The sequence below is a fragment of the Mytilus californianus genome, unplaced genomic scaffold (genome assembly GCF_021869535.1).
Source record: "Mytilus californianus isolate M0D057914Y unplaced genomic scaffold, xbMytCali1.0.p SCAF_13, whole genome shotgun sequence".
NCBI classification, from domain to species: Eukaryota; Metazoa; Mollusca; class Bivalvia; order Mytilida; family Mytilidae; genus Mytilus; species Mytilus californianus.
In genome coordinates this window covers 25,676,152-25,748,240 of record NW_026262615.1, presented here as the reverse complement: position 1 = coordinate 25,748,240, position 72,089 = coordinate 25,676,152, and the positions used below count along the sequence as shown (strand labels likewise).

Genomic DNA, 72,089 nt, shown 5'->3' with positions numbered 1-72,089 from the left:
CTACAAGCTTATACACCAATTAGCAACTATGTTACATGTTAGTAAAGACGCAGCATTCCAAATAAAATGTATTTCTGAAATGATTATTTGATATTTGCTTAGTCTACAAAAAAACTTTTGAGATAAAGATTTATGTTCTGCTACGAAACTTTGAATGCACTTTTGACCATAAGTTGTTTCTGATACAATCTGACAATTGCACTGTATTGAAAACAGAAACATTTACGGAAAATAGTTTCATTATAAATCTAAAACTGCATCTATTTTTTTGAAACCCATTTTCACAAAAAAAATTTAAGAAAGCATTGATGAAGCCAACAAGACAATGTTCAAAAATGTTTAAAAAAAATATCTGAACAATTGCATCGTTGGATCGAAGGAGTCTGTTGTTATAGAGTATATACAGAGAAATGTATTACAATCTGATAAACCTCATTCAAAGTCATTGAAACTATCACCATCAGTACATGTATATCTCCATTGATGATTCTTTTGATAATAAATTTAAAACAACTGAGTTATTTAACTAGGTCTTCCACCCTAGGCCTGTGTTAATCTCCAACCACTTATTTGCTTCAAAGGTTGTTGCAAATAATACATGCCTAATTCAACTTTTGAAAATTATGGACATATTTTTTTACTGCATTCCAGAAGAAAATTTAGTTCTTTTGTAAATTTATGGAGAATACTTTTTGTGCTTAATTCAACATATGCCAACATTTTGAAATTTAGGTATTAAATTGTATGAAAAAATATCAGAATTATCAGAAAGTGGGTAAATTTTTTTTTATAGAAGTGTAATGCTTCTTTATACTTTTATAAAAACATATTTAGAGAATATAAAAAGGACTTTTTCAAATTGGTGTTGTGTTTTTGACCATTATGGATCAAATGATCATTTAGCTACTGTTATAATTAATAAGATGAAAACTTTTACAATTAAACATTGCTCATCATAATCTTTCAGAAATATCATTAATTTTTTTATGGTGATAATTTATTATAATCATAAATGAAGACTCTCTAATATGATAATAACTATAATTCAAAAATTAATTAGTGTATTTTCGAATCATCAAAAGTTGGTAGACATTTAAAAATTACTTGATTAAATTTTGATCTAAGTATATATTTAGAATAAAAATATGAAAATTAAAATAATCTAATCCCGGTTATATTTATCCACTTACTAAATACAACAGAAACTTTTTACAAATAAATTTTGTCAAAATGTTTCTGAGAATATTTGCCATTGATTCATTTAAAATCTTTTAATTTTAATAAAAAATTTGTAAGGGTTCCGCAGAACCCAGTGTCTCGCCTCTTTTGCTGTTAGTCGCAGGCTCAACAAAAATGGGGAAAAAATTATTAAAAATTTTTCCTCTAGATACTATCTTTTGATTGTAAGAAGTTCTGTTCAAGTTTGGTAAAAATCCAAGACGGTTTATGAATCTAATAAATGTTTTAAAAACTTTAACTGCAGACTGTACGTAATGTTAACTGGAATAAAACTAAGTCCATCTATAAGTAATATACGGAAAAATAGGAAATAAATTTTTACAAAATTTCCTTCTAGATACTAGCTTTTGATCATAAAGAAGCTTCTGTCCAAGTGTGGTACAAATCCAGGATAGTTTAAGAAAGTTATTAAAATTTTGAAAGCTTTAACCACAGAGTGAATGTAATGTTAACTATCAGAAAAACTAAGTCCATTTATAAGTGAAATACGGATAAACAGGATTTTTTTTAACAAAGTTTGAATACTATCTTATGATCACAAACAAGCTTCTGTCCAAGTTTGGTTGAAATGCAGGATAGTTTAAGAAAGTTATTAAAATTAAAAATTTTAACCACAAGGCGAATATTTGTGAACGCCGCAAACGGAATGAAGGATCGCTATGTCTCGCTTTTGCGACATAAGTCGCAGGCTTAACAAAAATGGACACCTAGGCAGAAATTAATTCAGAAATTAATCATGTTAATGTGTGCATGTTTTAAATCAAATCATAATTTATTGAAAAGTGTTTTAATAGAATATAAATTTGAAATATAAAGTATTGACCCCAGTATCATAGGAGTAGGCTATTTAACCTAGGCAACCTGATTTCATTTCACATAGCATCACATTTAAGCAATATATATAGCATCACATTACAATGATGCTAATTAAAATACCTTTTAGTAGAATACTTTAACCAATGGATAAAATATACAGTACTTTACTTGGCATGGTGTCCCTGAATCTTACTTTACAAATATCTAGCACAATTGGATCAATTTAAATAGTTGAAATACCGCTTCAGATTAATTCACTGTTTCATTTGAGTTACTTCCCCTTCATTCAATGATATTTTTTTCTCTCTACTGTCATGCAAGATATACCAGTGTTTTCATACAGTTAGACTGAGTCATCATTTGTCATTGCTTTAATTGACTTAATATTTTCTATAAGAGAAAGGTGCATCAATTAAATTTTGGAGCAGTTTGAATGTAAAAATTTCATAGAAGCAATATACCTTTATATACTTTAAAAAATACAGAAATTTGTCATTTTTGAATCTATTATTTAACACATTCAATAATTTAAGTATTTAATGTATGAAAAACTTTTGCAAATTTCTTTTTATATCAGTGGATTAAGGTAAATTCAAGTAAAATAACATTTCCAAATTTTGGTTTTATCCAAGAAATTATTTACTTATTATTTTTAATTATGTCCAATGGAAGTTAAAATGTTCCAATAGGTAAAAAAATTGTAGAAAGAGATGAAAAAATTCACAAGATCAAAGTTGCATTTTGACATTTTTTGATAGAATAAATGAAGACATGGGGAATATGTCATCATAGAATACAATTTGCATCTGACATGAATTCTTAACAAAATTATGTTAAACATGATAATACAAATTAACAGATAAAAAATAACCATTAAGTTGAAAAATTTATTTGCATATTATGTGATATCTTTAACTTATCTCAAAGGTATTAACATTTAAAATTGAAGAAAAATGAATGAAAAAATAGATTTAACTTTATCAATCTGTAAATAAGTTAGCATATCAAATACTTACTACCCTTCTGCAGTGCCTGAGATCATCCCTGGTCTTTGGGTGGGTTGGTGCTCGGTGCATCAGTGCATCACTGGTCATTGGATGGGATGGTGCTCAGTGTCCGAGATCATCCCTGGTCTTTAGTTGGGTTGGTGTCGTACAATTTTCTTTTCTTTCAGTGTAGTATCTAATAGACTATTGTTCATCTTTTTTTTTATGTTATGGTTTTGTTCAGTCTTTTTTCACCCCATTGCATCTTCCTTGTTGTTTATCTCTGTTGATCATTATACCCGACTGTTTGTGTGTTTTATCCCATTGACATTAATATCATGCTATTTCTTTATTACAAACAATTACATAAAAGGTATTTAATTTGATTTCTTCTGTGTGTTTTATCCCATTAACAATAATACCATGCTATTTCTGTAAGAAACCATAACACTCAAAGTAAAGACCGAAATAATAAATACAGTATACCTATACATCTCTGGAAGAACTCTGTAATGGAAACAAATAATAAAGATTAGTGATTTGTTGGAGAACATTGTTGTCACTTCCATCTAAGCAGGGTGTCGAACAAGCTTAGAGTAGAATTACCTTGTTACCATCGTATGGGCTAGTGAATATATATATGCCACTTGTCCTGGCTGCATCTGTAACAAAAATAATATTTATAAATTAGTAGTGTGTCAGAGAACGTTGTTGTCACTTCCATCAAACAGGCCCTTTAACAAGCTCAGAGCCGAGTGATCTTGCTACTGTTGTATAGAGTTACGGAAACTATATGCCACTCTTCCTGGTCTGCTACAACGGAGCCATATCCAAGGTCTACGACTGAAACATCCTCCTCCTGGCTGGATCTGTAACAAAAACAAAAAATTATAAATTAGTACTGTGTCAGAGAACGTTGTTGTCACTTCCATCAAACAGGCCCTTTAACAAGCTCAGAGCGGAGTGATCTTGCTACTGTTGTATAGAGTTGCGGAAACTATATGCCACTCTCCCTAGTCTGCTACAACGGAGCCATATCCAAGGTCTACGACTGAAACATCCTCCTCCCGGCTGCATCTGTAACAAAAATAAAATTAATAAATTAGTAGTGTTTTGGAGAACGTTGGTGTCACTTCCATCAAACAGGCCCTTTAACAAGCTCAGAGCGGAGTGATCTTGCTACTGTTGTATAGAGTTGCGGAAACTATATGCCACTCTCCCTAGTCTGCTACAACGGAGCCATATTCAAGGTCTACGACTGAAACATCCTCTCGGCTGCATCTGCAAAATCAAAATTAAGAATTAAACATCTGTGGGTGAACTCTGAAATGAAGGATAAATATATATATATATATATATACAATTTGACCTTATCTTATTTATATATAAAGGTATTACACAAAAAATTAATAAAATGAAATGGATCAACCAACCTTATTTTCAATTCTTTGGAGCAACTTTTTAACCTTTAAAAAATCTAAATATATTTTTTTTTGCTTCACTTTTCCATAAAAGGCAATATGGTTGCTGTCAAAATACAATATAAAATTTATACTTTTCAAAGAAAGTTTCTCTCAAGCTAGCCAAAAGTTTTTGTGGGCCAAAACAGTCAGCGAAACTGTTCTTCATGGTGGCTCCCTTTTTTTTATTTTGACATTCTTTTCTTTTTAATATATGACCATGCTGAGCATATGTGCAACCATCAAGCACTATGTGTCAAATTAAATGTTGCATGCATACAGACCAAAATGAAGTTCAATTATTGTCTTGGAAAACAATAATATATCAGCAATGTTTTAGAGCTCATTTTTACAATATTTAACCAAACCGGCTGCTAATAGCAAATTATTACTTTATTATTCCACTTTAATGTTTAGAAAAAAATTGTATTATTTTGTGTCTAAATCATAGGTTATGCCCCTTTCAGTGATAAATATTCTAAATGTATTTTTTTCAAACTTTTAAAAAGCGAGTGGAAGCTGGTTAAAATACACAGTATCATTAATATATGTAACAATTTCAACCATAAAGAAAAAAGGTATCCCTCCTAAATGTGTCTAACATATCAACCTCAAGCTTAGCTTTACAAATTTTTTTGATGTTTCTTTAATGTTTTATTGAGTACCAGTGACAATCTCCTTGTGAAAAAAAAAGTATATTCTTAAGTGCAAAAACCCGAAGCCGAAAACAGTAGAAAATGGCGAAAATTTTATCAATTAATGAAATCAAATCTTCTGAACACTTTAAATAGGTTAAGCTGTGTTTTGATCAAACTCATTTATACTCTGCAGAAAGTAAAAAATAAGTCTAGTCAAAGTCAATCAGATGTTTAGCAGTTATAATGCACTGAACATTTCAATGCAACTAATGAACATATGGTTTCTTTGTGAGACCTCACTCTAGAGGTCAAAGCCCATAGAACTACCAACAATGACAAAGTGCTTTCCAGGTCCTCAACCAAGTGGTCACTAGTGCCATACTTCATCAATATTTTGTTCGTCGGAAATCTTTGTGTATCAGTCAATTTGTTCGTCAGAAGTCTTTGTTTATCAGTCAATTTGTTCGTCAGAAGTCTTTGTGTATCTGTCAATTTGTTCGTCGGAAGTCTTTGTGCATCAGTCAATAAGCAGTGTTAGTGAAAGAGTCTCGACAGAGTAGAAATGAGTAAAAATCTTTTAATGAAATTCTTCTTGTATTTGAACATTTATAGAAATCGTATTTTATTTAATGATGTGGGATACACATTCGACATGTTAGTGTGTTGACGTGGGTTTCCATGCTGTGGTGTTTTGTTATTAGAATGGCATCCTACATCATAGCCCTTTTTTTGGTGGAAAATGAAAAAAAAAATCTTTTGTTGAATTTTTTGTAAGCATGGCAAAGGGTATTGTTATATGGTCAATTTCTGTATTTCTTTATCTTACTTATCAATTATGAATACCAAAGACTCTAACAAAAGGAATAAAAGATAAAAGAAATATAATGTATTTTTAAAAAAAAAATTGTTAAAAAAACAACCAATTATTAGAAAAAAAAATTACATGTGAAATAACTCCCTTAAATAAATTTATCAAATTTTAAAATGCAATTGGTTAATAAATTAAAATTACAAAAAAATCCTTTTCAGTTTACAATGGTGGGATAATATTTTTGAACTGACATATTTGACACAACTTAGTAAAAAGTAGAAGGCTAAACATTTAAAATAAAGCAATGATTGCTTTACATCAGAAAAATATCATTCTCTATGAAAGAAAAAAAAAAGGAAATAAAAGTTTACTTGTTGGAATGAAATTATAATCTGAATGTTTATCACACATATAAGGAACCACTGAGTTTTCAAAATTTCAAAACATGTGGACAAAGTTATCTCCCATTGAATTAAAGTTAAACTTCATCAAAACAACTGCCATTCACTTGTAAAAATTTGAAAATTACCAGAGCAACTTAAAAAGAAACAGTCTTAAATGCCAATGTGGTAGCGTTAAATGAAATTATAAGAGTGACATATTTCTCTTGGTGTCAAAATCACTTTATTTCCAAACATTTTTTTGTTCAAAATTTGTGTCTAGTATTTTTTAGAATGAAAATAAGTTCGCTAATTTTGAGTTTGAAGCCATTAACAAAAAAACTGCTTGAAATTTTGTATAGTTTGGTTTGACATTGCACTATATATCGACAAGTCAAGAACTTGGAGCTTTGCTTTCAGTAAATGCAAGATTCTTTACTAAAGGTGAGCTTTGAGATATAAAAAAATTTTGTTTAACCCTGCCTTATGCTCATGTGCCAGTCAGAATTTGGTGTTCATTTAAGTTCTTTATTTTAGTGTATGTTCATTTTATTCACAACTCGCTTAGACTTTGAACGATTTACAACTTCACTTATTGCATAAACAACAGTCTATAGTTGAAGACCTCTAGATGTCTTTGGTTATTTAATTGGGTTGATGTCTTGTTTATGTAAACCTTGCGTCCTTTTTTTCATAATAAGAATTTAAGACAAAAATTATAGTATCCTATTGCATAATTTTTTAACCAACAAAAATTACTCACCAAATTCAATTAAAGATGAGGTTCTTACACATACCCCTTGGTAACTATGGCGATTATAGCTGTCTTATTGTACACAGTGCTTACTCCAAGTTCATTGAATATACTGTTCTGCTCTCTGCTCAATTGTTGGGTGCCTCTAAAATATCAGTTTTGTATAAAATATTTGAAAGGATTGAAACTTAAAACTCTATATTATTTAAAGTTCTTTATAAAATGTTTATTCCATCCAAGACAGTCATATGTTTTCTTTATTGTCTCCTTTAATCAATTACTAATATATTTATCTAAACAAGTCACAAATATCCAACTAAATATTAATATTATCCTGTAAAACTATTTATTTTGAACTACAGCTGTTATAACCTTATGTTTTGGTCTTGCTGTAGATAGTTGTCTCAATATCAATCATACCACTATTACCACATCTCCTTAATATAAATACCATTATTATTTATACTGTCAAACCAAGTCATCTATTCTTTCTTTCTGTTCAGATTTGTGAGCTAATACACAGACTTCAAATAACATTTCTTTGAAAGACCATGCACTTCCATCTCTATTCCTTAAGCATACAGGTATATAGTTCAATATTTGTCAACTCTTTCTACTATGAACATATTTTTTTTTCATATCAATTTACCTTAATATTTTTAAAAGGATTTGTCCTTTTACAATAGGTCTTCTTCATGTTTCTGTGGTCAAACAATTCATCAAATTGTAAGTTTTGTTGATTCAGTCTTGTAAATTCTCTGAATCCAAATCCTGCTAGGCCTTTAAAGTTTTTCAACTGTATATGTTTTTCTGTAATCAGAATAAAAATTTGTTGTCAAAATATTATCATTGATGGAGAACCATAAACAGGTTCAGGCAAGTCACCCATCTGCTCTCATCAGTTCCTATCTTGCCCATAAACTGCAAATGAAACTACATATAATAAGCTTTTAAAACAGGTACTTGTTAGGAAAATATCTCCTCAGTAAAATTAAATGTCTTTAAAACTGATTTGTATTTCAGCAGCCACAGAAAGTACAATTTCATAGACATACATATAAAAAATAATTGTATACGGTTTCAAAACTTTTTTGGCTCTGGCTAAGTTCTATCTTTTGTAATGTCTAGATAGACAGGTAAACTATGATAATAAAGCATATATTAATAATTATTGTATATCTGACAGGTCAATATTTAAGTATAGAAACAGGCAGATATCATAATGTAGATGAAAATAATATATTATGTACAAACTGTAGCACTAGCTCTATTGAAGATGAATACCACTAGATACTTTAACGTTCAAAATTTAACAGTAGTCAAATCTTGGAAAAGTATATAAAAAAGAATTATCAGAGAAATCCATTACTGGCATACCAATTAATCCAGTAGCTATCCCTCTCAAATATTAAAGAATTAAACAATTTGGTTTTAAAATCAGCAGAGAATCTTATTTTAAAGTATAACAGTACGTGTTTTTATAAATTGTTTTCTGTACAGTACATTGTAGATCATTTCCCGCTCCTATTGTGTGTAATAGTGTACTGTATTATAATTTATTATGTATTTCATGTATACTTTTATATCTATATATGATGTGTCACCTAAAAAGAATATATTAATGTAAAAAAGATATACTGAACAATATTTTTTTTGTTATATATCTATGTTTCCTGTAAGCTGTCTTTACTCTTGGAATAAAGTATTATTATAATTCGTCTTTTCAGAATCTAATGCATTCTGGGTAATATTTTCAAAAGTGTACATCAAAGCGTCGTCATTGGTCAAAAACATCCTAACCAATGGAAATTTAACCAATGATGTGAAGTGGTTTTTTTTCATTTTAGGGTACTAACAATGAAATTACCCAGGATCCTTTAGATTCTAAAACGGCTAATTATCTGATTAACCTGTTACCGTAGCTATCTAAAAGGCAAAAAAATATGGTTCGTATAATTTTTTTTATTTACTATTGACTACATGTTTACCTATATAAACTGGGTCTATATAATGCAGTTGTTTTAAACACTGTCTGGCTTTCCTCAGAAATGCATCAGAACACCTGAATTTAGATGACTATTAAAGTTCATAGTATCCAAGAACTGAAATGAAACATTTGATATTAAAAGAAGTCAATGAAAAATGTAATAAAGGTAAGACAAATGTTCTTGCTGAGGAAAGATGTCAAACTAACCTCAATACATTTGAAAATTCATTTAGTTAAATGACCCAAGAATACAAGGTTTTCAACATAAATCCATTTGCCCTGAAAAAGTGCAGAATAAAGGGCTAAAAAATAAAGAATAGACAAAAATAGGCTGAAAAATAAAGAATAGAGAATAATGGAATGCTAAAATAAAGAGCATAGAGAATAATGGCAAAAAAATACAAAGAATAGAGATAAATGACCTAATCAATTAAAGAAAACTGAAATGAAGGACTCCCCCCCCCCCCTTTTCCCCATCCAGACAATTCCTTGTCAAGTTACAATTATGGTTACAGTACTGTTACTTTTGTAAAATTAGAAGACATGCACAGATATTTGGAAGATGTTTTACGTCTCTAGTAAATAAATTTACTTAAAGAAATGGTGTAAAAGTTTCACATCCAGCTTAATTCTGTATGAAAAATTTGTGAAATCATTCAATTTTTCAAAAGTATTTTTTTTCTGGAACTAAAGGTTTAAAATCCAAAACAGATCACATTGAAGAAACTAAATATAACTAAATAATACCTTTAACTTTTCATAAAACTTCAGATATTCTTCATGTCCCCAAAAAATTGTCTGAGGTAAAAAGCAAGTCTTTGTCCAAGTAGAAATCATCCAAATATGGAGCCAAATTCAAACCCTTTAATCACATGATCATAGAGGAGGGTCTGCATGGGGTTTTAAAGGAAAGCGAATAATGGGCCAATAATGTAGAAAAATGGACCAAAAAATGAACAGAGATAAATAGGCCAAAATGATAAAGATTAGAGAATAATTGGGTGCTAAAATATAAAGAATAAAGGAAAATGGCTGGAAAAATTAAAAAAACAAGATGAAGAATTCCCTTTCTAGACCCTCATACAGGTAATAAATTTATTCACTCACATCTTAGCTCACTTCACACTTGAGTAATAATGGCTGTGTACCAAAATAGTCTGTCCTAACAAATGTATTTTATCTGTTATGTAACAGAATTTTGTTCAGATTTAATAAAGTAATTTCCCATAAAGTGAAAATTTTTAATTTAAGAATAATGAAATCTACAAACATGAGACTCCAAGAACTGTATTACTCTTGTAAACTTATACATGATACTGGCCAATTAGCAATTGATTGAGTATAATCATTTATATTTGGATTAGCTTAGTTAAAAAAATTAAACATTACACAATGAAGCTTTATAACTTAAAGTACCAATCTTAATCTTCAGTGGCGAATCCAGGGGGGGGGGGGGGGGGGGGGGGGGGGGGGGGGGGTTCCGAGGGTTTAGAGGGTTGGATTACCCCCACTTTGTTTTGGACGATCAATGCATATGGGGACATATAGTTGGAACCCCCCCCCCCCCCCCCCCCCTTTTTCAAAATGGCTGGATCCGCCCCTGATCTTTACATGATTTTGAGGTCTCGATGAAAACAAAAGAAATTGATCTTTGAGTAGTTTGGATGGGAAGATTTTTTGTGTTGAAAAGATCATATAATACATTACTCTAAATACAATATATGAAGATGTGGTATGTTTGCCAATGAGAGAGGGTTTGGAGGGGTTTACAGAATAGAGATTAATGGACAAAATATGCAGAATAAAGAGAAAAAATTATAAAGAATAAAGAAAAATAGGCCAAAAAAATAAAAAATAGCGAATAATGGGGTGCTAAAATAAATAGAATAGATGATACCAGGAAAAATTAATAAAGAATAGAGAAAAATGGCATAAAATATTAAAGAATACAGAATTGAAGGACCCCCATCCAGACCTTCACAAGACAACTCTCCACCAGAGAACAAATAATGTAGACATTATATAAATATATGATCTGACGAGTTACGCCCTATTCAACTTATTTTTATAGTTTGTTCTTATGTTGTGCCCCACAAAAATGTTTAACCCCCGTCATATTCTCTATGTCCCTGTCCCAAGCCAGGAGCCTGTAGTTCAGTGGTTGTCGTTGGTTCGTGTCAGTCATATTTGTTTTTTTTTTTAAATTGTTTTGTTATAAATTAGGCCGTCAGTTTTCTCAATTGAATTGTTTTATATTTTTCATGTTGTGGCCTTTCAAAGTAAACTATAAGGTATGGGTTTTTCTCATAGTTGAAAGCCGTAACCATTGCCTATAATTGCTTACATCCATTTCATTTGAACTTTGGTGGATAGTTAGTCTCATTGGTTATCATACCATATCTCCTTATTTTTAATATATGTCTATTTCAACTCTTTAATGACATACTGTCATTTTCACTTCCAGTAACGATATTGGGAGATTTGAAACATATCAGGCGGTTACTAAATCAGCACACCTAACACTTTTGTCTACACTTTGGTCGACAATTTGTATATTGTGCTTACTATAAAAGTCCTTGCGTTGGTAAACTCATGAAACCAACAATTAGATAATATTGTGTAAACAAATTCTTGACATACTTAATTTCATAAAATCTTCTTTATGTATGATTTCAAACTTAAGAGGATTCAGTGTAATGGGTGTCCAAAATTAGGGAAACCCCTGTTTTGCCAGTTCTTCAAATGTTAGGTGATTTCATGCATGCCTTCTAAGAACTATTGGGGGTCTTGGAGGCCAAAGTAGTCAAACTTCTGTATCACAAGCCTTTCAACACTGAGATTAGTTCGAATGAGGAATATGGCAGGTGCATTCGACTCCAATCTTAATTAACTAGGATTTGGTTTTCCTACCAAAGGTCAGTGGTTCTCTCTGTGAACTCTGGCTTCCTTCACCAATAAAAACTGACCACCTCGAAATAGCAACAATAGTGCAGAAAGTGGCGTTAATTTTGAATAAAGGAAAAATTTTAGCTAAGAAATACAGTTCATCTTGAACCAGACAGACAACCAAGGATGTAGAGCAAACATTGTTTCATTTTGATAAAATTTGTTTTTATATGAAACCAATGTATCTGATGTCATAATTTTTATGCAAAATGGTTAAATATGGTTAATAATGTGATAGCAATTATAAATGTATGCCTAGACATATCAATTTTACCAATCTTTTATGTCCCTCCAGAACACGAAATCAATGATCGTTTTTACAAGAGGAAGAATATCAAATAAGGGAGCTGCCATTTGATTTTTATGGGAGGGCTAGGATGAAAAATTTTGTCCTGCATTTTTTTTAGTTGTAATCTCTGTCCTGCCTTTTTATTTTTCACTTTATTTGGTCCTGCCTTTTTTTTTTAGTTAATCCTGACTTTTTTTTTACATAAATTGTCATCCTGCCTTTTTTTTTGCAAAGTGTCTCATCCTGCCTTTTTTTTTACTCAAAACTCCTGTCCTGCCTATTTTTTTCAAATTTCATCCTAGCCCCCCCCCCCCCCCCCATAAAAATCAAATGGTAGCTCCCTAATTGGAAATTTTGTATTAAAATGAAGAAATAGAGATAGTTAAACATTATAAATACCTTGGTGTTATTTTCTCTAGAAATGCATCTTTTTTCGAAACTAGGAAATATTTACGAGACCAAGCAACTAAAGCTATGTATAGTACGTGTTATCAAGAAGAGCAGATTGAATCACTTATCGAATGAATGCCAACTAGAAATGTTTGATAAAGCTGTTGTACCCATTCTTCTATACGGGGCTGAAATTTGGGGATACGAAAATTTTGATATTCTTGAGCGAGTGCATTTGAAATTCTGTAAGCACATTTTAAAACTTAAAAACTCGACTCCAAATGTTATGATTTATGGAGAACTTGGGAGATACCCCAATTCTTTATATGCTAATTATATAAATTACAAATGATCAACTTTTGGTGTCGCCTACTTGATAATACGAATGAAGATAAATTATCCTGTATACTTTATAAATTATTATACATTAATTATAACAATTATGGTATTTGAAATAAATGGATGTTATTTATTAAGAAAATATTTGATGAATGTGGCATGTCAAATGTATGGCATATTGCCAAGATTATTTTAACAAAAAATGGATAAAATTTAAGTATTGAGCAAAAGCTTAAAGACCAATTTCGACAAGAGTGGTGTGCAGATTTACATCAATCCGCAAAAAGTTTATGTTATAGAATTTTCAAGACTGAATTTAAATTTGAAAAGTATTTATCGATTTTGCCTTTTAATTTTTTATATACTTTGTGTAAATTTAGATGCGGAAATCATTGTTTGCCAGTGGAGACGGGAAGGTGGCAAACTATTCCGAGATCGGAAAGGTCTTGTCATCTCTGTAGCTCTAGAGATATTGGCGATGAATTTCACTACATTATGTCATGCAATTTTTTTAACATAGAAAGAGAAAAATATTTACCACATTATTTTAAAAAAATGCTAACATTATTAAATTTAAAAAGGTATTCTCATCTGAAAATGTTGTAGAACTACTAGAAAAATTGTGTAGATTTATACAATACATATCATTGAAAGTCTGTCCTCCTGGTTAGAGGAACTGTAATACTATTATCTTGTTATTTATTTTCACACATGCGAAACAAAATATGTATTATATATGAACTGTTATTTTCTCTGTAGCTATGTACTAGTTTATGAGAATAAAATCATTCATTCATTCATTCCTAAGTTGGAACAGACTATACAATTGCATGCTCATTAAACCTTTTGTCTTTTTTGTTTTCTTTACTAATAGATAATTGGTATAATTAAAAGTGGGAAAACCAGGAGTAAACCGTATAAAATATGTGATGTGTTCATTAATTAATGTGCATATTTCTTATTGTTTTTTGAGAAGACGTTACTAAGTATCCTAAGTTGTAAAACTAGTGTCTGATCCATTTGTCATTTTGAACAATAAAACATGTTTAAACTAAGTATCGGATGTATGTCAGCCTGTTTCCTTACCGTATCAGATGTATGTTAGCCTAGCTGTATCTTAAACGTATCAGATGTATGTCAGCCTGTATCCTAATTAGCATATCAAATGTATGTCAGCCTGTATCCCTAACATATCAGATGTATCCAAGCATGTATCCTTAACGTATCAGATGTATGCCAGCCGGTATCTTTGAAGTATCAAATGTATGCATTAAAAAACATTTATTTCATTAAAAAGTATTTATTTTCCTTCAGAAAACAATAATTCATAGGACAGAGGGTGCACAGAAAGAATATAGATTGGAACACAAATGGAGCTGCGCCCCTCTAATACACTGGCATATGGAAATGTAACCATCTTTCTAAAAATTTACACTTAGATAAAACATAATGAGATTACAAAGCGTAAAAACACACGCTGACAATTACAAAATACACGTTGCGATTTAAAAAAAAACAACCTGAGATTTAAAAGTTCATAAAAACACATTACAACATTACTATGCTTTATTTATTAGTTGTAATATGCTTTAAACTAGCTTTAAGTCACTGCAAGTACTCTTATATATGTACTGTGTCTTTTGGTCTTTTGTCTTTTCGTTATAATTGTTATTTTGTTTATTTTTTCATGCTGATTTGATGAGCACAGCCCTTTTTAGTTGATTTTAACAGCTTCTTCTTATGTTGTGCTTTAACACGTGGATAAACTTAGAAATTCGGGTTCGAACTCCTACAAAGTTGACATTATTTGTCTATTTTTTTATGATACTTTTGCTCATAAAGCTCTTAAAGTTTCTACTTATTTTTACACCCATGCTATTTGAGCGTCCCTGATGAAGATAAGTTCAGAAACCACTTCGGATGCACCAGTGGCGTAGCTACCATTGACGCAACGACGCACTTGCGTGCACAAACAAAATGGCCCCAAAAAAATCATAATTAAAAAATCATAGCAGTCAAAAAAAGAAAGAGTGCGATTGACTGTCACTTTGTATATATAGGTGTTTCAACTTGTCAGAAAGGTTTCCGTGTTTTCTATCAGTTCAGTTTTGTTGTGCGTACATCGGTATATACAAATTTTAGACCATCTACTTATTTAAAACGAACTGCGAGATCGTCTTGTAAATTCGGAAGAACGTTTTCTTGCCCAGATGCTTCTTCCAAACAATCTGAAAAGTTTGAATCGGGACCATCAAATTCGCATATTTCGCGCCTACGACATGTACGAGTCCGATCTTCGATCAGAAGATCAGTTTCTTCTCAAAATTAAAAGGTGGGTTGCGCGATGGGATATTTATCCATCTAAGAAACCAGACCATCTCTGTGCAACATTGAAGATGACGCCGAAAGAACTTTGCCCAAATATATTCTGTATTCTGCAAATACTTCTCACCATGCCACCCTCAACCTCTACTGCTGAACGCTCTTTCAGCGCTCTGAAATGCGTAAAAACGTATCTGAGATCGACCATGGGACAAGAAAGACTTTCTTCACTTGCACTGCTGCACGTTCATTCTGATTTTGACATTGACACTAAAGAAGTTATTGACACGTTTAACAATGCTAGGCAAATGAAAATGTTACTCTCCTAAAGGACCTCGGTTGTTAACTTCAGTCTTACATACGGTCTTACATACGAACGTCACATTCATATATCACCAAATTAAAAATTGATTGTTTGAATTGCTTTGTTTTCGTATGTTAACATATATGTCATGAGAGGATCCAGTTCTCTAGCCCTTTCTTTCTTTGAAGCATACTAAATTGGCGAGCATTGCAAAGTTTTTAGAATTTTTTAGTCAGTTTTAGGTCTTTGATTTGATATACTAGTATAGCAAAACACTCAACTGTGCATACTTCACTTCAAAATTAACCATCTTAGATCAAAAAAAGATTCATTTTCTACGCTCGGCAACTTCTGCGTGCAGATCATTATATGTCTAGCTACGCCACTGGCTGCACTCAGTTTATAAAGTGTTATTTTCATTTTCATTTACTATATAGCGCTGGGTCGACACCACTGCTGGTGCAATGTTAGTCTCTGGGGATAATTATTAGCTCAGTAGTCAGTTCTTCGGAATTGACATGATTTAAATAAAAAATAGGGTTCCAACTCTCCTAAGCTGAATTGAATTTGGCTATTTTTTAAAGGTCCCATTTCAGATTTGGTTATTCTATAAAAATAAGAAGATGTGTTATAATTACAGATGAAACAACTTTTCAGCAGAGATCAAATGGCGTAGAAAATAGCAACTATAGCTCACTTTACGCCCTTCAACAATAAACAAAACTCCTCCAAATTCATTGTGTATCTGTCCTAAGTCAGTTGCCTGTAATTCAGTGGTTGTCGTTGGTTCCTGTCTGTCATATTTGTTTTTTCGTTTATAGTTTTTGTCGAGCCTGCGATTTTTTGTCGCAGAAAGCGAGACACATGGTTAGTGATTCGGCTGCGGCGGCGGCGGTGTTAACTTACTACTTAAAAGCTTATATTTCAGAAGGTAGAAGACCTGGATGCTTCATACTTTGTATATAGATGCCTCATGTTATGAAGTTTCCGTCTTTCACATGTCCATTGTCCTTGACCTCATTTTCATGGTTCAATGAATACTTGAAAAAAAATTCTCTCTTATTTGAGTTATAGGATAACTATATTTGGTATGTGCGTACCTTGCAAGGTGTCGTAATTTCTGCTTTTTGCTATGTTTTTGTATATAGTTTTAAAGCCAGCAAATACGAATAAACTCACAAAACTTGTGACTACACTAAGGGATAAATAAATACGGCCGTCAAATCTGTTGTCTGTTCTCTCTCATCATTGGTAGCGTGAATAAATAATCAATAGTAGAAAATGATACTTTATTTAAACTTCTAGAACAGCCGATATATTTCCATACATGTACAATATTCGAGCAACAATTATATAATTTACATACGGGGCGGAGCTTCTAAAATAACATTCTTTCTCTTGTATTTTTGTACGGACCAAACGGGATTATCTTAATAAATTCTACAATGACAACATAAATAAATGCAAGGCATACAGCTATCTGCGCTGCTTCTTACCTCTAAACTACGACCCATACTTGTAAGATAAACTGCGAGGCATACAGCTAAATGCGCTGCTTCTTGCCTCTAAACTACGACCCTTACTTGTAATATAAACTGCGATGCATACAGCTAAATGCGCTGCTTCTCACCTCTAGGAACCCCCGGGCTGAGCCTTGCTGCAAGCCAAATGTAAACACAGCAAAGACTGACGAACGTGACGTTGCACTGGTATTTATTTGAAATTCCCGGAAGTAAATATTCTAAGCAAGAAGAAAAACATAACGTCAAACGCTGACATAAAATATACAAGTCCTCGACTCAAAATGCTTATAATAATACACTTTTGTTACTAAAACAATCAAGACATATTATTTCTTCCAGTTGAGAGCTCACAAATGAACACTTTTGGGTTCACGATTACAATATTAACCCAACGGTAACGTTCTGAAAATTACATGACAAATTTGCGCCATATATGACGTAATCGATACATCTAATAACATAAAAGTAAAACGTACGTTAATTACTCATTCAATATACTAGAAATACTAGAAATAACTTTTGACAACTCATATAAACTCTCTTATTACAATAATAACAATATTTCTTTACTTGGAAATAACCAATACACACATTTACAACACTGCCCCTCCCCCAGAATACATTTCGTCCTCGAAATAAGGTCTTGTCAATTCTGATAATACATTTAAAAAATTCTTTTCACAATATTGCTATGTACGTAATACTCTATTATACAAATAAAAAATCTCTAATTTGCCAAAAACAAGCAAATATTACAGCTATCTTAAAACTTAAACTTAACCATACATCAACAAACTACTGCGCCTGTTTATGTCATAAAAACTAATGTCTGTGTTAACAAACTAATGCGCCTGTTAATACTTAAAAGGCAAAATATACATTTTTCTTCATTGTGTCATTATCGAAAATATAAAATAAAAGTCTATTTTTGCATCCAGTTACAGCACTAATACCGTATACTCCATTTAAAGTTTAATCCAAGATTCTCCATTCTATCAGACGCTGGAATTATAAACATCATGAAGCTCAACTTCATCTAAACACCAGACTAACCATAAGCCAACAAATGTCCTATCAAGTTCTATACCACAAGGGTACCCCGCGTATAAATTTATACACAATCTTCGATACTGATGTACCATACAAACATAAGTATAAAAATAGGTACAAAAGTACAACTAATAAAAAATAGTCATCAGTATTCCCCGAGAAATATCTAAAATGGTGTAGACTATAGCTCAGCATACCCATGGTGTAACCAAAATTTATATTGCAATCTAGACTAATCATTAGCCTTAACTTAATCTCCGCCAAAACAAAAATGGCTCCTTATAAGTATCCCAACTGCCAATATACACCCACCAAAAGCAGCTTCCCACCAAAATAGTATTAAACAATTCTACTGCATTAAGGACAACAACGCCAATAGGACCATCAAATTCTAGATTCTGATAAAAAATCACCTGTTTTCTAAAATCTTAAAAACAATTTCAATACCACAATATATTTCTTAAAGTGCAAAAATCTATACATATTTGTGCTTAGTGTACTGTATACTCAGTGGATAAACAAATATTACAAGTCTTCTCAATAAACCATTAAATCACTTTTTACATTTTATCAATAACAAAAAAATCACACAAGTTTCATATCTACATTATAAAAAATCCGAATCTACACAAAAATATTCTGATATTTGGCCAGTAGGCTTATCTGCTATATAGGCCCAACTATTTCTGATAATCCTGACTTGTAAATCCAAACTGCGGGTTCCCTTCGAAAGTATTCATATTTTCTAGTTTCCCTCTTTTTCCTCTTGAGAAAGGACAATCTCTGCTGTAATGTCCCTCTTGGTGGCATGAGTAACATGTACTTTCCTCAATCGTCCTAGTATTCTGCACAGGCGAGTTTATAGGACTTACTGTGGGGCTGGAGGTAGATAAATTAACACCATCTTCTATACCCAAATCTATTAAATTACAGGGCTCAACAGTTCCGCTCTGTGAAATAATTATATTCTTCATACTTTCCCCCCTTCCAAAATTTGGAGCTGGGATTTTTCTATTTCTAAGATCCATGTTTAAAATCAAACAATGTTCCCAATAATATGCCAATAGAAGCTAACTACACCTCTATTTCTCTAATAAATAATTATTTGGAAGCTAAATGCACCTCCTTTATTTTTTTTTCTTTCTAGGAAGCTAAATGCACCTCCTTTACAAGTATTCTTTTCTTTCTAGGAAGCTAAATGCACCTCCTTTACAAGTATTCTTTTCTTTCTAGGAAGCTAAATGCACCTCCTTTATAATTTTTTTTTCTTTCTAGGAAGCTAAATGCACCTCCTTTACAAATATTCTTTGCTTTCTAGGAAGCTAAATGCACCTCCTTTTATAAATATTTTAAATTTTTTAGAAGCTAAATGCACTCCTGTATTTTCCAAAATAATCTATTTATTACAGTATAATGTATAGAGCTAAGTGCACTCCATACACAATATTTGTCATTAGTGTGTTCCATACACATTAGTATTTCTAAAATATACGTGCCTTATTTATTGAAACGCGAGAACTAAACCGCTGCCACCATTGTCGTAATTTCTGCTTCTTGCTATGTTTTTGTATATAGTTTTAAAGCCAGCAAATACGAATAAACTCACAAAACTTGTGACTACACTAAGGGATAAATAAATACGGCCGTCAAATCTGTTGTCTGTTCTCTCTCATCATTGGTAGCGTGAATAAATAATCAATAGTAGAAAATGATACTTTATTTAAACTTCTAGAACAGCCGATATATTTCCATACATGTACAATATTCGAGCAACAATTATATAATTTACATACGGGGCGGAGCTTCTAAAATAACATTCTTTCTCTTGTATTTTTGTACGGACCAAACGGGATTATCTTAATAAATTCTACAATGACAACATAAATAAATGCAAGGCATACAGCTATCTGCGCTGCTTCTTACCTCTAAACTACGACCCATACTTGTAAGATAAACTGCGAGGCATACAGCTAAATGCGCTGCTTCTTGCCTCTAAACTACGACCCTTACTTGTAATATAAACTGCGATGCATACAGCTAAATGCGCTGCTTCTCACCTCTAGGAACCCCCGGGCTGAGCCTTGCTGCAAGCCAAATGTAAACACAGCAAAGACTGACGAACGTGACGTTGCACTGGTATTTATTTGAAATTCCCGGAAGTAAATATTCTAAGCAAGAAGAAAAACATAACGTCAAACGCTGACATAAAATATACAAGTCCTCGACTCAAAATGCTTATAATAATACACTTTTGTTACTAAAACAATCAAGACATATTATTTCTTCCAGTTGAGAGCTCACAAATGAACACTTTTGGGTTCACGATTACAATATTAACCCAACGGTAACGTTCTGAAAATTACATGACAAATTTGCGCCATATATGACGTAATCGATACATCTAATAACATAAAAGTAAAACGTACGTTAATTACTCATTCAATATACTAGAAATACTAGAAATAACTTTTGACAACTCATATAAACTCTCTTATTACAATAATAACAATATTTCTTTACTTGGAAATAACCAATACACACATTTACAACACAAGGTCCTCATGCCTGTCAGATAATTTTCACTCGACCTCAACCTCAATTCATGGATTAGTGAACAAGGTTAAGTTTTCGTGGTCAAGTCCATATCTCAGATACTATAAGCAATAGGTCTACTATACTTGGTGTATGGAATGATTGTAAGTTGTACATGTCCAACTGGCATGTGTCATCTGACCTTGACCTCATTTTCATGGTTCAGTGGTTAAAGTTAAGTTTTTGTGTTTTGGTCTGCTTTTCTAACTATAAGCAATAGGTCAACTATATTCGAGTTCATCTGGCCGTGACCTCATTTTCATGGTTCATTGGTCAATATACAGTTTTATGGTTTGGTTCTGTTTCTTGTATACTATAAGCAATAGGTCAACTATATTCGGTGCTTGTCAGACAGTTTTCACTCGACCTCAACCTCATTTCATGGGTCAGTGAACAAGGTTAAGTTTTCGTGGTCAAGTCCATATCTCAGATACTATAAGCAATAGGTCTACTATATTTGGTGTATTGAGTGATTGTAAGTTGTACATGTCCAACTGGCAGGTGTCATCTGACCTTGACCTCATTTTCATGGTTCAGTGGTTAAAGTTAAGTTTTTGTGTTTTGGTCTGTTTTTCTAACTATAAGCAATAGGTCAACTATATTCGGGTTCATCTGACCTTGACCTCATTTTCATGGTTCATTGGTCAATATACAGTTTTATTGTTTGGTCTGTTTCCTGTATACTATAAACAAATAGGTCAACTATATTCGGTGCCTGTCAGACAGTTTTCACTCGACCTCAACCTCATTTCATGGATCAGTGAACAAGGTTAAGTTTATGCGGTAGGTCTTTTCACCGCCGAACACCACCGCACACCGAACACATTATTGATTTTTTCATAGTTTTAATTCACTTTTGGGGTGTTCGGCGGTGTTCGGTGGTGTGCGCAGGTGTTCGGCGGCGAAAAGTTTATGTGGTCAAGTCCGCCAAGACCTATTACTTATAGTATTATATCAGATACTATAAGTAATAGGTCTAGTATATTTGGTGTATGTAATGATTGTAAGGTGTACATGTCCAACTGGCAGGTGTTGTCTGACCTTGGCCTCAATTTCATGGTTCAACACTGTACTAAAATATCCAAGGTCAATCTGTTTTGGACCTCACTCCAAAAAGGGACAGTCTATACTAGAAAGTCCCTGCTCCAAACTGAATTTACTTATTTCACTATAACACATATCCGCTCCAAATCACTACGGTAAAAGATAAAAATAAAGGTAAGATATAACGATATTTTAATGCATGGTTTCAAATCCAAAATTACAGTATTAATACCAAAATTTCACAAAATACAATATATATACATTGATAACTCACAAATATATCATTATCAGAAGTCCACTCAGACCAGTTATATGTATACATGTATATCCCATCCATGATTAAAAAGAAATTTTGTTATATTTATATGTATGAATAATTTAGTCTCTGCTGAGGAATATGGTATTTAAATGCTATGATTGCCACGTTGAAAAATCAAGGGTTCTGAACTGAAATGGTACAAGAAATAGAACTTGAGGTGTGCTCAATATTGACTTTTTTCCGAGATATTTACTAGGGCGGTCCAGGGTTGGTTTCATACTATTTTGATTAGGGGAGGTAATCCAAAAAAAAACCAAAAACTGCGGGAAATCGGAAATAATTAGAAAAAAATCACAAACCTTAGAAATGAGTGATTCTGATTCAGTTGATGAATCTAAAATACCAAGCAGAGAAGAATGTGAAAACAGATGTCAAAAGTTTGCAGAAATAACAGGCACCGATTCTGCTTTGGCCATGTTTTACCTTCAAGATAGAGAGTGGGAGTTAGAAGTCAGTATAGTTAGTCTAAAAATACTATCTTGTTAGTGAAGCAATACAAATCGCGCCACTGCAAAATCGCCCCAACTTTCTTCCAACTTGCCCCACTTTCTACAAACTCACGCATCAAATGAAAAGGAGTTTAATCCCGCTGAATATATGCTTGCCAATTTAATTCGCCCCATTAAGGTTCATCATAACAAATGGACAAATATGGCCGTATTTTCACCTCAAAAACTACTCTGTGTACAGACTTACCTGAGCAGTTTGGAAAGTTTTAAGGCCTGGCATCCACTAGATATATAAAAGTTAAATGTATTTTGTATATCAGAAAGGTAAAATCTGTTTTGGATTTTAATGGGCATTTTTTTTCATTCCTGCAGAAGGTGTAAAAATAAACTAAGTTGGGATACAACTTTGAGATGCTCCCTCTCAGGTAACAACTGGTTTGTATTGTATTGATTGTACTTGATTGGCATGGACAATAGATATCTACACATCTATAGGTGAGTTAAAGGTAGTAACTGAGTGGACAGTATCAAATGCAATTCAGGTGTTTGTTTATTTTTACACCTTCTGCAGGAAGGAAAAAAAATGCCCATCAAAATCCAAAAACGATTTTATCTTTCTGAAACACAAAATGCATTTAACTTTTATATATCTAGTGGATGCCAGACCTTAAAACTTTCCAAACTGCACAGGTAAGTCTGTACACAGAGTAGTTTTTGATGTGAAAATACGGCCATATTTGTCCATTTGTTATGATGAACCTTAACTAATGGGGTTTAATATTGCGGAGTAAACAGGTTAGGAAATAACCATTAATTGGTGGATCATGCATACCTCAATAGACCACTATCGAGTTATGTCCTTCACCGGAAAATTTCTTCAATTTTGCGCGCTTTTATGATGTCATTTACCAGATACATGTATAGGGGATCGCCTGTATCCCTGCACTACTAAAGTTCATCAAGTGTCATAGTGATCGTCATTATGCAGGATGAACTAGAAATAACCGAGAAAATCATTCTCGTTGAGATGATTAACATGACCAACGATAATCTATAAGTATACTTGATTTTTAGCATTTTATCTTGTTAAGTCAGTATATTTTGTTTCATGTATATATAAATATGGACTTTTACCACCTTTGATTAGTGTTTAGTATGACGATAAATTTTCACTTTTGTTCTCGTACTAGGAACAACAAAATTATTTATTTTGTAAAAATTATTTCCGTACTCCATGTATACTTTTCAACAAAATTATTTTTATTTACCTGTGTATGTTATTTTATTTGGCGGCATTTTGTCCAAGTTTATGGTTGTCTTTCTGATATTGTTAAACATCTAACCCCCTTGTTTTATTAATTTTGTATTTACATTGTGTCATAGATCAAATTTATTCGTTCAGTGTATGCTCACTTGTTTTTGGATAAAGATTGCATGGTACTGACTTGATTTCTAAATCTTCCAAGGTTTATCACTACTTTTGAAATACACAAAATAAAGTGCATTGATCATAACATTTTAAACATCCTATCCATGAACATTTCCAGAAATTTATCAATGAAATATATGCTCAGATATTCAAGTTACAAAATGATGTTATACTTGTCAAGAAAATTACATAACTTGTGCAAGGTGCAGTAATCTAACAGTAACAGTCAAGGGTCTAACTTAAATAAGTTATTAGAGAAAAATAACATACATTTGTTATTGAGGGCTGAAAAATCAAAAATCTGTGATAACATATATGTGTGTTACATGTTTCAAAGGGGCATTATACATCCTTTATTTTGTTAAATTGTGTACTAGTTCTATTGATATTTTAATTGTCTTTATGTATATTAAATTTTAGAAAGATATAACAGCCCATAGTTTGCCAATTATTCATAACACACCCATGTTATTACATAAAAAATATGCCTGTAATAACTAAGGGGTGTTATTACAGCTTCTCTACATCTCTTCAAAGCCTTTTCTCATACATATATCACAATGTATTTAAATTTATTGTAATAAATAATGATTAAAGCATGTAATGTGGTTCTGCGCAAGCTTCCTAGTCATTCCCAAGTGTCTCATTGTAATAAGTTAAATGCCTGTAATAACTAGGCCTTGTTATTACAGTTAAGTTATCACTTTAAAGCCTTGTCTCATTGATTTACCATGGTTGATCAAAAATGTATTAATTGAAGTGGAAAAATAGTTTTCAAGGTTATGTATTAAGTTACTGCGCAAGTTTCAATAATTTCCCAAGTGCCTACTGAAAATAAAATTTTTTATGGTACATTTAATTGATAACAAACATATATGTTACTACAGATTAAGAGAAAGTATCCGTAATAGCACATGTATGATATTTTTCTCTAATAACTTATTCAAGTTACACCCTTGACTGTCTAATATCTGTTCTAAAAATATCAATGATGTCATTGTAAAAATGGAGTTATCTTCCTTTGTCCATATAGAATTGTAGTTGAATCATCTACAACCAATGTTTTTACAATGCAGTTACTTCCCACTGAAAAATTAAAGCAATCTTTACCCTTCAGTGCTAACAAGCACTTTGATTGTTAATATGTCTTTTGATTGAGTTAAGCCATTTCAATTGATATTTTATAGTGTGTCTTTCTATGTTTTGATGTTACACTATTGTTTCAGGTAGGATGAAGGTTGGCGCCTATTAAAACATTTAAAACTGCTGCATTTGTTTGCACCTGTCCTAAGTCAGGAACCTGATGTTCAGTGGTTGTCGTTTGTAATAATGTGGTTCATAAGTGTCATTTTTGGGGCCCTTTATAGCTTGCTGTTTGGTGCATACCTGCCAACCCTCCTGTTTTGAGCGGGGGTCTCCCGTGCAAACGACAAAATTCCGGAAATCTCCCGCTTGCTGGACCGCTCCCTCGCGGGAGTATAGAATCTCCCACTTTGGGATATTTTGATCTGGAATAACACGCGTTTGTAATTCTCTGGCTTTTTCATTACTTTCAATAGAAGTAAATAAACAATCTGCAATCATTTGAAAATTTTGGTCAGAAGTTTTTATGTTAAATATATAAGTAATCGAAATTCAGTTCTGGTATGTCAACTCCAGCAAGATAGAGGTCTTTGTCTGGACCAAGCGGCAGTGTAAAAAAGAAGAAATAGATAACTGCAAATCGAAATGTCAAGCAGATTTGAATGAAAGATTTTCAATTTTTACTACCAAGTTCACTTGGAAATGAATTTTTTTGCACATCATGTTCAATCAACTTTTCAATTTCTGGTGGTCTGTACAAAGTTTGAATGCATGCTTAGTGTGAGACTCACAACAAAATCAAAATATGAAATGCTATGAGTTATGAGACTGAGGTATTGAAAAAGGCTAAAAAAAACCCCACCTTGTATAGATTATAACCATGAATTGAAGAAATAGAGCATATTTACTAGGTTTTATTGGTGTTTTGTAGATGAATACGTAAACAGGTCATATATTTAACTTGAAAATGTTGTTCGCACACAATCTCCCCCTCAGCTGTCATAGCTGAGGGGGAGATGTCCCTCTTTGAAGGTTTCAGAGGTTGGCAGGTATGGTTTGGTGTGAGCCAAGGCTCCGTGTTGAAGGCCGTACTTTGACCTAGATAATGGTTTACTTTTACAAATTGTGACTTGGATGGAGAGTTGTCTCATTGGCACTCATACCACATCTTCTTATATCTACTTTTGAGTCTGAAATAGATAAAGATTATGTTACATTACAATTTAGTTTGAGGAGAAGATATATCAACCATGCTGGCACTGCATAAGTCTGTATTCATTCATTTATAAAACTACATAATAATTTCCTTGATAATGAAAAAAACTCAACATTCCCCATTTTCTTGATCAAATTTTTATTTTAAGGTCAAGGAACAGTAAATGGGCTACATGTACATGTCACAGATTTTGCTAAAATTTTGCATACAACCTTGGCTCGTTGAACTATAAGTGAAAAGCAAAAAATTATGCATATATATATCTCTTTTATTATCTGAAATATTACTGATTGAATTCTTTCCAAATAGGTGAACATTTGTATAGAAAGCACATAAAATCAGTGAAAAACCTTCAAATTTGTCTTAAAATCATTAAATCTCTAATTTCTAATACATAGATTTTTTTTAAAAACTATATGTTGTTGATACATAAATTTCCGCTTTAATGATGTAAAATAATCATATGGTCACAGACTTCGTTTTTTGTCTAATGGTTAATCTGTTACCTAGTTGGTAGTGAAAAACGTCCAAAATTAATGTTGTACGGCCTACAACACGATGACGTTACATTTATTTCGACGTTTTGTAGTATTTTTTCACATTTAACACCACTTTGAATGATGTATACCACAAAAACAAATTCGGTGACCCTATCATTATTTTACATCATTAAAACGGAAATTTATGTATCAACAACATAGAGTTTTTTTAAGAAAAATCTATGTATTAAAAATTAGAGATTTGATGATTTTAATTATGACAAATTTAACATATTTAAGATGGTTTTTCACCGATTTTTTGTGTTTTCTATATATATATATAAATGTTCACCTATTTTGAAACAATTCAATCAGTTATATTTCAGATGATTAAAGAGATAAATGCAATATTTTCTCAATATTCATGCAGTTATATTTCAACGGTCCAGAGTTGTATGCAAAATTTTAGCCAAATCTGTGACATAGTCCATTTACTGTAACTTGACCTTAAACAGTTAAAGGTATATTAAAAAAAACCACTCTGATGCATGTTTCTATATTTATTTATTTATTAGAACTAATTAATATTTAGATTTCTTGATGCTGTTTTAAATTAGTATTTAAGTGACTGTTGTTTAGCATTTAATTATTCGCGATCCTTATTCATATAGACAAAAGTCACCAATTTGCTAATTGATATAAGATAAATTGTTGTTAAATTGGAATCCTTAAATTTCAACAATTGCTTTATACATGTTCTTTTAAAATTGCCTAAAGGCTAGACATATCTCTGTGTAAATTAACAGTTTATATTAACATGATTAACAGAAACATTTTGTGATGACATGATGATAATGGTATTTCATTTTTGATGATAAACCCCTGAACACATTAAATTAATGTAAGTCAATGTCCCTGAAATATCACCATTCATTATTTATACAAAGTCCAAGAAATGTACTTTTAATAATGAGCTGCAGGCATAATGTTGTACTTACACATTTAGTTTTACATTTAAATTCTGTTCTTATTCTTGGCATTCCACAAGAGAGTGATTTTGTCAGCACTCCTCATTTTTAGCTCACCGGGGCCCGAAGGGCCCCATGTGAGCTTATGCCATCACTTGGCGTCTGTCGTCGTCTGTCGTCGTCGTCGTCGTCTGTCGTCGTAAACTATTTCAAAATTTTCTCCTCTGAAACTACTGGGCCAAATACCTTCAAACTTTAACTAAATGTTCCTTAGGGTATCTAGTTTATAAATTATATCCGAAGTTTTGATCCATCGACAAACATAGCCACCTATGATGGCTGAAAATAGAACATAGGGGTCAAATGCAGTTTTTGGCTTATATCTCAAAAACTACAGCTTTTAGAGCAAATCTGCCATGGGGGGAAAATTGTTCAATTGGTCAAGATCTATCAGCTCTGAAATTTTCAGATGAATCGAACAACCCATTGTTGGGTTGCTGCCACCGAATTGGTAGTTTTAACAAAATTTTGCAGTTTTTTGTTATTATTTTGAATATTATTATAGATATATATAAACTGTAAGCAGCAATAATGTTCAGCAAAGTAAGATCTACAAAAAAGTTTATACCATAATTGTCAATTGACCCCTTTAGGAGTTATTGCCCTTTAAAGACAATTTTACACAATTTGTTCATCAAGTTTGCTAACATTTAAAAATCTTCTTCTCTGAAACTACTGGGCCAATTACCTTCAAACTTAAACTAAATGTTCCTTAGGGTATCTTGTTTATAAATTGTATCCAAAGTTTGTATTCATCAACAAACATGGCCGCCATGGCTTAAAATAGAACATAAGGGTCAAATGCAGTTTTTGGCTTATATCTCAAAAACTAAATCTTTTAGAGCAAATGTGACAAGGGGTAAAATTGTTTAATTGGTCAAGATCTATCGGCCCTGAAATTTTCAGACGAATGGAACAACCCATTGTTGGGTTGCTGCCACCGAATTGGTAGTTATAACAAAATTTTGCAGTTTTTGTCGAGCCTGCTACTTTTGTCGCAGAAAGCTCGACATAGGGATAGTGATCCGGCGGCGGCGGCGTTAGCTAACTTCTTAAAAGCTTTATATTTTAGAAGCTAGAAGACCTGGATGCTTCATACTTTGTATATATATGCCTTATGTTACGAAGTTTCCGTCTGTCATATGTCCATTGTCCTTGACCTCATTTTTATGGTTCAGTGACTACTTGAAAAAAAAGTCAACATTTTTTGTTATGTTAATTTCTTTCTTATTATAAGTAATAGGATAACTATATTTAGTATGTGCGTACCTTACAAGGTCCTCATGCCCGTCAGACAATTTTCATTTGACCTCGACCTCATTTCATGGATCAGTGAACAAGGTTAAGTTTTCGTGGTCAAGTCCATATATCAGATACTATAAGCAGTAGGTCTACTATATTTGGTATATGGAATGATTGTAAGGTGTACATGTCCAACTGGTAGGTGTCATCTGACCTTGACCTCATTTTCATGGTTCAGTGGTCAAAGTTAAGTTTTTGAGTTTTGGTCTTTTTTTCTAATACTATATGCAATAGGTCAACTATAAATGGTGTATGGAAATATTTTATGATGTACATGTCAGTCTCACAGGTTTTATTTGACCTTGACCTCATTTTCACGGTTCATTTCTCAGTGTTAAGTTTTTGTGTTTTGGTCTGTTTTTCTTCAACTTTAAGCAATAGATCGACTATATTTGATGTATGGAAGAATTGTAAGGTGTATATGTCTGTCTGGCAGGTATCATCTGACCTTGACCTCATTTTCATGGTTCATTGGTCAATGTTAAGTTTTCATGGTTAAATTTGTTTCTTAGATACTATAAGCAATAGGTCAACTATATTTAATGCCTAAATTGATTGTAAGGTGTACATGTCTGTCTGGCATGGTTCATCTGACATTGACCTCATTTTCATGGTTCATTGGTTAATGTTAAGTTTTCTTGTTTGAGACTGTTTCTTAGAAACAATTAGCAATAGGTCAACTAATTTGTTTGGTTTATTGAATGATTGTAAGGTGTACATGTATTTCTCGTTCGGTTTATCTCACCTTGACCTCATTTTCTTGGATCATGTTTTTTTATGTGTTACTTGTAGTAAGTTTGTATTTAGGACTATCAACATAAAATCAATGGTTAGTAAAGAAGGCGAGACATTTCAGCGTGTGCACTCTTGTTTGTTATTATTTTGAACATTATTATAGATATATATAATCTGTAAGCAGCAATAATGTTCAGCAAAGTAAGATCTACAAAAAAGTTCATATGACCATAATTGTCAATTGACCCCTTAAGGAGTTATTGCCCTTGAAAGACAATTTTACACAATTTGTTCATCAAGTTTGCTAACATTTAAAAATCTTCTCCTCTGAAACTACTGGGCCAATTACCTTCAAACTTAAACTTAATGTTCCTTAGGGTATCTTGTTTATAAATTGTATACAAAGTTTGTATCCATCGACAAACATGGCTGCCATGGCTAAAAATAGAACATAAGGGTCAAATGCAGTTTTTGGCTTATATCTCAAAAACTAAAGCTTTTAGAGCAGATGTGACATGGGGTAAAATTGTTTAATTGGTCAAGATCTATCGGCCCTGAAATTATCAGACGAATCGAACAACCCATTGTTGGGTTGCTACCACCGAATTGGTAGTTTTAACAAAATTTTGCAGTTTTTTGTTATTATTTTGAATATTATTATAGATATATATAAACTGTAAGCAGCAATAATGTTCAGCAAAGTAAGATCTACAAAAAATTTAATATGACCAAAATTGTCAATTGACCCCTTAAGGAGTTATCGCCCTTTTTGTTCATCAAGTTTGCTAACATTTAAAAATCTTCTCCTCTGAAATACAGGTGAGCGATTCAGGCTCTTGAGAGCCTCTTGTTAGCTCACCTGGCCAAAAGGGCCACGTGAGCTTTACTCATCACTTTGGCGTCCGTCGTTGTCTGTTAACTTTTACCATAATCTTCTCCTCTGAAACTACTGGGCCAAATTTAACCAAACTTGGCCACAATCATCATTGGAGTTTCTTGCTTAAAAAATGTGTCTGATGACCCCGCCTGTTAACCAAGATGCCACCATGGCTGGGGTAAAATGCAAGTTTTGTCTATTATTTTGAAAACCATTATAAATAGAGAAAATCAGACAGGTGCAGAAATGTTCAGAATGTTGAGCTCTATACCAATTGTCCATATACAACAAAACTGTCAGACGACTTCTTATAGGAGTTATTTTATTGCCCTTAAATGACAAATTTTACCATTTGTTTTCATTTTTGCCTCTTATTTTGAAAACTATAATAGATAGAGAGAAACTTTAAATTTCAAGAATAGTCAGCAAGACAAGTTCTACAAATAAGTCTCATGGTCGAAATCGTCAGTTGACTCTTTATTAGAGTTATTGTCCTTTGATGACAATTTTTACCAATTTTTTGCATTTTTGCCTGATATCTTAAAAATTATAATAGATAGATCGAAACTTAAATAAGCAAAAATGATCAGCAAGACAAGATCTACAATTAAGACAATATGGAAGAAATCGTTCGAAGACTCCTTATTGGAGTTATTGCTTTTTAATGACGATTTTACCATTTTTTTTGTGTTTTGCTTTATACATTGTACATGTTATATGATAAAAATTATAATAGTTAAATAAATATTTTAAATCACAAAAATGATCAGCAAGATCTACTAACAAGTCAAATTTTGCCAATATAGTTAGTAGACTGTCACTCTTTGTAGGAGTGATTGCCCTTAAATGAGGAATTTTTTGCCCTTTTTTGTTTTTTGAGCAAAAACTAAAGAAGATAGAGAGAAACTAAACAGAATAAATGATCAGCAATACAAGATCAACAAAACAGAGATTTTTGTCATGCATTCTCTTCTCGTCTACAATGTTGGAGAGTGTCTTTTGTTGAATATGCACATAGACCATGCTGAGCGACACAGGCTCTTTAGAGCCTTTGGTTCCATTTAAGAAGACGTTGTGACAGGTACATGTACATTTGTGTATTCCACTTATGTGATGAGTCGTAATGATCCTAAAAATTGATTAATTTGTAAATAGAATTGGTCAGCAGGTATTTTTCATACCATCACAATTTGCAACATCTACCATAGTGTCATGATAAAGATGTAATTTACTGAAAGACAAAACTATAATGAACTCTTTGGGAAACACTGTCTTACTTGAAATCTGTTAAAAATTTTAAAATCAGATGTGTTTTCATATTTGTCTGTCTAGTTCTGATTAAAAATGATGCCATATATATATGCAGTCAGGATTCTACTTCGTCAAAATTATCTCCCCATTGCGCCACCTACTTTTTTCAATTGTAAAATGGAAGCCATTGTAGGGATGAGGTGCTGTCAATTATGCTCTTAAAAAACGATAAATTTATCCACATAGCATCATTGCAATCCTTATTTGACAGTTGTATTTCAAAAGACTAATAACCCTGGATAAAAATGCAAAAGAAGTTGTGCACAAAAAAAGATCCACAAGTAAAGTCTGTCATGTACTTTTAGTAAAAATTTGCGATCCAGACACACCTACTCTGTTCATGCTGTTATATAATTATGATTCATTAGAAAGGTATTTCACTTGACCAATATACTTCATTTTTTATTACTGTGAATTTTTATGTTATTATATCAACCTGTAGCCGAAATATATAAGAACAACAGAATCTGAAATGAGATGATGTATCAAATATATTTGCTTTATAAGTTTTCAAGATAAAATAGTCCTATACACGCCTGAACATTAATTTTCTCTTTTCGATGACATTATTGCCCATTTCAGAGTTCCCAAAATCTTTTTTTCCTGGTGGTCCTTGAAGAAAATCTGCTGGTCCTCACTATCATTTCTATTGCAAAATACCAAAATTGGGTCTTAAAAAAGATCAATCTTTTATCTTTCTGTGGAATTTTTTTCTGCAGAATTTATGCTCATGCACAAAAAGATCCACATGTATTTGCTCCTACCATGATCAAATGTTTTGTGAAAATATGTCTTTAATTTAAAAGTTTACAAAAATCATGAAGCTCCATACTATAAGTAAAAACTATTATGCACCTACATTTAACTTTAAGGGAGTTTGCTTCTCAGTTTCAAAATAATAAGCTTTTCAAAATACTAGTATATATTGATAGGGGATTAATAAAGGAATCATAAGAGCAAAAAAAATATATAGGTCAATGTGCTTGTTTTCGAGCTATTGAAATTTCGGCGGGAAAATGTTCTCTCTTGACTTTTCATAGCTTTATCATTGACAAGTTTAAGTTCTCAAAAACTATTTGAAAATAACAAAGATTTTATAAGACTTTTACAGATGGCTTATAATTATACATGTAAAAGATTTATAAAAAAAAAAATGGGGGTCAATGGACAAAAATGTGTAAGGCATTCAAATGGATAAAACCAGAGGATTCCGAAAATCTGACAAAAATCCCAAAACATGACAAGCGAACATCCTTAAAAGCCCATAGAAACGGATATAAACAATTCAAATATATACCAACCAGGCCTTTTTTCCATTCTCTAATAAAGAGTATACGTTCCATTTCTTTTGATTCAATTTCAACTGGGTATCATCCTGTATTATATTCACTTCTACTGTGAGAGCACTATATACATTAAAAGAAATTGTTCCAAGAAAGATAACTCAAGTTTATCCTTCTTATGCCCTCGCTGTTGCGGAGGGGCATTAAGTTGTACCCTTGTCCATCTGTACATCCGTACGAACATATGTCCGTACGTCCCAAAGTTGGTTTCCATTCTCTAACTTTAGTTTGCCTCAACCAAATATCATGAAACTTATACATAAAGCTTAATACCACAAAACACAGATCAAGTTTGAATTTTGGTGGTGTCACTTTAACTGTTCTAGAGTTATGCCCCTTTACAAATGGAAAAATTGCTGAATTTTTCGTTTCGTTCTCTAGTTTCAGTTTGCCTCAACCAAATATTATGAAACTTATGCACAATGCTTATTACCACAAAATAAAGATCAAGTTTGAATTTTGGTGGCATCACTTTAACCGTTCTAGAGTTATGCCCCTTTGCAAATGGAAAAATTGCTGAATTTTTTGTTTCCATTATCTAGTTTAAGTTTGCCTTAACCAAATGTAATGAAACTTATGCACAATACTTATTACTACAAAATAAAGATCAAGTTTGAATTTTGGTGGCATCACTTATACCGTTCTAGAGTTATGCCCCTTTACAAATGGAAAATTGCTGAATTTTTTGTTTCCGTTCTCTTAATTAAGTGTGTCTCAACTAAATGTTATGAAACTTATTCACAATGCTTATTACCACAAAACTCAGATCAAGTACAAATTTGGGTAGCGTCACTTTTACCGATCTTCAGTTATGTCACTTTATAACTTTAGATGGAAGCAGGGGCATCATCTGTGTCCCATGGCCACATTCCCCATTTATTCTCAGTAATAAAAGACCAACTGAAGAGCTGTCTCAATCCTTTTAATTTTGGGACATTTAGTCTTTAAAGCATAGCTAAGAAGGTCTTTATATGGGGTTATGAGGGTTGGGGGTTCTTCATTTTATATTCTGTATTTTTAGGCCATTTTTCTCTTCTTTCTTTATTTATCAAATTATTCTCTGTTCTTTAAGCACCATATTATTTTCTATTCTAAAGAAAATGAAAGAATACATTAAACATGTTTTTTGCATGTATTTAAGCCCATATGCATGCAATAACTGCCTTGGTCTTTTATCTTTTACCATAAAAATGTTGGTTTTCATATATCATGTATATCACACAAAAGTAACTAAAGCCCTCAAAATAAAAGTTAACAGCCTCACAAGATTATGTTGTCCTGTACTGTTCACATGTAAGAAGTTGCTGTATCAAAAGCTACATGCAGTCACTGATATTAGAGTTTTGGTTGGACAGTCACCAATATAAGAGTGTGTGAGGATAATATTTCATTGAAGTATTGTATATGCCTTGAAGTTGTTTTCAGTAATTGTGGTCATCCCTACATGTATGTTAATTGTATGTCATTAATGTTTGAATGTGTATTCAATAGATAAGAACTATAGGTTTATTGTTTTGTTTTCAGAGGGCTGTTAACGCATACTTTGAAGAAACTGGAGAATCTATAGGTTCTGCTCCACAGAAGAAAAAAATCAAAATAGATGGTCTAAGCTTTAGTGGTAGATCTGATGGCAACAATTCTAGCAGTTCAACTTCTGTTATTAAGACTGAGCGGTATGAATAAATTTGCAGACATTATCTTATTATGTACATATGCTGATATTGATATTGAAATGTTCCCACTATCTGAATATAAATGAATGATAGCATTACATTTAAGGCTGTCTGATTAACTGGGACAAGTGACAGTTGTCATGGGGCAAGTGAAAGCTGCATTGTACTTGTCTGCTGCGCAGGTAAAAATTAAAAGTTAGAAACGGTGAAAAATACAGAATCTATTTTCTAAGTAATTCTCTTTTCAAAAATCAATTAGTTTTGACAATATCAAAAAATTTACGCAACTTCTCATGCTAACTATAAACATTTTAAAAATATTGGACACTCAGAGTACGATTTTGTTGTTGACACATTTTTTTAATGAACCAACATGATTAGATCCAGCTTTTTTCAGTCAGGGGTACTACTTGTACAAGTAATTTTTATTTACTTGAAGAAGTAATATTAATATACTTATATAAGTAAATTTGTAGGATACTTATACAAGTGTATTTTATTTACTTGTATAGGTAAAAAAAAAATTGGCTTAGTTATGTCCCTTAGACATTCATGTTTTTTTACTTATATAAGTGAAAAAGTCATCCTATCTTCTTTTCTTGAATTCTTAGGACTTTTTTGCTCTAATAGAATTTTAAATTGTCTGTCCTTTGCAGATGTCTTAACTAATCGTTTAAGTGTAATTTCATGGACAATGAAAATCTCATTTGTCTGTTTTCTTCAGAACACTGCTCATTTACAAGCCCCAAAGGAGCAATTTTTGAAGGCCTTGCACAAATACTTTAGATCTTTGCGCAATCAGTTTCTTTGTTGAATTAATGAGATGAAACATTGAACTCTAATAAAAAATTATGAGCTAACCTGGGAAAAATCATTAAAGGTATGTTTTTACATCTCAAAACTTGAGAATTTTTGTGGGATTGTAAAAAAAATTTACTTATACAAGTGAATTTTTGAGAAAATTAAGGGGAGATTATTCAAACATTATAATTAACTTATATAAGTTTATTTTTTTACTTCTTCAAGTAAATAAAGATTACTTGTACAAGTAGTACCCCTGACTGTTTTTAGGAAAATTATCTGAGACACAATAATAAGTTCACCTGTATCATTGATTTTCAAAAACTTGGAACAAAAGTGTAATAAAGGAAGATTAAAAAATATATATAAATAAATTTAAACCTGTAATTTATTTATGAGCTTTCTCAACAATCATAACTTAACTTTACTTCATACAAGAGACACATCATTATTGATCCCAGATTATGCACAGGGCACTGGGAAAATTATTTTATTCAGACCCAGTCTTTTCACTGGGTAGAGAGCACATTACTTTCTAAAATAACATTCTCATGCCCCTATGATGAAGATGGCACTGCAGCTGACTCTGACAGTCTCTGTGGAAGTTCTTTAGTGAATTTAACATGATTTTGATGTCCATAATTAGCAGTTTAGAAATTTTTGAGCAAGCACAAATTTTGGACAAGTGGTTTCCTTTTTGGACAGGTAATATATCTTGGTCACTTTCCTGAAGGGCAAATTGTTAAAACAGTTAATGTCAAACCCTGATTCATGTACATGTATGTTGCATCAGAACCCATAAATTCAATATTCATGACTGCATGTGTTACCCATATAAATGTCAGGATAGTGCATAACAAAAAAACAGAAACTTGATATATTAAATACATGTATATACATGTATATATAACTTATAATTTCATGGTTGTAGCATAAAAATATAAGTATAAGAATTGAATGCTTCTTTTAATTTTATAGGGTTGTAAAAGCATTGATTGTGCACACATTTTTAGAATGAAGCGCTTTGATGCTTCTTCTTCTTCTTTCAATACAGAGTCGGACTCTTCTTGAGTGTATAATGACTCTTGCTCGTATAATCATGAGGCCTTTCCTCCTCCTTTATCAAAACCAGCAGTAACTATTTACAGTAATTATTATTTATAAATTAAAACTATATACATCTGGGATCTAAGGAGTTCTAGGTGTGAGAAGCTCGTGTCAAGGCCTCTGGCAGGATGGTAAGGTTGGCCTTGAACTCTTTGAGTGTAGCTGATGTTGTGGCTTTTTCCGGTAGTGCGTTCCATTCCCTGGTTGATCTTGGGAAGAAGGAGTACCTGTACTGGTCTTTTAGAGTACGCTGTTGGTGTATGCGGTGACCTCCTCTGGTCCGTGAATCTCCAGGTTTGTAGTAGTTTGATGGGTCAATATCTACCAATCTATTGTGTATCTTGTAGGCCATGGTGAGGCAGTCTTTACAGCGGCAATCTTTATGGGGCTTCCATCTTAGTCTCTCCATTATAGAGCTGACACAACCTGGGGATACGTCTTGGTATTCATTGAACACGAACCTGGCTGCCCTCCTCTGCACTTGTTCTAGATCTTTTGCAAGATTTTGTTGGTAGGGGTCCCATACAGAGGAAGCGTATTAAAGAGTTGGTCTAACCATGGTGATGTAGGCATTGGCTTTGACTTCTGGTTTACACCGCCCTAGGTTCCTTCTCAGGAAGCCTAGTGTCCTTGATGCTTTGCCTACCGTCTGGTTGATATGTGTCTTCCACTGTAGGTTGTGATTTACGGTGACTCCCTGGTATTTCCCATGCTAAACTGCATCTAGGGTGTGACCATGTAGTTGGTAGTTCCTTATCGGTGGGTTTCTTTTGTTGGTTATCCGTATCACGATGCACTTCTCAGGATGGAAATTGATCTGCCATCGTGACTCCCACTCTTGGAGTTTGTTGAGGTCGTCTTGTAGTGTCTGGCTATCCTTTCTGTTCTTTATTTTTCTATAAACTAGGCAATCGTCTGCAAATAACCTTGCCTCAGAAGTTGTTGATTGTGGCAGGTTGTTTATATAAGCCAGGAATAAGAGTGGTCTAATGACTGTCCCTTGTGGCACCCCTGAGATGACGTCTAGGGGGTTGGATTTATGCCCTTCAAGCAGTACAGATTGTGTTCTCTTGCTTAGGAAGTCTAGTATCCACTTGAGTGTTACAGTTACTCCTTGTATTCCATAGTGGTTCATTTTTTGGAGGAGTCTCTTGTGGGGCACTTTGTCAAAAGCTTTGGAGAAGTCAAGCAGGATGATGTCTGACCCCTTGGTCTTAATTCTTGCCAATTTCATCTAGTGTTATCAGGAGTTGGGTTTCGCAAGATCTTTTTGCTCTGAACATGCTGAAACCGTGTTGATGGTCACATAGGATCTGGTGGTGGTCAAAGTGATCCATGATGGTGCTGTGAACAATATGTTCCAATAGTTTGCAGCAGATTGAAGTCAAACTGATAACAAACAACTGCCTTGGTCAAAGCCTTTACATCCTAATAAAATAACAGAAAATTATGCAGTCTTTTGCAATGAACATTTGATTATGTCATATGGCAAGCTTCAAATAGTCATGATATTTTACATGTAAGTGTATTGAAATTTTAAGTTTTTGCTTATTAGAGGTAACCTTTATAGCAGGTTTGACTGTATTTCATATATCTGACCTTTAATAGATATTTTAAAGGAAGCCTGATGTTGATGATCCTCTGCCAAACAGAATAAAACTGATGTCCTGGAACATTGATGGTCTTTGTGAGAAGGCAATGGTCAAGAGAACACAGGCAGTCTGTGACATCATCAACAAGTAAGGATCTAAAGAAACTGACCCATTTTTTTAGCTCACCTGGCCCAAAGGGCCAAGTGAGCTTTATCATCACTTGGCGTCCGTCGTCCGTCGTTGTCGTCCGTCATCGTCCGTTGTCGTCAGCGTCCGTCGTCGTTAACTTTTACAAAAATCTTCTCCTCTGAAAGTACTTGGCCAAATTAAACCAAACTTGTCCACAATCATCATTAGGGTATCTAGTTTAAAAAATGAGTCTGGTGACCTGGCCAACCAACCAAGATGGCCACCATGGCTAAAAATAGAACATAGGGGTAAAATGTAGATTTTGGCTTATATTTCTGAAACCAAAGCATTTAGAGCAAATCTGACGGGGTAAAATTGTTAATCAGGTCAAGATCCATCTGCCCTGAAATTTTCAGATGAATCGGACAACCCGTTGTTGGGTTGCTGCCCCTGAATTGGTAATTTTAAGGAAATTTTGCTGTTTTTGGTTATTATCTTGAATATTATTATAGATAGAGATAAACTGTAAACAGTAATAATGTTCAGCAAAGTAAGATCTACAAATAAGTCAACTTGACCAAAATGATCAGTTGACCCCTTAAGGAGTTAATGCCCTTTATAGTCAATTTTTAACCATTTTTCGTAAATTTTTGTAATCTTTTACAAAAATCTTCTCCTCTGAAACTACTAAGACAAATTTTACCAAACTTGTCCACAATCAGCATTAGGGTATCTAGTTTAAAAAATGTGTCCGATGACCCGGCCCACGGACCAAGATGGCCGACATGGCTAAAAAATAGTACATAGGGTAAAATGCATTTTTTGGCTCATATCTCTGAAACTAAAGCATTTAGAGCAAATCTGACTTGATAAAATTGTTCATTAGGTCAAGATCTATCTGCCCTGAAATTTTCAGACCAATCAGGCAACATTTTGTTGGGTTGCTGTCCCTGAATTGGTAATTTTAAGAAAATTTTGCAGATTTTTGGTTATTATCTTGAATATTATTATAGATAGAGATAAACTGTTAACAGCAATAATGTACAGCAAAGTAAGATCTACAAATAAGTCAACATGACCAAAATTGTCAATTGACCCCTTAAGGAGTTATTGCCCTTTATAGTCAATTTTTTACAATTTTCATAAATTTTGTAAATTTTTGTAAATTTTTACAAAATATTTTCTACTGTAACTACTGGGCCAAGTTCATTATAGATAGAGATAATTGTAAGCAGCAAGAATGTTCAGTAAAGTAAGATCTACAAACACATCACCATCACCAAAACACAATTTTGTCATGAATCCATCTGTGTCCTTTGTTTAATATGCACATAGACCAAGGTGAGCGACACAGGCTCTTTAGAGCCTCTAGTTTTTAAAAAAAAAATTTCAGTAGTCAGGCTTTTACAATCCCTGTACATCACCACCCATTGTTATACTGTGAAACCAGGAAACATATCCATTTAATTCAGAAAATTATACTGTAAATTCAGAAATTATTGGGTGCATTTATTATTGTGATTTTTGGAGAATGAACAAAAATGCCAGTTTAATTATTGCGATTTCAGGAATTTCTGCATTAAATATACGTATCCAGGGGTGAAACTTAACTTTGTAAGGCCAGTAGCCAGCTGGGCTACTAGACTTGAAAATCAGTTAGCCCAGACAAAAAGTTAGTAGCCCACTTAATTTCACTATGAGTATCACTGGTGAAGCCCGTGAAGCGGGCTGAACTTGCTAGGGGGGTTTGGGGGCATGCCCCCCCAAGAAAATTTTGAAATTTTAGACTCAAAACCCTGCATTCTGAGCATACCTGGAGGTGATTTAGATGCTTGGGAAAATGTAAATTTTGTCTTACTTTTGTTGTTGACTTCAATCAAATTTAATAAAAAAAAAAAATCATTTACAAAATGGGAATCTTCATACCCTGTGTACCAGTTTTTTTTTAATATCTTTTTAAGATAACAAAAGAATTCTCTGTCCTTAAATACATCTAGATGATAGATGAAATATTTAATTTTATTTCTTTAATAATCTAATTTATTAGATATCTTGATCGATTTATTTTGCGTAACTACGTACATATGTTAACAAATGACCGCCCTTTTTCCCCAAAAGACTTGTACACGTATTTCAAAAGCATTGTCATAAAATTGATATCCCCTCTGATTTTCTCTTTTTTGTAAACTGTTCAGTAAGAAGGAAACTAAAATCATTTTGAACTAATGTTATTTATTTGTGGTCGACAATATTCTACTTTCGTTTTTGACCTTCATTCTCTGGACACCACGTGGGCTTTGAAAAGGGAACTACAAAAGGTACTGTTTTCCAGATTCTTAACAACATTATATATTTATTTGACTGATATTATTTCATAACATGCTATTGTCATCTTCTCTGAATTTCTTCGCTTTCTTGAAGCCAAAACCAAACAGGGTATTTGATCGCTTCATATTGTAAATGACCATCGGAACGTCTCTCATGTTATCCTTGCAAACATACGATACTTTCCGGACTTTAATTAGACGACCAATCAGTGACCTGAATTAACGTGAACTATATTTAGTCAAAGGTAAACACTGATTTTACATCCTTGTTTATCGCGACTTTGCGATAATACGACTCTCGACACTTGCCTGTATGCATTTTAAAAAGATTTTTGTTTCTTTTTGAATTTATATTTTTTTCAGTGAAGTAGCCGACTCTTGGAGCCAACGGTAAACAGCGGATTTCCGTCTGTCGAGTACTTTGTTTTCAATTCGCCACCTGGGCTACCACAACTGAATAAAAAGATCGCCCAGGTCAATTTCTGGTCGCCATGGGCGACTGGGCGACCGTTAAGTTTTTTCCCTGTAGTATCTGATATCAGAATGTGAGTTCTTATTATTGCGATACTCACCCAATCGCATTATTCGCATTGATAAAAACCTCGCAATAATTTCTGAATTTACAGTTTTATAAATTGTCTAGAATGCTAGAGATACATGTACCTACAATACACACAAAATAACAAGGCTCAAGTCAGTACGGCTGGTGTCGAGTAATATGTTGTAAAACATTGTAAAACAAGGGGTATCTATTGAAAAAAGTTGATAACACTGATTGAAGCAAATGTGAATGTTAGAACATTAGTTTGCAGATAGGTTTGTACATGTAGACAAAGAATAGCTCCAGTCTTCAATCATATTATATTTGCTTGGTAATGAAAAGGGCTTGAATCTTATATATAATTATTTCTAGGTCATAAGTCAAGGTTATAACATATAACATATATATCTAATCTCAAACATTATCAAAATCGTCTTTATGGGCCAGAATAGCTGAAACTTTTCTTTTTCTTATGGAAAGATAAAATTTCAAGAACTAAGTTTTTTTGTTTGTTGAACTTTTGTATTTTATAGGGAAAATCCTCATGCAGTATTTCTGCAAGAAGTAGTCTCAGAAACTTTAGAAGTACTAACAGCTAAATGTCCAACCTACCACATCATAGAGGCAGCCAATGAAGAGTACTTTACTGCTGTCATGTTAAAAGTGGGTGTGGCTGAAGTGAAAGAGTCAAAAGTCATTCCCTTTACATCAAGTTTGATGTTGAGAACACTGCAAAAGATTGAAGTAAGCTTATGAAGAAAAGGACAAGGTTCAATTTAGGCCAAATATGGCTTTGAATTTCAACTTTATCATAAAATATCAAAAAGGCATTAATTTGGTTCTTTAATGGATCTATTTCAAAAGCCATCCTACTAAGTTAGGGATCATAGATTTATTCTTACGAGGAAGCTCCGAGCATGCTTGGAGGATGCTACGAGCTTTTTAAGTAGGCTCTTCTCAGCAGTTTATGTGACAATAATTATCATGATCCATCAAGATGTCAATCAAATCTATAGCACTTCTATAATAAGGAAAGTAAAGCATAATAGAGGAAGCTCAATTAACACCTGTGTAAACATCTGGTCTGTTCAAATACATTTTGCATGAAATTTTACACTATAAAATAGATTAGAAATTCTTCATCAGTACTGAGAAATGCTTGGAAAAAAATGTCAAGTTTCCACAAAAAGTAAGTCATTAAAATATTTTCTTATTATATTGAATAACCATTCTTTTTTAATAATAAAAAAATTCTTAAATTTTATAATTAGATTATATAATTTAGATATAGTTTATACTATATAATATGCTTCATAGAAGTCATCAAGACACAAACAACAGATAGGGGGCGATACTAAACAAGTTATTGTTTTTAGTTACTTATATTTTTTTTTTTTTTTTATATTATTTAATAACTCAATAGTTATTTTAAATGTCAATAGAAGCATGGACTAAATGTAGTTTTTAAGAATTTCTATATAATTTTATTAAATAAAATTAAGTATTTATCAAATGTGAGAAAAAGGTTACTTTAAAAAATTAGGACAAAAATATTACTTTTATAAATTATTTTATACATCTTTGAAATTAGTACTTATAATTATTTATGGAACATATGTTATTGTTTTAGATTTCACATTATAAATAACTTCAAGTCTCAATTAAATCACAAGGTTCCATCTATTTATATTTGTCTACCATTAAGATTTTAAAGGAAAATGATATTTTAATAGTCCCAAGAGGACAATCTTCGACCCAGAAGCGTGGCTCAGAAAGGCAATTAGTGTTTCAGGAGGATTAGTTTTATATTTCATGGGAAAAATAACCAGATGTCTGAAAATTTGTTAAAGCTATTAAAACCTGTATGAATGGACACATATAAAAAAGAATTTAAAATAAGTTTTTTTTTTATACATGAAAAAGAAGTAATATATGATATAGCATCTTTTTCAACATAAATTGTATAGGTAATTTTGAAAATTAATTGTTTAAGTAATGCCCCTAACTAAACAATGGTAATATGTTTTTTTTTTTTAAAATAGCAAACTTAGTTCTTTTATAGTAAATTTATGGCTACTTTAGGAAAAGTTGTAATTCATTATTGGAAGGCTGGTTTGAGGGGGTAATATCACCATTGTTTTTTTCCCTAGTACATCTCTCTTTAATTAACTTTTATTTCTAATTGTGTAGAATTTATCTTTGTTTTAAATAAAGAAATATTTGGCATGAGTAAAGTTTTATCCTGTCCATTACTACAGTGAAAATTTAACAGAAAATTGTTTTTCCCCCATAAGTCTTTGTTTAATTTGCCTTTTTTTTTAAATGTGCTGAATTTATCTATGTTTTAAATAAAGAAATACTCTACATGAGTGAAGTTTTATCTTGTCCAGTACTACAATGAAAATACAACATAACTTTTCATTGCAGATAAGATATTAAACGTCACCAGAATTTAACCAGTCAAATTCCTCTCCCCCTTTTTTTCCTGTTTACCAGCTTTTAAGGAGCAGTGTTCCCTTAAATTTCAAAAATATTTTATAGCAACACCATATAGAAAGTTTTATTGCTTTGAAACGCCCAAGGTACATGTTAACGACCCCAAAAAAAACTTTCTGCAATGAAATGCAGGGTTATTTTCCAACAACTGTCACATTAAATGGCATATATAAAACAAATTAACCATTTTTGGCTTGAAACTGAATGTACTATATTTTAGTAGTATTACACCTTGAAAGAATTTTGACAATATAACGGAGTAAAATGAATGGATTTTAGTTCAGCAATCCTCTATTTCCTTTTCTTGAATGACTTTTTAATATATATAAACAACTATCAAAAGGAAAGTAAAGCAATGTAGAGTAAGCTCAGTTAACACCTGTATGTAGAAACTCATTTTATATAGGCCTTTATCAGTACATACTATCAATATAAAACAGATCCTAAAAATATAAATATATATACTGAATTTTTTTTTTATAAGATTCAAACTAATTTCTTTTTCTTTTTAGATTCATGAGTATAATAATAAAAAAAAACAGCTGCGCCACGAGCGCATGATACGCCCGTCGTCTTGTGTGTGAGGTTTTATGCAATAATCATAAATCGTTTCTGAGATACGGCGAAACATGTGAAAACCCCACTTTTTTTATAAAAAAATCAATAACTCTAAAATAAAATTTTGAATCATCACCAAAAAGTATACAGATCTTTAGATTAATATAACTAAGAAGTGTGAAAAGTTTAAGCAATAATCATAAATCGTTTTTGAGATACGGCGACATGTGAAAAAAACACCCCCCTGTTTTAGTTACAAAGTCCCATAACTCAAAAAGTTTTAATCTTATTTTCACCAAAAAGTATACAGATCATTTGACCATCATAAGAAACAACTATGTTAAGTTTCATGAAATTTGGATAAGTCGTTCTCATGTTACGGTGCGACATGTGGATGCCGGACAGACAGACAGACGGACGCCGGACATTTGTATACCATAATACATCCCGTCAAAATTTTGACAAGCGTATAAAAAAATTTTGACAGGCGTATAAAAACCCAACATAAATCAAAGTTAGTAAGAATTTTAGACAATAATTATGTTCATTAGTATAGGAAATTGTGGCAGTTGTTTGGAGTTGAATTAATTATTTTTTGCTTGTTTATGTTGTTTAATATTCAATTTATACAAGTAAAATATGATTACACAATTTAAAAGTAAATATTGATACAAGTCTCTCTGCAGTCTGTCCAATAATACTGTTTAGAAATCTGTGTAGATGCAAAACATTAGTATCAAAGGTCTACATCACAGCATGATATATTATATAAACATTATAGTTTGAGGGAATAACCCATTTTACAGTTTCAGTAGGGATAATTATCTTAGAGCATCCTCTTTTATGCTCCATATTGAAAATATTTTGTTAATATTAAAATGCTGTATGCTTTTAAATAAAAAACATCTTCAACAATAATAATTGATTCCAATTTTAAATACAGTTATCAAAAAATAAGATAGAAACTGATATTAGATTATTTTATATATGGTAGATAAACAATAATTTAACCCCTACTTTAAAGTGGTATAGTGACTACACCTATTGTCATGTTCCTACAGTCATGACAGTCATATGCAGAATCAACAACGATTTTAAGCAAACCAATTGAACAATAATTACTATACATCTTTAAATATTTGTAAGTGAGGGACCTAGAATATATAAGTCAAGTCTGCAAATTATTCAAGAAAATTGCCTGTTCTCTAGGCCTCAAACACTTAAACTTCTAAACTGCCATTTTCCTAACTTAAAATAAATTATTTAAAGAATTTTTAACTGCAGTTATAATATATAGTATAAAATAACAGTATGTTTTAAACTGGTATTCAATTGATTTAAAGCATTAGGGTAACGAATCAAAATTCTAAATTTTACGCAGACAGCAGAATAGATTGTATAAATGACTTCTCAATTTGATGATGATTTGCTCTTCTGTTCACATTTATAAATAGAGAAAGGAGGTTTATATGAAATGGAAATCTTGCAATTATCATTCAGGGATATCAAATGTAATTATGACTTTCTGCATTTTGATTAAGCTTAAAAGTGATATTTGAAAAAATAAGTTGACATTTTTTTTTAAATCAAAGTAATGAAGAACTAGAATTTATTAAATAAAAGACAAAAGGGATTCCAGAATATAGTATAATTTTTTGTTGTAAAGTTTTTGGTCCACTGAATTCATTTAATTGTCATAAAAACAAAACCAAAACTTTATTCAAGAAAAAGATATAGAGGATTGCTGAACTAAAATCAATTTATCATAATTATTACATTGTGAACAGTCTTTCAACCCAGTCTATGAATTACAACTTCTTCCCAAAGTAGCCATCATTTTCTTTTAAAGAAGTTTGCTATTGCATATAAAGATGAACAAATCATTATAAACCTATTACCATAGTTTGTGTCTTTGGTGACTTTTATCTTTAATTTTATATAGTATAAATTTAAGCTATATTTATATTTTAAATATAAAATTTGATTTTTTTTTGTATTGAAAAAGAATGATTATAAATAAGAAAATATTTTAAAAACATTATCTTTCTGTGAAGACTTGATATTTCTTGCCAGGCATTGTACATATTGAAAAATTTCTAATCTATTTTATAGTTTTGTAAAATTTCATTCAAGATTTATTTGAACAGACCAGATGTTTACACAGGTGTTAATTGAGCTTCCTCTATAATGCTCTACTTTCCTTATTATAGAAGTGCTATAGATTTGATTGACATCTTAATGGATCATGATAATTATTGTCACATTAACTGCTGAGAAGAGCCTGCTAAAAAGCTCTGAGCATCCTCCGAGCATGCTCCGAGCTTCCTCGTAAGAATAAATCTATGATCCCTTAACAAAATCTCTTTTTAAAGAGTATATTCTAGACTTCAAAATCAGCACAATTGGGATATATTGTCAAAATAGGATGAATTTTCATATTTCTCAGACCTAAAAGCATAAGAAATCTTGTCTGCAACCTACTATCCAAAATGTTCTGTGAAAATAAGATGCAAATAATGATATTAAATCCTTAGACAAAAGCATTTTCTGGACCAGGAGTGGCGTCCAAAGTAAATTATACTAAAATCTGTCAAGAATTATGGAAAAAATTTACCATTAACACAAATAATGCAAAATATAAGGGGTCATTACTTAAGAAATGATTCATGGCAGCCGTATATTTGTTATCATTTAAACATGAGTTGGGAATTTATATTTAACTATTTTATTCTGAGCCATAGAGAGGGGTAAAATATGAATATAAATGCCCAACCTATTGTTAAATGAAAACAATCTAAGTCTGCCATGAATTATTTCTATTCTAATAGGACAAATAAGGTAATTTTGTCAACAGTGAAAGCACACTCAATATTCAATAATTAGAAAAAAACTCAAATTTGTTCTTTTCATCTATCATTGTCCATTGTATTACTTTCTGAGCTAACAAGAAGCCTATAGGTTGCAATTCTGTAAATATAGACAATGATTTTCCCATAGGAACTCCCTTTGCGGCTAAAACTGTGACACTTTTACTATGAAGTTTCGTGAAAAATAATATCCCAGAACGGAAAGTTTATATGCACTACTATTTTATTCAAAGGTCAAAATATAGGGCTGTGCGGCATATTTTCAACATTTATATGCCCTGAACTTCTAAGAGTTTAAACTTATACTAAAATTCTATACTACACCTTACCTTCTATTTTGGACCTCCTAAGAATTAAAATTTAGGCGCTACCATGTTTTTCTATACTGGTTACATTCCCAAGTGATGTCTCTATGAGATGAAACACAGAGATCATAAATGGGAACCAGTGCATTAACAAATTAACATATCTATGAATATTATATATCTCCCCAAAAGAGGCGTGGTTTGAGAAACAGCTGTATTTACAAAGTGCAACCTATACAAACATTTATTCAAATAGAAAACCTTCTAAAAACACTTTTTCTCACAACAATACTTATTTATCAGAATTATAGCCTTAAGGAAATCACTGCATATACTCTAAGTTTCCTTTTACAGTACATTTTATACCCCTATCCCTGTTTCAGTTTTTTTAAACAATTTGAAAACAAGACTTTAATCATTGCCAGCTTACCCTATGTACATGTTTTCTGACATGAAATGTCTAAAACATGTTTGAAACTATTCTGATAACAAATTGAAAGCATTTTAGAATACTATAAATGTATTGTTTAGTAGTTAATCATTCCAACATTCAAGATTATACAAAGTATCCAATCCTGCCTGTGTCTCCAGTCCACATCTTACTGTATGCCTATTTGTCAATGAAAGTTCACAATTTCTGTCTCAAATGTTCAGTTAAGAACTCTTGTCACAACAGTATCATCTCTAACCATATAACTAACATAAGTTAGTTAATGTATGAACTAAAACTGTCTTAACAAAGCCATATTTGCAAAATTGTATTTAAGAAGATATCAGTCTGGTGCAAAAATTCACTAAATGTTTGATAGAAATGACTGCTTACATCTTATTAAGTCTCCCAAACGAAGTTTGGGAAGACTTATTGTTTTTGCTCAGTTCTTATTATTATTATTATTCTTCTTCTTCTTCTTCTTCTTCTTCTTCTTCTTCTTCTTCTTCTTCCGCCGCTTTTAAATTTGAACTTGTCCGCACCCGTTCTCCAAAACCGCTTGTCAGATTAACTTAGGGTTTCACAATATGTTAGACTAACATGTCTAGTGGTGCAATCAGGGTTTTGTTTGTGCAAAGGGGTTTATAAAGGGGTACTTTGAGGGGCAAAAAGAAAAGAGGGTTTTACTATAGAACCCTATGGGATTTTATTTTTTAAAATTTTCAAATGATTATAAATTGAAAACCGTTTGTGATAGACACAATCTTTTTAATTGAAAATGTTCTAAATGATAAAGCCCATTAAATGAAATACAGGGTTAGTCCCCAGGGGTCACCCCCACCCCCTGCCATTTAAGAAAGTTCTAATACCTTGTAAGTGGTCAAGATCCCCACCCCTAAACCATATATATTCTGGTTTGTCATGCTAAGATGGTTTGAATGATATACAGGGTTAGTCCCCAGGGGTCATCCCGACCCCCTGCCATTTGAGAAAGTTCTAATATCTTGTTAATGGTCGAGATCCCCACCCCTAAACCATATATATTCTGGTTTGTCATGATAAAGCACATCAAATGTAATACAGGGTTAGTCCCCAGGGGTCACCCCCACCCCCTGCCATTTAAGAAAGTTCTAATATCTTCTAAGTGGTCAAGATCCCCACCCCTAAACCATATATATTCTGGTTTGTCATGCTAAGATGGTTTGAATGATATACAGGGTTAGTCCCCAGGGGTCATCCCGTCCCCCTTCCATTTGAGAAAGTTCAAATATCTTGTAAATGGTCGAGATCCCCACCCCTAAACCATATATATTCTGGTTTGTCATGATAAAGCACATCAAATGAAATACAGGGTTAGTCCCCAGGGGTCACCCCACCCCCTGCCATTTAAGAAAGTTCTAATACCTTGTAAGTGGTCAAGATCCCCACCCCTAAACCATATATATTCTGGTTTGTCATGCTGAGATGGTTTGAATGATATACAGGGTTAGTCCCCAGGGGTCATCCCGACCCCCTGCCATTTGAGAAAGTTCTAATATCTTGTAAATGGTTGAGATCCCCACCCCTAAACCATATATATTCTGGTTTGTCATGATAAAGCACATCAAATGAAATACAGGGTTAGTCCCCAGGGGTCACCCCCACCCCCTGCCATTAAAGAAAGTTCTAATATCTTCTAAGTGGTCAAGATCCCCACCCATAAACCATATATATTCTGGTTTGTCATGCTAAGATGGTTTGAATGGTATACAGGGGTTAGTCCCCAGGGGTCATCCCGCCCCCCTGCCATTTGAGAAAGTTCTAATATCTTGTAAATGGTTGAGATCCCCACCCCTAAACCATATATATTCTGGTTTGTCATGATAAAGCACATCAAATGAAATACAGGGTTAGTCCCCAGGGGTCATCCCGACCCCCTGCCATTTGAGAAAGTTCTAATATCTTGTAAATGGTCGAGATCCCCACCCCTAAACCATATATATTCCTATTTGTCATGTCTCGAACATTTGAATGACGTATACGGTCAGTCCCCAGGGGTTCCCCCCACCCCCAATGTTGTTATATCTTGTAAATGGTTGAGATCCCCACCCCTAAACCATATATATTCCTGTTCCTCATGTAATGAACATTTGAATGACGTATAGGGCCAGTCCCCAGGGGTTCCTCCCCACCCCCAATGTTCTAGTATCTTGTAAATGGTCGAGATCCCCACCCCTAAACCATATATATTCTGGTTTGTCATGCCAAGATGATTTGAATGATATACAAGGTTAGTCCCCAGGCATCACTAATGCATATAACTTTACTGGACCAAACCAATTTTCACTGGATGTGGCCCAATGTCAGGCGACCCTGGGAATTACGAATTATGGGAGCTTCGTTTGGGAGACTTTGTAACAGCATCCTGTTACAATCATTTCTTGTTTTTGCATAACTTTCCAGCACAGTTATTGTTTTGTTTACAAAAGACCTTGAAAATAATAAAATCATACCATTTACAAGTTAAATTATCTGTTTTATGACCCAGGGTAGGCATTTTTTTTCTGTTTTTTGCCCCCTGGGGCCTCACATTTCCTAAATATTTTCCCTGTTTCTAGCAATGTGGAGTATTTAGAATATATTTAGGATAGAACACACTATTGTAAGTTTTATTGAGGTCCTTTTGTAAATCTAGCTTGTACTTTTTAATGCGCGGTCACAAAAAAACACATTTAGGTGTTACAGCTTACTTTTGGGTTATCGACAGGACAAAATTAACCCAACAAAATTATTTAGGAAGGATCAATGAGTTGCAATGACTGCGAAGAGTAAATATAAGCACTTCTAAACAATTTAAATCACAAATAGGCATATATCATGAATTTATTTTGAATTCAGGGCTTTAAGTAAACCATGCACACTGTAAACTGTGAATTTATGCTGAGTCATCATAGTTAAGGCTCAGGATTTTCTCAATCTTCATGAAATATTTATAAAACTTCATATTTGAGTTAAATTCTTTAAAATCTCTGAGATAAACCAGATTTTGTGAAATTCTGTATGTTCTATTTTTTAACCCTATATAGGTTGCAATTCTGTAAATATAGACAATGCATTTTCCCATAGGAACTCCCTTTGCGGCTAAAACTGTGACACTTTTACTATGAAGTTTCGTGAAAAATAATATCCCAGAACGGAAAGTTTATATGCACTACTATTTTATTCAAAGGTCAAAATATAGGGCTGTGCGGCATATTTTCAACATTTATATGCCCTGAACTTCTAAGAGTTTAAACTTATACTAAAATTCTATACTACCCTTACCATCATATTTGGACCTTCTAAGAATTAAAATTTAGGCGCTACCATGTTTTTCTATACTGGTTACATTCCCAAGTGATGTCTCTATGAGATGAAACACAGAGATCATAAATGGGAACCAGTACATTAACAAATTAACATATCTATGAATATTATATATCTCCCCAAAATAGGCGTGGTTTGAGAAACAGCGGTATTTACAAAGTGCAACCTGAAAACACTTTGGGTTTGAAAAATTTACTTTTGATGTCGGAAGCATACATATGATTCTCACCTTGTTTAGTTGCCAAAGACTATAACATCATTTCACAGAATTTTTGTTTCATAAAATTTTACACCGAAATGATAACTGAAATAGACTGATTTGTTTATTTTGCATTCAAATAGAGATAACTGTATTGTATTTGAAGTTTTGCCTATGTAAAATGTTGGTTTTACTGTCGCAAATTGAGTTTACCTGGTCACACAATTAAGGTGAGCGGACCAGCTAATTTCGTGTATTAATGTGTTTGCACTTAAAGTAGAAATACTGTGGATATATACTGGTTGACGATATATACTTCGTCATATTAGGATTCATCATTTATATGGTCCAAGGACACAGTTATCGTCCTTTGGTTTTACGTTGTCTACGAATATAGTCCCTAGTGTGAACAATGTATAACTTGCATTTTTTTTTTATACACTTTCCCAATTTATTTCTTGATATTTTATACATGAAATATTAAGTAAGGGGATGAAATTACTTGTTAAAAAAATTTGGGTGCTGAATCTTTATGTTAAGTAGTGATTTGGTCCAGTTAAAAAAGGTCAAAAATTAGAATGTCTGAAGCTGTCAAACTGAATTTTAGCCCCCCTTAACACAGAATTGTCAATATTTTGAGTTAGAGCTGGTAGAAGTTTCTATAATTTTGATATTATTTGTATCAATAGTAGTACACTACACTGTAAAAATCTTTTTAAGATAGAGCAGGAGCAATTTTTTAAATTTGAATTTATTTTCTAAAAGAAATGCACTACGAAATAACTATATTCTCGGGCCATATGTGATGTGCCAAAAAGGAGTTATGTTGTATTAATAATCATATCACAACTATTTCTATGTGAAATTTGTAGTATTTTGAACAGATTAAAAAAAAAATCAAAATCATTGGGCCAATTTTAACCCTTCATGAACTTACTCCTTTATGAATAAGAGGAAATGTGAGATGACATAAAGGAGCATGCAACCCAACCACACAAAAACTACAAAATCATTCTACCATTTTGCACAGTAGAAAATATAAGAAGCTCTGAAACCTTGAGTTGACATTATTGGGTGCCTGACTGCCATGGACAGGTGAAAGGTACATTCGGACAATCTAAAGATTTAGTGTACTTGACCAATTTGACAATAAAAAAATTAGGCCAACTAAATAGAAGTACACATTTTCTCATGAACACTTTGTCTCTGATCAATGCATAAAATTTGGTCTTCTGTACTATATGGACAAATTGAAAAATTTCTTTATTTTAGTAGTCTGCATAGTTTCGCCTGCTTAAATTGTACCATTTATAATATTGGCCATTCAGAATATGATTTGTTTGCTTACCAGGCTTTGCCAGTAAACTTTTACAGGATTTGTCACCTTGCACAGTTACTAAGGCAAAAGAAAAAATGATGAAATTGTTACTGAATTTTGAAGAGAGTTTGCTATTAAGAAAAAACGTGTTACTTTTTAATATTCTGCTATATATAGCTAATATTATTTTTCAATAGTAATTCAAAAGGTAGTAGAGGGGCATTATGTTTTTCGGTCTGTGCGTCCGTTGGTTCGTTTGTCCGTCCGTCCGGATGTCCCGCTTCAGGTTAAAGTTTTTGGTCAAGGTAGTTTTTGATGAAGTTGAAGACCAATCAACTTGAAACTTAGTACACATGTTCCCTATGATATGATCTTTCTAATTTTAATGCCAAATTAGAGTTTTGACCCAAATTTCACGGTCCACTGAACATAGAAAATAATAGTGCGAGTGGGGCATCCGTGTACTATGGACACATTCTTGTTTATCTTGTAATATGAATCATGCATCCAATGTGGTTTACATATCATTGATATAGGATGTTATGATAGCTGGGAAATATAAATAAATGGGTTGTGATTTTCTTATGAAATATATGAATGGGTAGTGATTTTCCCATAAATCAATGTATGAATGGGGGGTGTTTTTCAAACCCCAGTCAGATGTCTATTTGAAGGTTGAGGTCTCTATGTTTTATGGTTTATTAAGAAATCATGTAAAAAAAAAAACATGTATGAACACTACATTTTTAATTACTGTTAAAACAATATCTAAAAAGAAGAAAGTTTGGAAAAATACCAATTTTTCTTGAAGAAAATATATCTGTATTTTTAGTAACTGTGCACAACTGCAACTATGATTTTTGAACATACAGCAAAATATAGTTTTTCGACCACTAGTCGAAAAGTTTTCTATGTTTGAAGTAGTGTATATATAAAAATAAAAAGATCTGGTATGATTGTCAATGAGACAACTCTCCAACCAGAGACGAAATGAGGTATAAGTTAACAGCTTTCGACAATGAGAAAACCCCATTGTGCACAGAAAGGTGTAAAAGGCCCCAAAATGCCAAAATAAAAAACAATTCAAACGAGAAAATAAACTGCATGATAACAAAACAAACATGATATACAGCAACAAAGGACAACCACTGAACTACAGGCTCCTGACTTGGGACAGACACATACAAAATGTGTCAGGGTTAAACAGCCAAACTTCACCCTAACCTTATTAGTTATTTTATATTTTAGAAGTAATTACAAATTGAGATTACCCCCAGTTTTTGGTGGGGTTCGTGTTGCTCAGTCTTTAGTTTTCTATGATATGTTTTGTGTACTATTGTTTGTCTGTTTGTCTGTTGGAATTTTTCTTTTTTAGCCATGGCGTTTATTTTCTTCTTATGAGTTTGAATGTCCCTTTGTTATCTTTCGCCTCTGTTTTACAGTGTACCATTAAAGGTGTAAGATTCCTGCTGATGACATCACATTTAGAGAGTACCAAGGACCATGCCTCGGAGAGAAAACAGCAGTTAAAAATAGCTTTACAACATATGGTCAGTGCTAACAACGATCAGACGGTCATCTTTGGTGGTGACCTTAATCTCAGAGATAAAGAGGTACATAAAGATATTATATGCTGTACTATTTAATTTTCTTTGGGGTTCTATTTTTTTTTAATTTCCTGGATAGAGGCATCTGTGGCCTAGTGGTCTAAGTAGTCGCACTACTGTATCACTAGCTTGTCAACTCTGAGGTTATGAGTTCGAATCGCGCATGTGGCAGGTGCACTCGACTCAAATCTTAATCGTCGTATTTTGGTATGACATTGTTGTCGTCGTCCGAAGACACATTGGTTTTCGCACTCTAACTTTAGTTTAAGTGAATGGATCTCTATAAAATTTTACCATAAGGTTCAATACGACAAAAGGAAGATTGGGATTGATTTTGGGGGTTATGGTACCAACAGTTAGGGAATTAGGGGCCAAAAAGGGGCCAAAAATAAGCATTTTTGTAACTTCCAGACATAACTTGTGTGTTAGTGTATGGATCGCTCTGACATTGTACCACAAGGTTCCATATCACAAAGGGAATGCTGGGATTGATTTTGGGGGTAATTGACTAAAAATTTTAGGAATAAGGGGCCACAAAATGGTAAAAAAATCAAACATTTTTCTAGTTTCATGACAATGACTTGTGTGTAAGTGTATGGATCTTTCTGAAATTGTACTACAAGGTTCCATATCACAAAGGGAAAGCTGGAATTGAGTTTGGGGGTAATTTCCCAAAAAGTTTAGGAATAAGGGGCCAAAAAGGGGCCAAAAAACAAGCATTTTTCTAGTTTCCAGACAATAACTGGTGTTCAAGTGTATGGATCTCTCTGAAATTGTACTGCAAGTTACCATACCACAAAGGGCAGGCTGGGATTGAGTTTGGGGTTGATGAATCATAAGGGGGTTCAAAAAATTTGGGGGGGGGATTTTAAATTTTAAATTGGTTATTTCTAATTTATATATAAAAGCAAATAATAATGATATGGTTTGAATAGGTAAATTAAAATTTTTTAAGTTCTTAGACCACATTCATTCTGTGTCAGAAACCTATGCTGTGTCAAATATTTAATCACAATCCAAATTCAATGCTGTATCAAGCTTGAATGTTGTTTCCATACTTGACCCAACTGTTCAGGGTTGGACCTGGTCTTTTTTTCTAATACTATATGCAATAGGTCAACTATATTTGGTTTATGGAAATATTTTTTGATGTACATGTCAGTCTCACAGGTTTTATTTGACCTTGACCTCATTTTCACGGTTCATTTCTCAGTGTTAAGTTTTTGTGTTTTGGTCTGTTTTTCTTCAACTATAAGCAATAGATCAACTATATTTGTGGTTTGGAAGGATTGTAAGGTGTATATGTCTGTCTGGCAGGTATCATCTGACCTTGACCTCATTTTCATGGTTCATTGGTCAATGTTAAGTTTTCATGGTTAAGTTTGTTTCTTAGATACTATAAGCAATAGGTCAACTATATTTAATGCATCAATTGATTGTAAGGTGTACATGTCTGTCTGGCATGGTTCATCTGACCTTGACTTCATTTTCATGGTTCATTGGTCAATGTTAAGTTTTCTTGGTTAAGACTGTTTCTTAGAAACTATAAGCAATAGGTCAACTTTGGTTTATTGAATGATTGTAAGGTGAAATGTATTTCTCATTTGGTTAATCTGACCTTGATCTCATTTTCTTGGATCATGTTAAGTTTATGTGTTACTTGTATTAAAGCTTTATATTTAGGACTATCAACATACAATTAATGGTTAGTAAAGAAGGCGAGACATTTCAGCATGTGCACTCTTGTTAAGTTTTTTTATGTATCAAAACATGGACAAAAAATATTATTTTGGCAGACAGGAAAAGACACATATCTATCCTAGAAGATTCAACCATATTTTAAAAAGTACATATTTTTATGCAATGAGATAAAATTAAGACAACAATTGAGCAGTTTCTGAAAAAAGATCTGTCTTAAGACTTATCTAAATTTATTTCCTGTATATTAAGAAATGTTGAACTTTCCATTTTTATGTAGCAACATTCCAGCAGCGCCTGCATACAGAGTATATATCTCCCAGTTGATACGATACTCCAGGGCTTTGTATTCCCTATCATGATTTCCTTGATTGAGGGTTGCTGCTCACAAGGAAGCTATTAAACCAAGAGTTCCAAGTGGTGAAGTTGAAATCATCCCTTCGTAAATTTTATGGACACCATCATGAGTTGGTTGACTGTTACAGAATATCTGTTTCACAGATGATAGCAGATATGTTCCTAATGTTGTAACTACAATGTACAATCCCGTCCCCTTTTCCCAAATGTGACCTACCGATTTAGACTAATTTCCCAGTTTGTACTAACACGAGCAACACGACGGGTGCCACAAGTAGAGCAGGATCTGCTTACCCTTCCAGAGCACCTTAGATCACCCCCAGATTTTGGTGGGGCTCGTGTTGCTCAGTCTTTAGTTTTCTATATTGTGTTTTGTGTACTGTTGTTTGTCTGTTTGTCTGTTTGTCTGTTGGTCTTTTTCTTTTTTAGCCATGGTGTTGTCAGTTTATTTTCGACTTATGAGTTTGAATGTCCCTTTGGTATCTTTTGTCTCTCTTTTGCAATGTTTTTTTATTATTGTAAAAAATGTAATTTAAAAGGTTTTGAAAAAATAAAACTTTTATTTTAATTTTGATAGCATTATTTGTATGCATCATTTACTAAAATATTTTTGATTATTCTCACATTTTTATCATTTGTTCAACAAAAGCAATTGTAAATGCATGCAAAAATTTCAAAATTTAAAATTGTATATATATTTTTAATTAAAACTGCTAAAAAAACAGTACATGTTTGATCAAGAAAAGTTATCACTTATTATGGGTAATAGGTTAAGTATATTCTGTAGATGGGATCGTTGCAAGGTCTACATTTCCATCAGACTGGGTACCTAACCTTGAATTCATTTAATAGATTAGTGATCAAGTTTAAGTTTTCATGAAAAGGTAAGTTTCTGAGATACTATAATCAGTGGATCGACTATATTTGATGTATGGAATAATTGTAAGATGTGCATGTCAATCTGGCAGGTTTTTATCAGATTTTGACCTCAATTTCATGGTTCATTGGTCAATGATATGTTTTACTCAGTTATGTCTGTTTCTCAGATACTATAAGCAGAAGGTTAACTGTATTTGTTGTATGGAATGATTGTCAGATGTACAGGTCTGTCTGGCATATTACATATGACTTGAAGACCTCATTTTATTATTCATTGATCAATATTAAGTTTTCTGAGTTGAATTTTTACCTGATACTATAATAGGCCAATTATACTTGGTGTATGGAATGACTTTTAGGTGTACTTGTCTGGCTTGCAGGATTCATCTAAAATTTAACTCATTTATATGGATCACTGCAAATGTTAGGTTTATGTGATACTTGTAGTAAAAACTTTATCTTAAAGACTTTTAACATAAGTACAATCATTATCAATAAAGCGGACAAGCTTGTGCACTCTTGTTTATGTTTCCATAATAAATTCAATGTCAAACATTTGTTTTTTCAGCTACAGGAGTTAAAGGGTCTTCCAGAGGGAGTGTTTGACATGTGGAAAGAAACTGGAAGTAGGAAGGAAGCTGAATTCACATGGGATATGACAAGAAATACCAACCTAGAGTGGGCAGGAAGGTTCAAGCCTCGTTGTCGTTTTGATCGTATTTACACCAGACATTGTAAACCAAAATCTGTTATTGTTCCTAAATATTTTGAACTTGTTGGACTGGAAAAAATACCAAGTTGTGGACTATTCCCTAGTGACCACTGGGGCTTATTGGCTCATTTTGATAAAATTGAGAAATAAATCAATGTATATTGTTTTCCTTGTAGCTGTATTTACTGGGGATTTATTTATTTTTGTGGGTACCAATTTTCGTGGATTGAGGAAAACTTGTATATTCGTGGATATTTAATTTCATGGTTTTGGCAAAGTCTGCATACATTCCTTTAACAATTTGTAATTCATTGAACATTTAAATTCGTGGTTCACCTGTACCCACAAAATCCACGAAAATTAGTATCCAACGAATATTAATGAATCCACAGTAATTGGTCTTCTATTACTTACAGTAATAAGTTGATTCTGGACTAACTATATACTGTGCTTTTTGACCTGTAACCTTTTAGCTCACCTGACATGAAGGGCCATGTGAGCTTTTGCCATTACTTTGTGTCTGTTGTTTGTCCATCAATATTTTTTAAAAAATAGTCTCCCTGAAACTGCTCAATGGATTGAAACTAAATTTGCATGCTCCATCTATAGGATGTCAACTATAAAGATTGTTATTTTCTTGTAGGTTGATCAACCAACATAGCTGACTGTGCGGTATGGGCTTTGCTCATTGTTGAAGGCTGTAGGGTGCCCTATAGTTGTTAATTTCTGTGTCATTTGGTCTCTTGTGGAGAGTTGTCTCATTGGCAATCATACCACATCTTCTTTTTTATATTGCCACCATGTATAAAAATAGAACTAAGAGGTCAAACTATAGCAATTAGAGAAAACTGACAGGGTAAAAATGTTTTATTGTTTTTGCATTTCCCTGCCAATGTTTCAAAAACAATAAGAACAAGGTAAAAAGTGTAAGTTGAAAAAATGACTAGCATAACAAGATGTATCCACCCTGAAAGTTGGAGAAAAATCTAACAACCTGTTTTGAAGTAATTGCACCTTCAATATTCAAAAAGGTTCATCAGGTCAAGGTGTATCTAACCTGAAAGTTGAAGAAAAATCTGTTAACCTGCTTCAGAGTTTTTGCTGCTGAAATAATCATGTTTTTTTAAACAGGTTAGCAATACAAGCACAGGTGTGCATTTTGGTATTCTACTGATTGATATAATCATGATTTGGAACTATAAAAGAAAAAGGGGTGTTTTATTAGCTAACGCACCAATAGAGCTATGCCATAATGATAAAGATTTACAAGATCTGAGGTAATTATTATGAACGAATTATTTTGTATAATTTTCAAAGTTATCAAACATTTTGCCACATGTATGTTATTAAATACATTTGGTCTCCCTTTAACATTTGAATTCTGACATTTGTGATAACCGTTCAAAACAACTTACAGGTTTAAATCCAAATATAATCACATTGGAGCAAATGCAAAGCATAATTGTTAAACTGCATCCTTTTTAGGAAGCCAATGTCATCACTTCAAATTTTATGATAACATAGTTCTTATTTAGAATTCTGAATTAAAGGCATATAATGATCACGCACATGGTAGTTGGACTCTTCTCCAATCGTTATTGACTAGGATTGTCAGTTTTCCTACCGAAGGCCGGTGGTTCTCTCCGGGCACTCTGGCCTCCTTTACCAATAAGAACTGACCGCCATGAAATAGCCTAATAGTGTTGAAAGTGGCCTTAAACAGCAATCAATCAATCATATAATAAATAAATAGATGTTTAAATGACTTGTTGAAAGTATTAAATACCATTATGATCATTTACACTAACTTTTTACTTTTAATTTGCCCTTAATGAATTTTAACACAAATACTCTTTTTATATACACTTGTGTGCATTTATATCATAGTGGATTCCAAACACTTTTAAAAAATACACAAAGAAAAAACAATAAAAATAAATATACAAAGGACTAATTGCAAGTTTTTCTACCTGTCAAAAACTTACACGATTTAAGAGTGGATTACTGAATTGACTCTTTTATCCCCCCACTCTTGACTGTGGTCGTGAAAAAAAGGGCCAAAAGACCAAAAGACATTTATGAGAGACAATTGTGAATTTTGCCCCGTCTGCTTTATCATACTTATGTATAATGCACTGTAAGAATAAAAGAAGAGACATGATACTATCTCTAGAGTAGAGAAAGCACATGTGGAAGCAAGAATACCATGCAAATTTTGACCCTTTACAATGACATCAAGCACGAAAAATAACAATTGAGATTTTCAAATGTTGGCAGAAATGTTATAAAATATATCAACATAATTGTTAATGACACAATTATCAATTATGTTTCATACAAATAACACAAGAATTGAGTGCCAAGTGTGACGAGTAGCCAAATTGGTTTTCATAGGCTACGTGTACCTGCATCTAGTTTTATAATTAAGTGTCATTGGATCAGAATTAAAACATGAAATATACACGGATATTATCGATAATTTGCGGATTTTATGAATTCAATGAAGAGAATGGCAAATAAATTCTTATATTTGTATTTATTAGTTAAAAATACATAATATACATTGCAAATTTGATGCACACAAACGAATAGCTATACCAAATTAATTGTACCTTAAAGAACACTTCTACTATAAAATTTACAAATTTATTGTCAAATAGTACTTTCATATTCTCTGAACGAAATTGACAAGTTACAAACTGTATTATCTACTATCTAAATCGAAAATATCTCGTAAACAGACATGTAAATGAAAATTATATCCATCTTACTGAAATAGGTAAATCAAAGGGAGACAATTTCAACATTTTATAGAAACCAATATAACCATAACTGCACACTCCTCCCCACTCAAAACAAATTAGAATTTTTTATATCTGTTCAAACAACAAAAAACCAACATAAATATCAAAAGCATGTAAATAAATCACAAAATGAATTATATAACAAAATCACCAACAATTGCAACAATTGACTCCCTTCCTCGGTAAAGTTCTACTGTTCCGAGTCAAAAATACGATCACCATCTCGTTATTACTTTGGCAGCATAATTGTTATTAAAGTCAAATTCCACATTGTCTTCGGGACACTGCCAAACTGTTATTAGGGGGAATATGGACCTCTACCTGATGATCTTTAACGTACTGTTCTCTTTCTCTCCTCGCTGCTTCCCTGGCAGCCACATTAACACGGACGATTTTTCGGAATAATACAGTTCCAGGAGACTTGTAGTGCATGTAATGCTCCTTGTGATAAGCGAACATCGGATTTTTTAGGTCCATATCAGTGTAAGCATGTTCTTTCCTGTAGTCTTTCAACATTTCGGACCTTTCAGGAGACTTTACCAAACATCCAAAGATAATACAGCTATAAATAGCAACAAACTGCTGGTGGAATTTCTTCCAGTGTTTTACATACTGGTCATGTTTATGGAAATAAGAGGTTTTACATCTCTCTACTTCACAGGGCATACCCTGTGAAAGCCACAAAGCAAAAGTCTCATGTGCATCAGAAGTTGTAATAGAACATTTTAAATTATCAGCCAATTTCTGTAAAAAAAAAATTCCTAATTAGAAATTAAGTAAAGAATCATTTATCCTATTCAAGTGTGTGAACTGAAATATCTTTTTCTTTCTAGGTAAAGTGTTACCTGGATTTATATAACTATTGTTATTATGACTTTGGACTAAGCATATACTAACATTAGTGCTGCTCTTTCCTTACACAGTTTATGGTTTGTCTTTAAATGTCTTAAGAAGATCGTTTTTCCTTTTAAACGGCTTTTTTACATTTTTCGCAAAACTTTAAGGTGATTTTGTTTGTGTGGATTTTTTTCAATGTTTTATGTAGCTGTTATACGACAAATATTTATGAGTAGAGCATCCATCGATCTCGCAAGTCATGCCTTCTACTGGAAATGGTAGTATTAAATCATCGTTCAATGCTAACGTCTCACGCTCATCGACCTCAATTTGTAAATCTGCCATTATAAACTGAAATTTACAGAAAAAAAGATTAAAATGTTGTCTTTCTTTTTATTTTGTGCAATACATGTATCTTCCTTTACGAAACGGAATATATATAATAATCGGTACTTTATTCCCAAGTATTATGTTGTCTTTGTTTTATTAACCACATAACATCACCGTATATGGACACATAACTTAATAAACCGATAAATTACTAGATCAAATACCCTACTTAATATTCGTAAGTTTTGACTTTTGTATTTCAATTCTAGCAACCTATTCAAGAAATTAGACGGAGCCCTACTAAACTTCGGAAAACCTACTTAATATATCCATCTAATTCCTACATCTATATTGCGCACAATAGGGTTTATTTCTCATTTCTTATCGAATGTACTATACAAAATCTCCTCATTAAATACATGTATTATCAACTCTTGCAGTAATTTTCATCTCCATTTCGGAAATATCAGCAAAAATATCCCTACTTGAAGGTACTGTAAATGTATCGCATCCTGAAAACATCAGTTTATTTAGAAGAGACAAATATTTGTTTTCCACTTTAATTGATACAGCTTACAAGGTGTATTTTAACTTTAACTAAAAATGTTTAGTCCTGAACTTAACATGCCTACAAAACACGTCTCTTTTATTACAACAATTTTTTTTTATTCATAAAAATAAAGTATATCAAATGTCAGTACTAAATTTATTCCTGCATCCAATGACTTAAATGAACTACAAATAAAAAAAATACTTCTATCTTTATGTAATCATGCGAATTATTCCATCATATGAACAACTTAAAAAGTGACCATATCATTAAAAGGATAGGAAGTGGCAATGCTTTCACTAACTGTTGCACATTATAATTTTATTTATCAATGACACTCGTTATGAAATTGTTTACATGTATACAATTTAATAGTTCAGTCTGTACTTAAATTTACTTTTTATTCAAAACTAAACCTGTTTTGACCTAAATTATAACGATAGAGAATATTTAACGTGTTTTTTTAACGGAGCGACTTCTTTTGTGAGGGGTAACGGACTCAGAAATACTAGGAGGAGGGGTTGTAATCCTCACTTATCGGGAACCTGGAAAAATCAAAAGAACCGTGCGAGTCTTCCGACAAATTTAAATTTTCTCCAAAATTTTAAAAATCCTCGTGCGGATTTTAATCTACACTATCCTCAAAATTAGTTTCAAATTCGGTATTCTGATATTGCCATTCTTCAGGTACATTTAATCCCGTATAGGGTTTTAAATGGTCTACATGCATGTACAACTAAAAATCGACTATCTGGTTGCAATTGAATTCGATACAACACGTCTACAAAATACGCACCAGTCTAACCCATTGCCAGTTTCAATTCCGCTTTAGGGGGTACCATCTCCACACAAATCTACCCTCGTCAAAGATACGTGGTTTTAAACCACGATCGTATTTTTTCTTTTGACGAGAAGCAGCCCTGAGTAGATTTTTATTGGCGAAATTACAAGTTATTGTAAGGGTGTGTTTGATCCATTCCACGTTTCAAACCTGACACAGAGAATTTTTATATTTAAATTAGAATCCGGAGACTATGTCCAAGGGACATGTCGTATTCCGGCCAAATAACATTTTAATTGGAGAAAAACAAGTACTATCTTGAATAGTTGCTCTATATGCCATTAATTAAAACGGAAGATGGCAATCCCAATCATTTCTATTATTATTTACAAAAATGGACAACATTTGAATCAAAGTTCTATTCATCCTATCCACTAATCGATCAGACTGAGGCCTATAGGGACGGTTACGGGAGCAGCATAATGATTGCAAACTGGCATGATAAAAATAACAAATGTTCCTGCGAAAGATTTGCCTATTCTGTTGACAGAAATAGATCAACTTTTTGGAAAAAACGCTTTAGAAAATGATCATGTAAAAGAAAAAAACTGCGGTTTTTACAGTACGTTTTTTCTAGTACCAAAAAAAGACAGGCGATTTAAAACCTCTGAACAAAGTGTTTCCAGAAAAAAAACACTTTACAATAGATTCTTTAAACAGTGTCGTAAACTTAGTATAAAAAGTAGATTGGGCAATTTCTCTCGACCTAAACATGCATATTTCCATCTACCAGTTCACGAAACACACAAAAAGTATCTAAATTTGTTTTCAACAATCAGTGTTACCAATTTCGGGTGCTGTGCTTCGGCCCAACATCAGTACTCGAATTTTCACCACAGTGTGTTCTGTGGTGGCAGCCGATTTACGAGCTCAAAATATAAGCTTATCTAGACGATTATATTTTGATAAATTATGCCAAACAAATGCTTATTTACGATCGAGAGAAAACCCTCAACCTCCTAACATATTTAGGGTTTGTAGTAAATCTAGAAAAGTCCAGCCTAATTCCGACACAATCAATAACATACATAGGGGCAGTGTTTTCTTTAAAAGAAGGAATAGTTCGTCCTACATCAGAAAGGGTGTCAAAACCAGCAAAATGAAGCTACAGCAAGAGATTTCCCACAATTATTAGGTATTATGGCTTCATGCATAGAACTAATTCCAAATGCAAGACTCTTTATGAGACCAATTCAGTTACACCTCCTTTATCATTGGAAACCAGAATGTCAAAATCTAGTCTAAAAGGTCACCTCAGATGGTGTTTAAACTTAAAAAAATTAGTTATAGGCAGATCAATAACACCTTGGGGAAAAGTCAATAACCTTAACAACAGACGCATCAAAATCAGGGTACGGAGGTCACATCAACAACAGTCTCACAGCTCAGGGTTAATGGTTAGTAGAAGAAAAACTTCTACACATCAATTCTGTAGAAATGGAGGCAGTTTTTCTAACTGTAAAACATTTCATTCCAAAATTGAATACTAGCAGGCAAAATGTTCTTATTCGTTCCTACAATGCAACGGTTGTTCGTTAAATAAACAAACCGAGAGGCACTCGTTCTCCCCAGCTTTGTATGAGAACTTTGAAACTTTGGCAATTAGCACTAAAAAACAAATTTTTCTGAAAGCGGCAAACATTGCAGGAAAAAAAGAATATACTAGCAGACCATTTAAGCAGGGTAAAAATTCAACCAACAGAATGGTCATTAAACAAAGAGGTGAAACATGCCATGTTTTAGATTTGGGAGACATCTCATATAGATCTTTTCGCCTTTGCGAAAAATCGAAGACACAGATCTATTGCTCCTAGAACCCAGACCCTCCGGCATATGCAATAGATGCTCTAACAATTCCTTGTAACAACATGTATGCGTATGCGTATCCTCCAATTTGGCTTATACCAAAAATACTACAACACATGACGAGGTACGATTGTCAGTTAATTCTAATAGCCCTACATTGGCCACACAGACATTGGTACACAAATCTGCTGAAGTACATAATAGATTATCCAAGAAGCCTGCCAGTCATGAAGGATCTATCACACCAGCCAAAAACAAACACATTTCATCCAAATCCAGCAGTATTCAATCTGACTGCATGGTATTTATCGATAAACAGTTTAAAGAGAAAGGTTTTTACTAAAGAAACTAGAAAATTACTTGAAGCCTCATCGCGATCTGGGACTCTGTCAAATTTCGTAAATTCAATAGCTGGTGTAGTAGACGGGGAAATTGATCCCTATAGTGCCTCTCTGACGGAGGCGGCTGAGTTTTTGACATATTTATACTTTGAAGGTCTTCAATATAGAACCATAGCTGGTTATAGAACTATTGTATCTTCTGTTCTAGCTCCAATTGGAAAAATTCCAGTAGGACAACATCCTTACATTACTCGTCTTATAAAGGTTGTTTTGAACTCGAGACCCCCCAAAATAGCCTGAATGGGACTTTCCTTTAGTTTTAAGAAAATTAAAACAAGCACCTTTTGAACCAATGAACCATCTTCATTTGAAATTTGTTACTTGGACAACTGTATTTTTCATCGCAATTACTTCTTTCAGGAGATGCAGTGACTTACAATCTCTGTGTATTGGAGAAGAGTCGATTGTTGTGCAGAAGAAAGGGGTGACTTTTGTTCGTCATGGACTATCAAAACAGAATAGACCAAACATTTTGGGAGCAAGATTTTTATTCCGTCTTCTCAATCAGATAATTTATCAGATCCTAAACGGTCTATTTATTATTATTTGAAAAAAAAATGTACCTTTCAGGAACTCTGACAGTGAGTTTGAGAACAAGTTGTTTTTGTCTTTAATGAACCACACAAACTGGTTACATCACAGACTATTTCGTCTTGGATTGTTAATTCAATTAAATGCGCTTACAAGAAATTTTGTGGTCATTCTACAAGAGCCAAGGGCCCATCTTGGGCACTTTTAAACGGCGCATCTGTGATCACAGCTGACTTGGCAAAGGAATCAACCTTTACTCGTTTTTATTAACGTCACTTAGACGTAGAAGTTTTAAAACCTGTGTAAATAAGAATTTTGTACATTTGGAAGAAAATTCTGAAAAGAAAAAAAGAAGAAAATTTAGAAAATGGAAGAAAAAAAGTAACAGTATAGTATTGTGTTATTTATCTCTGAACTGATGTGAAGAAAATACAGTATACAAAGTACAGAAAGATTCTTCAGCTGTAGATAGCTTAGAAATATCCTAATGTAATTTCCAATTACGTAAGTAATATGAATTAATAAATATAAAATTGGGAAATTTGTTCTAGAATTTAATTTTATGATAGAATGATACTTACGTAATTGGTTGCCTACAACCTCCCCTTTCGAATCTTTTTTGGCTAACACTTTTCACCGAGAGAGACTCGGGAATCACGCATGAATGGTGGGAGTCGAGCGCTTTATTAATATTTTAGGAGTTAGTCTTAATGTAATTTCCAATTACGTAAGTATTATTCTATCATAAAAGTAAAATTTGAGAACAAATTTTCCAATTTGATTGAAAACCATTGCTATTGGAGTTCATTCTGTTTGGAATAATTACATTTAGAACTTTCACAATTTGTCACCATAATAATTTCAAAATTGAAAAGCTTTGAAAATTGTGAGGAATCTTCTGTATATATTCGACGATTTCTGTAAATTTGCTAACAGATGTTAAACAACTTAATTTTAAGTTTAAGCCCCCTCATATAATAAATATTAAATATTTTCTAAAGTGGTTCAGATCTCAACCCCAAAACCTTACATTGACTAAGTTAACCATATGTTTTCCCCTGGAGATCATGCACCAACACCTCGTATCACAAATTGTTAGAGTCATATGAAACGAGTTTCTTGTTATTTTTAAGTTATCGAAATTATAGAGCCAATGCAAGCGCACTTATTATATACTAAACTTATTAAGTCCTGTATGCACGTATGAAACTAATTATGTGTTTTTATGAGTTGTAGAAACTTTCTACACCATTTTAATCATCAACTGCAAACTTTTGACATGTTATTTTCCCTTTAATTAAGAAAAGATTGGTCGAATAGTGACTTTATCTTAGATATACACTTGCACATAGTTCCTTTCTAAATCAAAATTTATGATGATTTACTATTTATAAATTAATTTGAAAAAGTATTTGTACATCAATTGAATCAGTTGATAAGAATTTTGAAAGTATTATATTAGTATCGTGTGCTTGTGTAAATTATTGTTCAATGAAATGTAGGTCAACATGTGTATTAATATATCAAAGTTGATTCCCACACTTTTTTGAAATGGTATTACTCCAATTCTTTCCATAGGCAAGTAAGAGTCAGAATGATTATTAACTGTCATGATTTTCAAATAAGTATTAATTAGAAACAACCCCAGGCTTAATTCAAAACATTTAATATCTCATGACCTGTTACATAATTAAATAGACACAATTTATTACACACGTAACTGAATACACACATTCGTGACCTAAATAGCAAACCTACAAATGTATTATTTATTTTGATCTACACTACATTAAAATATTCTGTTAATTTTGCTAGCTAGCTGAATGATTAATCTGATGTGTTTTTTTTTCAAAGAAAATACTTAAAATGAAAAAAAATATGTATAAAAAATGCAAGATTTTTCTTCTCTGGATCTTTACACACTTTATAGGGTAACCATACTTTCGTATGTCGAACAGTTCCACCACCAAGCAAATTTTATTTTACTTGTAAAATCAGTGCCATTGTCATCTGACATAAGTCAATAATCAAGTTCTAATTAATTAGTTACAATTATCAGAAATTTGGTTGAAATATTAAACAAAATTGCATAACTCTTACCTGAGCATTTTCTGCAATAAAATGTATTTGTTTGTTTTACATTTATATCCCATTATATTGCTATTTAAAAGTAATTGGAAATATCTCAGCATTAGGTATTTGTACATTCAGATTTGAATACAGGAAATGTATTTTTTCTTTATGAAGAATGAACACCAATTTAGGTAAAAAATAGTTATAATTTTTTTTAATTTTTGTTTTTGAGAAAGTGCATTTCTAAGGCCCCTTTCTGGAAATTATTAAGCCAGTTATTATTAATGGCGTATAAAAAAATATATGACTTGTTTGACGATTTCCCTTTCCATTCTAATAAAAAAAAAATCTGACAGAGTCTAAAATTGAAATATCAATATAGATATATATATATCAATATTTGCATCAATATTACGAAATTCCCTACTTTTGGACAATAACATAGAAATTTTACAGTAAGATTGGAAATGAAATGAGAAAAAAATATTGAAAAAAGTATGGTCAGAAAAATATCAGACTAGCTATGAATATGGCTGAATCACAACATCGACGATGCTTTAATTTCAAATACTTTTAGCAACAGCTATAGTTGGTGTATGAAATAATTGTAAGGTGTACATGCCTATCGGGGAGCTATAATCTTACCTTGACCTAATTTTCATGGTTCATTGGAAAATGTTAAGTTTAATGTTTTGGTCCCTTTTTTCAATTACCATAAGCAATAAGTCAACTATATTTGGTACATGGAATAATTGATAAAGAATAGTTATATTTTTAGGCAGTTAAGCTGCCTTATGGGAGCACCCTAGATTTGTGTTCTACCCAATAAATGCTGAAATTGGTGCCATTGTTATTATCGAGCTGGTTATTATGTTATTTATAACTTATTGAACACTTTTTTCATACTTTTAATTCTGGAATATAAAAAAATATGACCAGAAAAACCTTAAATGATCATCGAACCACCAGTTTTGAAGTTGCACATAGGAAGTAGTGCTCAATAGAAATCCTTATGTAGTTTATTATCCCCTGTGCTTTTGGCTAAGATGTCAAAGAACAATTGTATCAATTATTTCATCGCCGAAAATCTCTAATTACAAGTCTTTTACATTTGCCAAATGGCAAAAAGCGCAGAAATATTATATAACGGCTGTGACTAATATGACACGGAGTTGAAGTCTCAGTAGGCGGTAATTTTAACTTCGTGGACAAAACGTAAATCAAGGACGTTTTAAATTTGATGGATTCTGATAATTCAAAGGTAATTATTATTAATCATTTTATTTGTTTTGTTTGAGATGATTGTGATTATTTAATCATCTTAATTAAATGTATGCTTATTTGTGTTCTTGTTATTATTATTCCGTTTATCTCGTAACTGACCTTCGATCAATATTCATGCTTGTTAAATCAAGTTGTTGTTATTTATGAATTGGATAAAACTAGAGATCTGATTGGTCGATGCCAAGGTAATTTCAAGATGTTTCCTATGTGTTTTTAGTTCAGTCTTTGGTGTTACAGACTGCTACATGTGCTTAAATTTCATTTAGATAAAGGTGCTTCAAACAATATTTAGATTAATACTTTATCAATAATTTGCAAAAGGACGGCATTATTTAACTTCCATCGCATATTTTTGTAAAATATCAAGTACGAATTTGTGAAGCGTCTCACACCGTAATTGTTTTTAATTTACAAGGACTTTTTAATTTCCGTAATGAAAATAACAACTTTTTCGATGGAGCTTTTTTTTTTGATTTTATCATATTTAAACACTCGTGAAGTGTTCTAGAATCACTAGAATCATTTCTATACGTTTCCTTCAGCAACTTGATGCTGGTAAACGACTTTTCCATGAAAATACTGCAAAAAAAAATTCGAAAAGAAGTAACGTTGTACTTTATAGTCTTTACGTTTTCAACAAGTTACAGTTTTTCTTTCATAATTCCTATAACAATTTTTTAAAGCACAAATATATATTTTTTATTATGATATTAGCAATGGAAGACATAGTCCGAGATTACTCCGACGTCAAACAGCTGTTTTGCCAGACAAGCTTGGGTCGTGTCTGGCAAAACAGCCGTTGCACGTCAGAGTAATCTCGGGCTATGGAAGACAGTGAAACCGTAATCAAGATATTTTAACTCACTTACAATTTCAAATAAAATTGAGAATGGAAATGGGGAATGTGTCAAAGAGACAACAGCCGAAGACCACCAATGGGTCTTCAAATTCAATGCAGCGAGAAACTCCCACATCCGGAGGGGTGCTTCAGCTGGCCTAAAAACAAAAATGTATACTACATGTAGTTCATTCATAATGGACGTCATACTAAACTCAGAAATATACACAAGAAACTAAAATTAAAAATCATACAAGACTAACAAAGGCCAGAGGCTCCAGACTTGGAACAGGCGCAAAAATGCGGCGGGGTTAAACATGTTTTTTGAGATCTCAACCCTCCCCTATACATCTAGCCAATGTAGAAAAAACAAACATACAATAATACGCAGAGTAAAACTCAGTTCAAAAGAAGTCTGAGTCCAATGTCAGAATAGGTAACGAAAGAAACTAAACAAAATGACAATGATACATAAATTAACAAAGGACTACTACATGTAGCAGTTAACTGACATGCCAGCTTCAGACCTTAACTGCACGTATTGAAAGATTATGTCTTTATCATACTTTTGTTGGAAAATATGTTCAAACCTTTAATTCTTTCAAACCTAGCTGCACAACCGTAACTCTTATTGTCCTATTATGGTTTAATTTTGACAAATTGTGACTTGGAAGGAGAGTTATCTCATTGGCACTCGTACCACATCTTCTTATTATATTTCTTTACAATTTGCATACAAAGGTAGACATGTTATTCTGAACAAAAGCCTGGCAAGGCAAGGACATAACACCTTACAGTTGTCATTCAAAAAAGCTTTGAAAAATAACAGACAAGTATAAATGCTTGGAAAATTTGATTCTTAAAACCTATTGTGTCATTCGGTCTCTTGTGAAGAGTTGTCTCAATCATTGGCAATCACACCACATCTTTTTTCTTATAACAGAGAATATAAGCATGAGTTATCACAGCATCAATGAACATGCACAAAACTAATACATAAAGATTTTAGACATGAAGCATTTTTGCTACATTGTATTTGTCAAAATAAGCAAATTATTTGTATTTGTTTTTACTTCAGATTGATTCAAATCTTTGGGAATGACTAATACTAGAACTTACAAGAGGCAAGGCATACATGTACATGTACAATACATGATTCTCTGTAGCAACTGGATTGTCTATTCACCACAATAATTCCATGACAGAAATGAAACTCTTAGACTACTATGATGTTATGAAGATATTTACATGTATATCTACATATATGATCAATTTTGAAGATTGTTTATGCCAGGGGTCATCATGTCGACTAGTCCGACAAGTTTCGGTTCAGCTTTCTGACAGGAATTATTATAAACTTGCCAGCAGTTACAACACATGCATATTATTTGTTATTAAGTGTGATTTTATGA

General features: G+C 32.6%; 1 protein-coding gene across 1 annotated transcript; it reads left to right on the top strand.

The window, feature by feature from the left end:
• Positions 1-22,439: 22,439 nt before the first annotated feature.
• On the top strand, positions 22,440-58,548 carry LOC127723412 (tyrosyl-DNA phosphodiesterase 2-like). Its single transcript, XM_052230041.1, has 6 exons — positions 22,440-22,639; positions 34,966-35,114; positions 38,642-38,761; positions 42,145-42,355; positions 54,572-54,742; positions 58,239-58,548. The coding sequence occupies exons 1-6, from the start codon at positions 22,496-22,498 to the stop codon at positions 58,530-58,532; spliced, it is 1,089 nt and encodes a 362-aa protein (XP_052086001.1). The 5' UTR covers positions 22,440-22,495; the 3' UTR covers positions 58,533-58,548.
• Positions 58,549-72,089: the final 13,541 nt, after the last annotated feature.

Coding starts and splice junctions, on each gene's coding strand:
- LOC127723412 (XM_052230041.1), top strand. CDS start 22,496: ATGAGTGATTCTGATTCAGTTGATGAATCTAAAATACCAAGCAGAGAA. Junction 42,356..54,571: donor GAACACTGCAAAAGATTGAA/GTAAGCTTATGA, acceptor TCTGTTTTACAG/TGTACCATTAAAGGTGTAAG. Junction 54,743..58,238: donor TTAATCTCAGAGATAAAGAG/GTACATAAAGAT, acceptor TTGTTTTTTCAG/CTACAGGAGTTAAAGGGTCT.